Raw genomic sequence first — 72,089 nt, 5'->3', positions numbered from 1 at the left:
GTTTAAAAACAATAACTATCGTGAAACAATTATTATGTTGATATAATTTTATGTTGATTGGTTTGTTGTTACTTGTTTTTTTCCTTTTATTTTTTTCTGATTATGTTTGAGAAAAGTGATGGACCAATTGATTTTAATATTTTTATTATAGTTTAATTTATTTTTGTTTGTTTATTTGTTTGTTAAATTTGCTTTCCTTTCCTTAGGTGGTATTTCCTGCTAGCTTTATATGGAATAAAATGATTTATAATGAACATGTAAGATGAGAAAGCTGTTTTATTTGTCCAACTTGATCACCACAATACAAGGCAAAAAGAAACAGAATGCACAATGTACACTACACTAATCATGCACAGTACGAAGCTGTTCCCTTGCTTAACTTTTACTCCACCTCTGACCTGAGAATAGTCGCACAGGCACACACAGTGCTATTTCATGATCCCACACATCTTTACAACCACTACCTTCTCATTCAAACATTAGTGTTCTCCACACTCCTGTTTATCCACACTATATAAACGTTAATTCAATCATATGTGATTCACATGAATGAGCATTCCTCACTAATTTTCACACTGTTTCTGTTTAACACTCACAAAATAAATTTCTACCAAATGAGTATTCACCTTTTGATTTACAGCCATATGTGTACATTATAATCTATCCACCCATCTGTCTGTCTGTCTAACTCTGTACATATCTGGTTATCTATATACCTGTGTGACGACCCTCCACTGGAGCAGTAATCAAGGAGCCTCAGTCCTCACCACTGGCACATGTAGGGGGACGTTCACTGTGAGGATAACAGGTACACACACAGCATTTCCAGATGCAGCTCTCTGCAGCAAGTGCAATTTCCCTTAAGAGCACACAGACACCATGGTCAGTCTGTGGCTGGTTTCTCCCTCTTCCTCCAGATCCCCAGTAAGGCTCCCCACTGGCATAGCTATAGGGTTGAGATCTCAGCTGAGTGCCCAAACCAAGACCACCAGCACCCTCTCTGTCCAACCAGTGCTTTGTGTCCCTGCCCAAGTAGCTAACACACCCACTCTTTGAAGTTTTGTTTACACACACACACACACACACACACACACACACACACACACACACACACACACACACACACACACACACACACACACACACACACACACCTGAAAAACGTTAGCACAGGTTTACCAGCTTCTGCCCAGACTATAAGGTAGTTACCACTGTCAACAGTCACTCCTTATCAGCTATTTTAAGGCCCGCAACAAAGGGTGTCCAATCTTACTGTGTAATATTAATATTAATGCAAATGGTAGTCTGACAAAGAACAAGGTTGCTAGGAGTGGCCCACACAGTGTCACCAAGTAAATATGCAAGTACTGTCAAAACTTAAATAGCTCTACAAAGATCAGCTATGATTAAAGAATCACCAAAGAACGCCAAAAAAACAACTCGAAATGCAGAAGGCAAAATGAAGCCCGAACACACACACAAAAAAAAAAGTATAGCGTAAAAAAAAATTTAATTTTTTTCGCTTCGTCACAACTTCATCAAATAAAAAAATACACTAAAGGAAACAACTTAAATATATAGTCAATAAAAAAATAAATTAGTTAATCATAATCAAATAATGACTGTAATTTATAACCCATAAAATAAATAAAAAAAATCAATAGAAGCTTTTTAAATCTATATCTTATTAATAGATAATTTACCATTTTTAAAAACATTTCAAATTAATGCTCTCATTTAATCATAGGATATAAACGATTTTTTTTTTATCTGCCATAAGCATTCTCTTTGTTGATGTAATTCTTAAAGTCCCCCTATTGCCTATTGTCGGGATTTCATTCTAATATTCTAATAAGAAAATAAAAAGAAATGCTTATATAAAGGCGTTGTTATGGTCTCTAACCTTGATAATATATAAATGTTTCCTAAAGCTAAGTAAAGACCTAGTTGTCATGCCCACGCTATGATTAAAGGTTTAAATATATTTAATAATAAATAATAAAATAATAAAAAAATTAGGTATTTATTCAGAGTGACATCAGAGTTCAAAACCACAGGAAATATTTAAAACAACATTGCAGAAAAGTCTCAAATAAATAAATAAAAATATCTAAACTAAGCTTCACTATATTCCTGACAATATCTATGAGAATAACTTGTCCCTAGTTTACTTACTTAATTAGAGCAATGCAAATGATGTGGTGAATGGTTCTTCTTGTCAGATCGAAGACAAAATACAGAATGCTCTGGCTCACTAAGAGACTTCTCAAAATAATATTTCAAATATTACTGCTGGGCTATCTTGCAGAATGACATAATTTCTGGTAATCTGATGTCTAGGTCCCAGGCAAAACCCCATTGCTGGCACCTGGCAGCATTTAGCATCTACCTGTAAAAATATACAGACAAGCGCTTTTGCTCAGATCTTTGGCAGATGCTGGGAGTCATAAAACAATTGCATTCCTTCATGCTTCCAAAGTTGCAATTAGTTCACTCCAAAGACAATACAGAAAGCTTCCCAGTACAGACTTTGTGTCTCTAGCTGCATTGAAAGCTTGAGAGATAGCCTCTTTTTTGGCCTAGCCTATAATGTAATTTAATTTCAAATATTTTTCTAAAATTTACTGGACTGTGGTTAACCCTCCAGATGTTCTTCATGTTTCACTGTTCCAGTATTTACATTTGGGTAATCCTGCTGGCAGGTTGCCCTCAGCCAGCCTGAATTTCAAAGTCTTGGGTCCTGCGTGGGCCGCTGTCACCCCTTCCCTGACATCAGGTCATCAGGGGTATAAAAAAAGTAGCTGATGCCATTTTCTTCTGTCTTTCTTGCCGCGTGGTGCCTGAAGCAGAAGCAGTTCGCAAGTGCCGGTCGACCGACTCCTGAAATTTTCGTGTTTGAGTTTCAGAACCGAAGTCTTCAATAAAGCTAAGTACCCCATTGGGGAAACTTTTTTCTTGCTCCAAACGGATGTCAGAAAAAGTTAATAATTGTATTACTTGTGGAAAGCAAATACCTCATAAGGATTTTCATTCTTACTGTATTCCTTGCCTAGGCCCTGATCACAATGTTTCTGGTTGTCGGTTTTGTGCTAGATTTAACCAACACAGTATTAAGCGTCAGTATACTTTTGCTCTAAAGTATTTTGGTAGCAGGTTTAATTATCCTAAAATGTCGTCGGATAGCCATCTGACCACCAGAGTTTACAAAAACACAAAGAAAAGGATAGAGAAAAACAACCGAGGCCCAAAACTGATGACGAAGCTTCTCCTAAGCCAGTCGCTGGTTCACTGGTTCTCAGTGAAGCACTTTCGCAGCCCCTGACACCCCCTACTTTAGAGTCACAGGCCGCTACCGACTCCCACATGGAGTCTTCCATGCCGCTGGATACTCAAAGTATTGGAGCCTCGGACGCTAATTCCTCAGATGGGTCTGGAGCCGCTGAGCAGGTACCGGCTTCTGAGGGTGTTTTCAGACCACAACATCTTTACATTAAAATGACTTCAGCTTGAAAGACAAAGACTAAGGCAGCTTCTAAAGCAAAGAAACAAACTCATGAGCCACGTATACAGACCTCTATGCCCAAAAAACAGATGATCAAGATGGCTGAAGACCTGATTACCTTGATCAGGGGTTCCCATCCCCCCTCCTGATAAGAGGCCTAGGCAAGAGACTGACTATGAATCTTCAGATCATGTTTCTATTTCTTCTGATTCCTCTTCTGATCAGGGATATTCTTTACCCCCTATGAGGATTCTGATGCTCAAGAATCTATACCTTCAGCATCCCCTCCTGAGGATTCTTCCTTTGGGGAAACCTTGCATACCATGAGGGAGCATTTTCACTGGGAAAGCCAAGATTTTTCAGAATCTAAAAAGAGGCACAGGGATTTTCTTTTACTACCACAGCACAGGCCTCTAGCCATTCCCCCTGTGTTAGACATTGTAGATGATGTGTTTTCGGAGTCTAGTTCGACCCCTGACTCCTTACCTCCAGCTCTTGTTAAGCCTGGCAGATATTACAGGGTCCCTGACTCACAAATTTCTTTTTAAAAACCCTGCTGCTGACCCAGAAACTATTTCACAGGGTCCCAAGGAAATTAAGGCCTCTTCAGCAAAAAAACCAACCCCTCTGACAGAGATTCAAGGGCACTGGATAGATGGGGAAAAAAGGTTTACACATCTGCAACTTTGGCTATAAGGGCCTTAAACTGTCAGTTTCATATGCTCAAGTATCAGCAACATCTCATAGGAGTGCTTAAACAGAAAATTATGTTAAATTCTGAATGTGCTGAAAACAAGGAAATGCAGGATTTATTGCATGCAGCTGAACAAGCTGGAAAGCATACTTTGCAATGTGGTTTTGATTCTTTGGAGGCCTCTTGCAGGTCCGCAGTTACGGATTCTGTAATTAGGAGGCATGCTTGGTTAAAGGAACAAAATCTGCATGATCATGTTAAAGTTAAGTTACTAGATGCACCTTTACAGCATGATACTTTGTTTGGTGCTAAGGCAGAAGAGGTGTTAAACAAAATGGAAGACAAAGCTAAATCTATGCAAACTGTTAAAGAGTTTTTACAAGTACAGCCACCTAGGTTTAGTAGACACTGACCTACAAAAAATTGGTCCTTTCCTGTGTCAGACAGACCTCAAAGAGGCAGATCCAGATGCCCAAGGGGCATATCCCAGGTGCAAGGTTCTTACAGGTCAAAACAATGGGATGCTTCTACCTCCAAAGCTGAAGATGATAAAGCACAAATATACAGAAAGTAGTCCAAATGACTTTTCCCTGCCTGCACCAAACACTTATCTTCTGGCAGCACCCTTAGGGGGAAAATTAGCACTTTTTGCTCAAAATTGGCACATTATAACCCAGGACAAATGGGTACTAAACATAGTGTCACAAAGCTACAAATTCCATTTCCATACTTTGCTGAAGGCAAAAGGCTGGCTAGATCTTCCAAAAAATCAATGGACAGAGGTAGAAAAACAAGTTTCATCCCTCATGGCCATGGGGGCCATTCAACAAGTACCAGAGTAAGAGTGGGGACAAGGATTTTACTCAAGACTGTTCTTGGTACCCAGAAAGGACAAGGCCTGGAGGCCGATACTGGACCTATCTATTCTGAACACATTTCTGGATATTCCAAAATTCAAAATGTTGACTTTCCAGCAGCTTCTGCCCATGCTGGGCAAGAACACTTGGCTTGTGACTTTAGACCTAAAAGAGGCATACCTGCATGTTCCAATCAGACAATCGTGCAGAAGACACCTCAGATTCAAGGCTGATTCAATACATTACCAATTCTCTGCACTGCCCTTTGGCTTATCTACTGTGCCCAGGGTCTTTACAAAGTGCCTGGCACCAGTAATTGCATTCTACAGACAAAGAGGAATACAAATATACCCTTACTTGGATGACTGTCTAATTCAAGCAGAGAACAAGGACATTCTTCTTCAACATCTGGCGTTTGTGAAAAGACATCTAATAGGCCTAGGGTACACAGTCAACGAAAAGAAATCAAAACTAGTACCCTCTCAAGATATAACATTCCTGGGTGCAAGCTTGAATACAACTGCCCAGATGGTTTATCTCACGCCAAACAAACAAAGGCAACTGACTACCTATTTCAGAATGTTGGTAACAAAGGCACAGTTATCTGCAAGAAAAATTCTGCAGGCTTTGGGCTTCATAGCATCCTGCATCCTACTAATTCCATATGCAAGACTGCATATGAGGAAACTTCAATGGTACCTAAAAAGTGTTTGGACTCAACATTGCCACAGCCTGGAAACAATGATTACTCTCATTCCCTGCCTGCAACAGGAGTTTTAATGGTGGGCAAAGGCTTGTCACCAGAACAAGGGACAGCCATTCACATTATCCCCAGCCAGGCAGACACTAACAACGGATCCATCAGATTATGCCTGGGGGGCCCACATGGCAGGAAGATGCATTCAGGGCACATGGACCTCAAACCAAATGCATTTACATATCAATCAAAAAGAGATGCTAGCTGTTCAAAATGCCCTGACAGCCTTCACGGACCTACTTTATCTGGGACAACTACTGATAAAGAAAGACAACACCACAGTCATGTGCTATATAAACAAGCAGGGGGGCACACATTCTTACCCCCTTTGCAGACTAGCCATGACATTGTGGGACATGGCTTTGACTTACCAAGTACATTTGCAGGCACATTTCCTGCCAGGAAAGGAAAATACCCTGGCAGACAAACTAAGCAGAAATCTCATAGATCCCCATGAGTGGCAGCTGGATCCATAAGTCTTCAGCATGATAACAAGGAAATGGGGATGCCCGGACATAGATCTATTTGCCTCCCCTCACAACTACCAACTAAAAAGATTCTGCACAAGGACTTATCACAGACAAGCATGCAGAGTGGACACCCTATCTTTCAGCTGGAAAAACCTCTCAGTATATGCCTTCCCTCCACTGCCTCTCCTCCCCAAGGTACTCCTAAAGGTCAGACAGGAGAAACCAAAGATGATAATGATTGCCCCAGACTGTCCCCGCCAGTACTGGTATCCAATCCTAAGGAACTTGTCTCGTTACCCAGCTTGAACCTTACCTCACTTACCTCGTCGACTGTCCCAGCAAAACAATCATATCCTGCACAGCCAACTCAGGACATTAAACCTGGCAGCATGGCGGATAATGTAGTCATACAAAAAGCACCTCTCAGCAAAGCTATGATGGCTGTCATTCTGGAAGCCAGAAGGCCTAGTACAAGAAAATCTTATGTTGGAAAATGGAAGAGATTCTGTGCTTAGAACCAGGCACAAGGAACTAATACAACTGTACCAAATATTCCTCAGATTTTGCAATACTTAACTGAGATGCTGGACAAAGGCCTATCCTTTTCATCAATTAAAATTCATGCCTCTGCCATTTCGGCTCATTACAATACAGAGCCACCAATTTTTTCTCAGCCTTTATTAAAGCAGTTCTTCAGAGGAGCCAAAAATTTAAGGCCTCCAAGGAGATCACCAATACCTGCATGGGACCTCAACTATGTCTTGGAAAAGCTCACCCTGCCTTCTTTTGAGCCAGCTGCTGCTGTTGATATAAAGTTTTTATCCTGGAAAACAGCTCTGCTCCTAGCAATTACTTCTGCAAGATGAGTTTCAGAGCTACAGGTACTCATGGCTGTGGAACCTTTTATCATTTTTTATCCAGACAGGGTCTCTCTGAGAACAAACCCAACATTTATACCTAAAGTGGTGTCCAGTGTGGCTCTTAACCAAATGATTCAGCTGCCAACCTTTTATCCAAATCCACAGAACAAGGGGGAGAAAATTCTGCACTCTTTGAACGTACACAGACAGCTTAGATTCCACTTGGACAGAACCAAAGCTTTCAGGAAGACAGAGCAATTACTAGTGGCATATGCTGCAGAATTACAAGAAAGGGCTATCTCAAAGCAGACTATCTCAAAGTGGATAGGCCATTGCATTTGTTTATGCTATTCACACCATGGCAAGCCAGTGCCTAAGGACATTAGGCCACATTCCACCAGAGCTGCAGCCACTTCAGCAGCTTTTCTCAGGGGAGTACCAACCAGAGACATTTTAGAGGCAGCTTTTTGGAGTTCAGTGCACACCTTTACAAAGCATTATCATCTGCCATTCTACTCTAAATCCAGGACAGGCTTTGCCACTGCAGTTCTGCAGGGCCTCATAGCTGCTCCTAATGCTGTTTAGCTCCAGCCTCCCAACCATAGCTTTGGGACTCTACCCAAATGTAATGACTGCAACAGTGAAACACAAAGAACATAGTACAGTTGTGTACACTTACCATAAATGTAGATGTTCAAGTGTATTGACTGTTGCAGTTCAGATTACCCACCCACCATCCCCCCTTTTTTTCTATGGATCTTATCTTTCCTTCTCTGATTTATACAACCTATGTGGTGTATTTGCTTATAGATGAAGGTAAAATTTATGTTGCTGCATTTATTGATTTATATATATATAAAATTTGGCTACCCTTTTAAGGGGCACCTGACATCTGGGGCTAGAGAAACTGAAGAAAATGGCATCAGCTGCTTCTTTTATACCCCTGACGACCTGGCGTCAGGGAAGGGGCAACAGCGGCTGATGCAGGACCCAAGACTTTGAAATTCAGGCCAGCTGAGGGCAACCTGCCAGCAGGATTACCCAAATGTAATGACTGCAACAGTGAATACACTCGAACATCTACATTTATGGTAAGTGTACACAACTGTACTTTTCCTCTGTTAAACATGTACATTCAAACAGTTACAACAGTGCATGTACAATTATATTCTCTTCCAGTAGGGCACATCGTAGATACATTTTAACCACAAGCACTTCACAAGTACATTTTCAGCACAAACATCTGTACAGCATTGTTTGATATACACAACATACAGTTGCAACAAGAATCTTATATAAATTAGTTTGATATTGACAAATGACATATAATTATTTACAGAATTCCAGATAGCTGTGCTGGCAGTAACTTCTTTCATCACATCCTGTACAGTAGCATTCTGTGCTACTGAATGCTATACGTGATGTAAATTTTGTTAAAAATGCTTTATTTCTGAGCAGTTTGGCTGTAAAGCATTGAATGGAAATAGTACATAAATAATGCAGTTTATTTAAAAAGAGTCAGGTAAGGTGTACTGGATACAGAAGAAATTCCTTTATTTTTAGTAATTAGGTCATGAAACAAATTATGTGATTTATTTTTGCATAATAACAGGTCATTTCTGTGCAGTGGCATATTAGCCTCAAGGAGGAAATACACCATCCTGCCCTGGAGTTCCAGTGATAACTGTTATTCAGCGGTAGGAGGCTGTCATGGCAAGAGAGGGATTCCCATGAAGAAAGAATGCCTTCAAATGCATAAAATAGAAAGCCCTATAAAAACGTGTAATTGTGGGTCTAAACTGGGATGCTCTGCATCAGAAACTGGATCATTTGAGGCCTGCAACAAGTTCATTGCAGCTAGACTAGAAGATGTTATTATATTTGAACTCTTTTCCTGAACAATGGTGAAATCATTAAATGGCTATTTTTCTATAGGTGAACCTGGTTTATAGCCTGTAATAAATATATATATATATATATATATATATATATATATATATATATATATATATATATATATATATATATATATATACATATATATATCACAGAAACACCACCAAACGATTCTCCAGGAAGTATGCACAAAACCCAACAAGATAGTAACAGAGGAAAAGCAAGTCCATAAACAAATTCAATAATGAAGATAAATCCAAAGGAATTCCAGTAGCACAAAATAATAAAATTCCACAGTTTATTGAAATAGAAACGTGAGCGCTTTCGCGGACTACAATTCCACTTCTTCAGACGTAGTGTGATCATTGCAGCCAAAAGTCTTTTGTACTAAAACTACTCATTTGCATACTAAATTAAATAATTAATTAATTAGTCACATGACTGCTATCAGATATCAGAGAGATAGCAGTGGGCCTATAGCAAGAGCAAGTCAGAAGGATTGGTTTGATGGAGAAAAGTTTTGCTAACTGTTTTGGTATCTGACAGAAAGTAGAGACTGTGTTTTATTGTGTAAATATGCAACACCAGCAATATTATAACACTTTATATTATAATGACCACAAACAATGTATTTGCATGGTCAGCCTTGACAGTGACATCTACATTATTTTTTTACAATTGTATATCCACACACAGGCACACATGCATGTGTATATCTACCCCTCTCTCTCTCTCTGTATATACACACACACACACACACACACACACACACACATATATATATATATATATATACATATATATATATATATATATATATATAAATATATATATATATATATATATATATATATATATATATATATATATATGTATGTATACATATATACAGGTATCTCTATGTCGATATATATAATATATATATATATATATATATATATATATATATATATATATATATAAAAATACATTTGTGTGTAAATATCTATTTATATCTATATCTATAGCTATATCTATCTTTCTCTCTCTCTCTCAATATATATATATATATATATATATATATATATATATATATATATATATATATATATATATATATATAGGGTAAACTATTACTGGTGCCAGAAAGTCTGCTCTTCAATTTTTCCCTTAAACTTGCTGGATGTTCTTCGTGTTTCACTGTTGGAGTCATCACCTGTGGGTTATCCCTGCTGTGGTAGCCCTCGGTCGGCCTGAATACCAGAGTCAATGTTTTCGTGCACCGGCTGCCGTCACCTGTAGTCTGACATCAGGTCATTAGTGCCATAAAGCAAGGCAGCCAACATCATTACATCAGTCTTTCTTATCGTGGAGCCCGTAGCAGAAACAGTTTGCACGAGTGCCGTTCGATCGCTACCAGAAGTTGAATTTCAGCAGAAAACATCTAAAGCTAAGTACCCCATTGGGGACCCTTTTTTTGCTCTAACCGAAGTCTGAAAAAGTTAACAATTGTCTCTCCTGTGGAAAGCAGATCCCACATCGAGATTTTCATTGTTACTGCATCACTTGTTTAGGCCCAGACCACGACATCCCTTGTTGCCGGTTCTGTGCCCTCTTTAATGTGAAAACCATTCTCCGTAGAGCTACTTTTCTAGACAATTATTTTTGTGTTCCATCTTCGAATTCTAGTATGGCACCATCAGCCAATAATCTGTCGACATTCCGAAAGAACATAGAGACAAAGATAGAGACAGGCCACACAAGACTAAGCCTTCCGATGACGCTACCACTCAGCAAGTCGTCAGTTCTCCTGAATTCAGTGAGGTGCTTTCGCAGCCCATGATGCCTGACTCGCTTTCTATGCAGACCTCTGCCGAGACCCTTTTGGAGTCTGATTTGTTTGTTTGTTTGTGTCTTTCGGCTTTTCCCGGTTAGGGGTTGCCACAGCGGAACTCCGGTCCGCTAATGATTGGCAGTTGATTTTTATGTACCGGCTTGCCAGGCCTGACGCACAACCTTCAACGAAGGTATGCCCATTCACGCTTGTCTCCACGAAGAAGATGCTCTAGCTGAGAATCGAACTGGACAGCATCGTACTGTGAGGTGACAATGCTACCGCAGCACCACCACTGGTATGCAGCAGAAATCCACTTTGTCTTCTGAGTCTTTGGCTGTCTCTGCCTCGGTTGGGTCCAGAGCCGTGACGCAGGCACGAGCGTCCGACGAGGCCTTTCACACTACTGATTCTAGACAAAAAAACCTACATCTTCGCATCCAATTACCACTTCTCAGAGTCCAGTGGATTCTCTCAGGCCTATAAGCCAGGCCACTCCTAGGAAATCTGCTTCTAGCCACCATCTTGCTTATGCTCCCCCAGCCCAAGCTCAAATGCTTAAAATGGCGGAGGATCTCATCTCCCTTATCTGAGATACTCGGGCCCCCACTCCAAAAAGGAAAACGCATTTTTCCCCAGAAATTATGATAGACCAAGTGTCTGAGGAATCTGATCATTCTGCTTTTGAAGAGGAACAACAATCCTTAACTGTTTATGAGGATTCAGATGCAGAGGAATCCATCCCTTCTGCCTTCCCCACAGGGGACCTCTCCTTTGGGAAAACCCTTCATTCCCTCAGGGAACATTTTCAGTGGGAATCTCAAGACTTCCCACAGTCAAAGAAACATCTTAGAGAGTTTCTAGACCTGCCGCAGCACAGACCCTGGCCATTCCCACCTATATTGGAAGTGGTGGATGATGTCTTCCATGAATCCAGCTTATCCCCTGATGCCCTTCCTCCTGCTCCAACTAAACCTGACAGATACTAAAGAGTACTGGATTCTCACAAATACCTGCACAGAAATCCTGCTGCAGCCCCTGAGGTAATTACACAGGGACCCAAAGGAGCTAAGACTAGCTCTGCCAAGAAACCTCTTCCTTCTGACAAAGATTCCAGAGCTATGGAAAGATGGGGTAAGAAAGTATGCACCTCTACAACCTTAGCTATCAGAGCACTCAGTTGTCAGTTCCATATGTTAAAATATAAACAACACACTTTGGAACAATTAAAACAGAAGATTGCTACCTCTCCTGATGGTGCCAACTCAAACGAGCTGGCAGAATTACTACACTCTGCTTGTCAAGTGGCCAAAAACTCATTATAATGTGGATATGACACCCTAGAAGCCTCTAGCAGGGCAGCAGTGACAGGATCTGTTATTAGGAGAGATGCATGGCTGAAGGAACAGCCTCTCCCTGATCATGTCAAGTCTAAACTTATTGATGCACCCAGAAATAAGGAACACCTGTTTGGGCAAAAAGCAGAAGAGGTGCTTAAAAAGATGAAAGACAGAGCAAAATCTATGCAAACAGTAAAATATTTATTTCAAGTTCAACTTCCCAGATTCAGCAGAAACTTTCCCTCTAAACAGTGGGCCTTCTCTACACCTAGCAGACAGGGCCAATGTAAGCCCCTCAGGGACAGGCCATCCAGGCCCCAAAGAAACAAACTATGGACCACTTCCATCTGTAAGACAGGGAGTTCTAAGCCAAGCTTCTATGGCAAGCACTCACAATGAATCTCCCACCCCTCCACCCTCCTTTCACTCATCAAAAACTAGGAGGAAGGCTCACCCTCTTCAAGGACTCTCTATACATGGGCCTCTATAACCAAGGGCCAATGAGTCTTAAAAATTATTTTTCAGGGATACAGATTCTCCTTCAGCAAACTCCCTATGCCAAGAGGGTACCCAGACCTCCCCCCAAATCAGTGGCCAGAGGCATTGAAACAGGTCTATACTCTAATATCCCAGGGGGGCAGTAGAACCTGTCCCTCCAGATCAAACAGGGAAAGGTTTTTACTCCAGACTATTCCTTGTTCCCAGAAAAGAGGGCAATTGGTGCTCCATCCTGGATCTATCCAAACTGAACACCTCCTTGGTGGTCCCCAGATTCAAAATACTAACCTTGCAGCAGCTCCTGCATATGCTCACACAAAATGCCTGGTTTGTGACACTAGACCTAAATGATGCCTACCTCCACATCCCCATCATGGAATCATGCAGAAAATTCCTGCACTTCAGAGCAGGCTATCAACACTTTCAGTTCTCTGCACTGCCCTTTGGCTTATCTACTGCTCCCAGAGTATTCACCAAATGCTTGGCCCTGGCTATAGCATTCTGCAGACAGAGAAATATACAGCTTTACCCTTACCTGGATGACTGCCTCATTCAGGCAGACTGCAAATAGGAGTTGTTGCAGGACCTTCTCTTTGTCAAATCACTCCTAACTTCCCTAAGGTTCACCATTAACGAGAAAAAATCAAAGCAAAACCCCACCAGAAAAAATGTTTTCCTGTGAGCTGTGCTAGACACAGCAACCCAGGAAAACAATTTTTCTGGTGGGGTTTTGCTTCCTGCCTCTCTACTTCACTCAGCTGGCTTTCAGAAGTCACCTCACTATGAGGAAGTTCCTGCAAGCCCTGGGATACATGGCATCTTGCATTCTTCTTATCCCTCTCTCTAGGCTTTACATGAGAAAACCTCAGTGGTGCTTAAAGAACCTTCGGTGTCAGCAGGATTAGTCTCTAGAGACCACTCTCCCTCTGATCCCTTGTATAAGGGCCAGATTTCTCTGGTGGGAAGTGGCCTGTGCCATGAACAAGGGTCTTCCCTTCATCCTCCACCCTTCCAGACAGACCATCACCACCGACGCCTCAGACATTGCTTGGGGTGCTCACCTAGCAGGCAGGTGTACCCAAGGCCTTTGGAATGCCCAGCAGCTCCACTTGCACATCAACCAGAAAGAAATTATGTCTGTGCAAAAGCCTCTGACTTCCTTCCAACCCCATGTCAGGCCAGGGTTCCTCCTTATAAAAACAGACACCACAGTAATGTGGTACATCAACAAGCAGGGGGCACCCAATCTTACCCCCCCTGTGCAGGTTAGCCATGAGTCTCTGGCTTACAGCCACCTCCATGGGGCTACACCTAATTGCCCGATACTTACCAGGGATCAACAACACACTGGCGGACCACCTAAGCAGAAACTTACTGGACCCCCATGAATGGCAGCTCCACAGAGAAATCTTTCTGCAAATCACCCAGGAGTGGGGGACCCCAGAATTTGACCTCTTTGCCTCACACCTCAACCACCAGCTGCACAACTTCTGTACTAGGGAGTATCACCTCCTAGCATGGAATGTGGATGCCTTGACCTTCCCCTGAAGATCTCTCTTTGTGTACGCATACCCCCCTACTGCCCCTTATTCCCAAGGTTCTGATCAAAATAAGAGAGGAGAGCCCAAAGGCCATCCTCATTGCTCCAGATTGGCCCAGACAGCATTGGTAGCCCTTATTATGCAGTCTGACCTTACAGCCCCCAAAGCTGCTTCCCCTGATGTCAGACCTCTTGACCCAGGAGAGGAGGAAGGTACTGCACCCAGAGCTACAGAGTCTCAAACTTTTAACATGGCTTATACACTAAAAACTAACAAGGAGTCCCTGTTAAGAAAACAGGTCCTGGACATCATCACAGAGGCCAGAAGGTCTAGCCCAAGAAAATCTTATGCAGGAAAATGGAAAAGATTCTGCTCCCGGAAACAATGTAAAGGGTGACATTCCTCCCAACCTTCCATCCCTCTTATCCTGGATTACTTAGCAGAGTTGCTCAATAGTGGCCTCTCCTTCTCCTCTGTTAAACTCCATGCCTCGGCCATCTCTGCCCATTATGATTCAGACCCACCGCTCTTCTCTCATCCTTTGATTAAGCAATTCTTGAGAGGGGCTTCTAATATCAGGCCTCCCAGAAGACCTCCTACTCCACCCTGGGACCAGAATTATGTGTTAGAGAAGATAACCTCACCTCCTTTTGTACCTAAATAACCTCACCTCCTTTTGTACCTAAATAACCTCACCTCCTTTTGTACCTAAATAACCTCACCTCCTTTTGTACCTAAATAACCTCACCTCCTTTTGTACCTAAATAACCTCACCTCCTTTTGTACCTAAATAACCTCACCTCCTTTTGTACCTAAATAACCTCACCTCCTTTTGTACCTAAATAACCTCACCTCCTTTTGTACCTAAATAACCTCACCTCCTTTTGTACCTAAATAACCTCACCTCCTTTTGTACCTAAATAACCTCACCTCCTTTTGTACCTGCCGCTTCAACAGAATTGAAATACCTCTCCTGGAAGACTGCATTCCTACTAGCTATCACCTCAGCCAGAAGGGTCTCAGAACTTCAAGCTCTCATGGATGTCAAGCCCTTCATACTTTTCCATGCAAACAGAATCTCCCTGAGGACTAATCCCTCCTTTATGCCCAAGGTGGTATCTGACGTGACCCTTAACCAGGTCATGCACCTTCCCACCTTCTTTCCCAACCCTTAAACAAGTGGGAAATAATTCTACACTCACTAGATGTGCACAGACAACTCAGATGCTATCTGGACCATACTAAGCCATTCAGAAAAACAGACCAGCTTCTTGTAAGCTTTGTCCCAGGGGTAGAGGGGAAGACCATCCCCAAACAAACCATTTACAAATGGATTTCATACTGTATCCATTTTTGCTACAGGCTACATGGGGAAACCCATCCCTAAGTCTATCTGTACCCACTACAGTAGGGCAACTTCCACTTCCACTGCCTTCCTTGGAGGAGTACCTACCAGGGACATCTTGGAAGTGGCCACCTGGACCTCTGTCCATACCTTTAGAAAACATTACCACCTACCTCTCTTTTCTAAGTCTAGGGCAGGGTTTACCTCTGCAATTCTGCAGGGCCTTCTGAGCCATACCTAGGACTCAGCCTATCCTTCCACCCTTTTCCTCAGCTTTGAGAATCCTCCCACAGGTGATGACTGTAACAATGAAACATGAAGAACATAGTACAGTTGTATACACTTACAATAAATGTAGATGTTTGAGTGTATTTGCTGTTGCAGTCTTGGTTTCCCTCCCTCTGTCCCCCATTTAACATCTTCTTCTAAGGGAATACAAGCTTCCCAGGACCACTTCTCTCTTTTCTCTTGTGCTTCTGACAGGTTAGGGCAAGAAAAACCTGATGTAATGACATCGGCTGCCTTGCTTTATAGCACTGATGACCTGATGTCAGACTACAGGCAACGGCAGCTGGTGCACAAAAACATTGACTCTGGTATTCAGGCCGAACGAAGACTACCACAGCAGGGATAACCCACAGGTGATGACTGCAACAGTGAATACACTTGAACATCTATATTTATGGTAAGTGTACACAACTGTACTTTCTCTTCTCTCTTGCATTTAACTAGCTTATTCACCTAGCACTTCATCTGGTCTCTTGTAGAAATTATTGTAGCACACATAAATGCTAACAGCAATAAATATCCCATAAGTAAACAGCTCCAGTACTTATTAATAATGACCATCCCTTCTGGCATGTCTAAAGGTCAGTTCCCTGTGCTTTCTCCTATTAACCTGGTAAACATGGGCATTCTGAGGCAGTGTAGCAACTGCCTCATATACACAGATAACCCTCTCCTCTTACCTTCCAAAACTCAGACTTGTGAGAGATGCACTTATATATCCAAACTGGAAGACATGCACCCTCCAGCCATGACTGTAATAGCTGGTCAAGAAGAGAAGGTCAACACCTGCACCAAACCACATGGAACAAATAGCCCTCCAGAACACCCACCATCACAGCTCTCACATAAAAACACAAACCACACACCCACCTTCGTGGAGGCTCTCAATAGAAATCTACCCAAACAGCAGAGACCTCCAAATCAGAAATGCACTTGACCACTACAACACAGCATAAATCACAAGACAAATAGCTCACCTACACAGTGTGCCCCAAAACCTAAGCCCCTAAGGCAAAACAGTTTGCCCAATACACTAATCACAGGTGACTTGATAGTGAGGCACACTGATGTTCCACTCATTAGGATGAATAAGGAGAAGGTAACAGTCAGCTGTCAGGTGCCAGGATCTGACACATAACACATGCACTCAGGTCACTCCACAACTAGTACAAGTATGATTCTGTCATTGTCCATGTGGGAGTGAATGGCCTGAGACGTACCTCCCTGGACTACATGAAAAGAGACATAGAGGAGCTCTTGGATTATGTGGCCCAGCCAGGTATGACCCTAGCCCTGAGAAGCATCTTACCGTTGCCCAGAATTATACCACAGTACAAGCAGAAAATGATTGACTTCAAGAAAGTTTCTGGTGTCATCCTAAGGGGATCCAGTATCTGTCTGCTTGGGATGACATGATTGACAGACCTCGATGCTTTGCCAGAGATGGCCTGCATCTGTCACCCCTAGGTTTCCAGATACTGGCTTAGGCTCTTACCACCCCTATAGTGCCTTTTTTAGGTGCTGTTCCAAAGACCAAATTACCACCTTAACAGCTAAAAATAAATGCAATCTGAGGGTCATGCTACTCAACACCAGAAGTCTAACTCTCAAGATGTACTCACTCGAAGCACTCCCCAAAATGGAGAACATCGACATTTGTGCTGTAATGGAGACCTGGTTTAAAGCAGCAGAAAGTACCCCTGCACTACCAGGCTGTAACTCATTCCACACCTTTCAGCCCCAGAACATGGAGCGAAGCTCCAAAGGCAGTGGTGTCTCCGTATTCATAAAGGATATGCACACCTCCAGACTAGTAGCCCAGCATAATGCATCGGAGATACTTCAGGTACAACTAACAGTGGGTAAGACAGCAACTCAGGTTGTAGCCTGCTATAGGTCCCCAACAATGTCCCAAGACTCTCATTCCATGTTCCTAAGCTCCCTGGAAACTATTAGGGTCCAACCCAACACTCTCATACTGGGTGACTTCAACTACCCCTCCATCAACTAGGAAAACTGCTCATGCACCAATACCCTTCCCCAATGCTTCCTGGAATTCATTAATTCCAATGTGCTGGACCAGCTCATTCTTACCCCCACTAGAGGAAGCAAGATCCTTGACCTGGTTATTACTAACATGGGTAACCATTGCTCAACACCATAGTCAATTCCTCCCTGGTTAGATCTGACCACAAACTAATTACCATGGTACTCTACATCTCACCCACACACCCCCAGAAAGGTATCCACCATGAAAAACTTCTCCAAAGCTGACTTTGGGCTCCTAAAAACAGAGGTGACTAACTTTATGGCACTCATGCAAATGGAAAATAGGTGCATGACCACCGAATCATACAACAATGCACTTTACGAACACTTACTAAATGCATGGAACTAGCTATACCCAACAGAACCAAGATGGTCTCCTCCAGGAAGCCAATCTGGTGGTCCCCTGCCATTAACAAACTCTATAATAGAAGGAAGAAACTGTTGCAGGAAAAGGTGAAGTCCTAAGACTGGAAAAAATCCCTTATTAGCCTCAACAAAAAGTTGAGATCCCTCATCAAAACCTCTAAAGCCAGCTATGAAGGCTGAATTGTGGCAGACACTAAATCAACCACAAAGCCTTCTACAGTTATATCAAGAATCTCCACAGCAATACCCAGATTTGCTCCGAGTTACTGCACAATGGTACCTCTTATACTGAGCCAACAGATATTGCCAACATACTGGCTGACAGATTCAGTGCCAACTTTACCCCTCACCCCCCCAAAGGACCAATCCCAACAGCAGAAGAATGCCAGGCACCCAGCATTACTGCAGCACAGGTTAAAGCTGCATTGTCCAAGGCCATGAATACAGCTTCCATGGGACCTGACAATATCCCTGGCTGTGTTCTACATGAACTACAAAGTGAACTGGCACTACACCTGTGTGTCCTGTTCAATCACAGTCTCACCTCAGGTTTTGTCCCTATAGAATAGCTACCTATTATATAGATATATATATATATATATATATATATATATATAAAACACCGAAAACCATTACACCAACACACTACACGTAAACAACACAGTACACTACATAACATATCCAGTATCCCTAACCCAAACCCTAACCCTAAGGTCCGACACTACCGCACACTTACCCTACCTGCACCCTAACCCTAATTCACTTACCACCCCCCCCCCCCCCCAACACTCACCCTACCTGCACCCTAACCCTAACTCACTTACCCACCCCTAACCCCAAGGTCCGACACTACCGCACACTCACCCCTACTGCCCCTACCCTAACCCCTTACCCACCCCTAACCCCAAGGTCCGACACACTCACCCTACCTGCACCCTAACCCTAACTCACTTAACCCACCCCTAAACCCACAGTCCTCACTTATCGCACTGCTACCCTGCCCTAACACTAAATCCCTCACTCTATTGCACACTTTCTTATATATATATATATATATATATATATATATATATATATATATATATATATATATATATATATGGGTCCCCTTCAAAACATCTAAAACCTATAACATCTAATTTCATAACACTGAGACCAGAACATCTAAAACCCAAAACATCCAAAACCCATAACACTGAATTTCTTAACATCTAACAGTACAAATCACATGAAAATAACATGCCCTCCACATATAACAACATACAATGACACCAAACTACCAAACACACTTTTTACTATGTTTCTGCAGGAGGGCTTGATACAGTGGGGTTAGGAAATTAGCTTTTTCCCACTGTAGTGCGATCTTGGAGTTGGTATATTTAAATTTATGGGGGGTGTGGGGGCAGAGCCCCCCACATGGGGGGTACAGAAACGTAGTAGAAATTGTGTTTGGTAGTTTGGTGTTGTTATATCTGGAGGGGATGTTATTGTCTTGTGATTTGTACTGTTAGATGTTATGAAATTAGATGTTAGTGGTTTTAGATGTTCTGGTCTCAATGTCATGAAATTAGATGTTATGGGTTTTACATGTTTCAAAGTAGGCCCATATATTTTATATTTATATATATATATATATATATATATATATATATATATATATATATATATATATATATATATATATATATATATATATATATTTTTTTTTTATATATATATATATATATATATATATATATATATATATATATATATATATGTAATATGGGTTACCCTTAGTACGTCGAAAGCCCACTACATTGAATTCCACTTCTCCGACATGGCAGAACATTGACAAATGAAGAGCCAACGTTTCCTGCACGGTAAGCTAATGTTTGGCCATCCACCTGAACTTTGCCCCATACCCCCGCGGTAGTGCATTCTTGGAGATGGAATATTAAGTTAGGGAGGTGTAGTCGGTTTAATGGCAGTTTTTCAATTATGGATGGCCAAATGGTAACTTACCATGTGGGAAACTTTGGCTCTTCATTTGTCAATGTTCTACCGTGTCAGAGAAATGGAATTTGATGCATGGGCTGTCGATGTACTAAAGGTAACCCATATACCTACATATGATAATACTCAGTATGGTCAACTTTCCTGTTAGTGGATTGGAAATATACTCATGTATTTTAGTGGACTAACAAGGAATTCGAAATGTTGAACTATATCTGTGTAAAACTGGGGAACATATACATTTCTCCTTTTCCCCACAGATGTGTGATCTCAGACTTATTATATATAAAGCATATACAGCGGTGCAGGGGAGCTTGGTCCCTCTCAAAAAAAAAACACCGTATTCTTCAGTTTGCAGCCTGGTAAAATCAATTTTCTGGTGTAATTGCAGCTTTGCTTTGCCACCTGATGAAATATATATCTCTTAATATCTGCAGTTATTTATTTTGCTTTTGTTTACATGGTAACATCTGAATAGGTTACATTGCCAGTTTTCAGTGGTGGCCAGAGGAGGAAAGCTTCAAGAACTAGAAGATATACAATATAAAGTTTAAATAAGCTCTAAAGAAAGCACAGTGTAAAAAATAACAACATTCATTGAAATTAGACTAAACAGGAGCTATCAGACAAAGATATTAAGTCTATCTTGCTCTTTTAAAAATAGTGGCTCTCCACTAAAACTTAACTTTTTAGACAATTTGCCCACTTTCATATCTAACTGCTTAGTGCATGCTGCAGTGTTTAGGATAAACGTTTTTTTCCATCTTACCTTTAAGCATCTATTGCAAGATCACCAGTTATTGCAGAGCCCACATTCTGCCTGTCAGTAGTCGTCTTGGGATTAGTGCTTCTGTTTTCTCCTGATGACAGAAAGAGTACAGGGACATTATTTCCTGGAGACTGTTATCACCAGGAAGCCTAATAACTGCTTTATAAGTGACAGCTTGGAATATGTGCTTATATTCTGATCCTGGTGAGAGTAGGAGCAGAGTGCATTGATTCCTGACCCTTTCTAGTTGGAGAGTCAGTGTCTGTGCTTAATGTACCTGATTGGACTGGTTGCTGTTCGAGGCATCTACCAGAAAAAGGCTACAAGTCTACAGACCCTTGCATCATCTGGGACAAGACTGTGGATCACCAAACAGGCTTTCGCCTGCTTTTTTTCTTTGGATTGGTGCACATTTTTCTTCTGGTGAGAGAAGAAGCAAAGGAGTATTGTGATGATACATAAGTTTAAGGAAAGGATTTTGGAACATGTTGGGAATATCAGAAACAAGATCCTTACAAATGCATTGGCAGTACATATGGCTAAAACAGGGCATAATGTTTTTCATTTTAGAGTTTTAAAACTGCTTAAACCTGGTATGAGAAGAGGTAATGTGAATAATTACCTGGAGAATTTGGAAGTGAAATGGATTATAGCCCTGCAAGCACATAAAGTTCCAGGGCTTAATGCTAGTATTCATTTAAGGCCAGCTTTAATTAGTGGAAGGTGAACTTGATTTTTTAATTATATGTGATTTTAACTTGTTTAAGCGTTTTACTTTGAGTTGCTTTTTATATGGATCTGATGAAGCGGTAACCCCACGAAAGTGCTCATCCTTTTGTAATAAAGAAGTGTTTTAGGACGTTTTTGGCTTTTTCTCAGCTACGTTGGTGTGCTCACATCTTGTTTTTAAACCTTGACATTATGCATGCACTCAGGTCACTGGATCACAATTACCAATATGACTCAGTCATAGTCCATGTGGGAGTAAATGACCGAGATGTACCTCCCTAGACTATATGAAGAGAGACACCACAGAGCTTTCAGAATGTGTGTCTCAGGCTGGTATGAGCCTAGCACTGAGCAGCATTTTACCTTCTCCAAGGATGATGCCACAGTACAAACAAAAGATGATTGACTTTAATTATTGGCTTAGTTTCTGATGCCATTCTAAGGGGGTGCAATATTTGTTAGCATGAGAGGAGATGGTCAACAGGCCATGCTGCTTTGCCAGGGAAGGTCTGCACCTCTCCCCTCTAGGCTTTCAAATATTAGCTAAAACATTGTCTTCCCCCATAGTACCTTTTTAGGCAATTCTAAACTCTAAGTACTTCTGACATAGTAAATCAAAACCAAGAAAATCTAAAGGTATTACTGCTCAGTGCTAGGAGCCTAAACAAAACACTCCACTTCCTGGAAGCTCTCTTTACCCTAGAGAATGCTAATGTCTGTACGGTCTCAGAGACGTGGTTTAAAGCCACAGACAGCACACCAACAGTGCAGGGTTATAATGCCTTCCACACATTTAGACCAGCTACTTCAAAGGCAGGGACTAAAGGTGGAGGCATCTCTGTTTACATCAAAAATAAATATACCTCAAGGCTGGTCAAACAGAACAATGCACTTGAGCTGCTCCTTGTTCAAATCACCATAGGTAAAATCCAATACCACTTCCTTTCAAGCTATAGGTCCCCCTCTATGACCCAGGAAACCCATAACATGTGTTTAAACTTATTAGAAACACTAACCATCCAACCCAGTACCATATTCATGGGTGACTTTAATTACCCCACTATTAACTGGGAAGCCTATACAGCATTAAACATATATGCACAGAGATTCCTGGATTTTGTAAACACAAACTCCCTGGACCAGATAGTCAATACACCGACCAGGGGTGCAACCATACTGGATCTGGTCCTCATTAATATGGGAGAGTGCTGTACACCCCCTAATGTAATGCCTTCCCTGGTAAGGTCAGACCACAAAATGGCCTCCTTTGAAGTAAAAATAAAACCGGGGCCCCCAGCTAAATCATGGATATTCAGGAATTGTTCTAAGGCTAACCTTCAGCTATTCATTGAGAACCTGGCAAAATTTCAAGCCCCTATAAACTCTGAGGACACTTCTGCCAATGCAGAACTATCCACAGAAACCCTGTGCAAGCATGTTAATAGCTGTACCCGGAACCAAAAAACCAAAGTAATTCCAAAGGCAAAGGAACATCAAACAGCGGTAGTACTTCTGATATGCGAACTTTAATAAAAGCAAAATGCAATAAAAACACGTAATAAAATCAAGCGCTTTTGCCTGGTTCCTACCAGGCTTTGTCAAGATAAAAAAAGTTAAAAACAGTGTCTTAATATATTCTTACAATAGATCACATGATTTCTAATCAATCAATTAATTAAAGCACTTCAATTTAGTGGCGTTTTTCTTAAAGAACTATACATCATATTGAATCTACAAAAACTAATACTAGTGTTGAAAACATTTTGAAAAGTTTTTTATATAAATCAGGAAACCACATTTCATTGAGTTAATATAATTTTCTGTAGCTACCAAATAAATAAGTGTAACCAATACATAGCCCTACTAAATGCATATAAACATTGAACATTAGCCTCAAGACCATAACATGCCCGATTCCTTTAAAATATATAAATAATCAGTGTGTGCTTGGCTTATGGCTCTTCTTAGTTTAAGAACACTGGTAATGCTAACGTTATCATTGAGTCCAGGAGATTTTGAGGCATTAAGTTTTAATTGCCACAAAAGTTCTTTGTACTCAAGGAGTGTTTCCCAGTCACCCCCTCTCTGATCCTGCACAACTTGTTCCAAAACTAAAAACTTAAGCTGCATACTAAGACATAAAGTCAAATGCTTGTAGAAGGCATTGGTATCCTTCTTTTTAGAGACCTCGTATAAATGCTCGTATATTCTACGTCTTAGAGGTCTTTCAGTTTTTCCCACATAGAAACTACAGCATTGAGTACATATCCCCAAGTAAACAACTCCTCTAGTCCCACAGTTATAATAACCAGTTGCGTTAACCATAAAATTCCTTGTGGGAATATATAAACTACTGTCATTAAAGATGAAAGGGCACTGATTACAGGCTCCACATTTGTACGTGCCTAACTTGGAAACAGAATGAGCACGCCTCTTATGGCAATTTTTACTTTCAAACAAACCCTTCAAATTAGTATCCCTCCTCCATACAAAACTAGGTTTTGTGGATACTATGCTTTGTGTGTCTTCTTGCAAGGTTAAAATCGGCCAATATTTCAAAACAGTTTGTTCTACCTGCTCAGATTCCCTAGTAAATGTGTATATAAAAGTGTTGTGTGAATCATACTTTTCTTCTTGTTCTTTTTGCTCTTTTTGCTCAACCATCTGCTGGCCAGTACCCAATAATGGAAAATACTTGAGCTCCCTATTAGACGTTACTTCTTTGGCCATTTTGTTTACCAAACATGATGGGTAACCCCTTTCCAGAAAAAGTTTTTTTAAAAAGCTTATTTCCTTAAGAAATAACTCATCACTACTGGACATTCTAGAGGCCCGGATGAATTGTCCTTTTATTATTTCCTTCTTCTGGTAAAAAGGGTGGCCACTATCAAAATGCAGGTAAGAGTTTGAAAAAGTGGCCTTTCTGTAAATCTTGGATTGAAAACAACCCTTAACATAATCTTTAAATAGTGTTAAATCCAAGTAACTAAGATTGTCATTACTTACATTGTATGTAAAAGAAAGGAATTGCGTGGATGTGTTAATAAATGCCATAAATTCCTTGAAATCATCTAAATCACCATTCCAAAGTATACATATGTCAACCAAAAAACGTTTGTAGTGAATAATATGCTTGGCCCAGTCAGTTTGAAATATGAATTTGTTTTCCCAATAATGCAAAACAATGTTTGCATATACCGTGGCACAGGGGGTACCCATTGCCACCCCATTTTCTTGTCTAAACATCTCTCCATTAAAGTAAATACAGTTGTTTTGAAGAACAATCTCCATAAATTCAACTAGCAACATAACTGTGTTAGACCCTAAACCAGATTGCATGGCTAAAATCTCGTTAAACCACTCCAGGCCCACAGAATGCGGAATGCTGGGAAATAACTCCACAATATCTATAGTTGCCATCAGACAGGCCGGGTTATACAAATCTCTTTCTATACCTTTGAGAAATTCTCAGGAATCTTTACAAATATGCTTCAAGGATGACACAAATTTCTTAACAGTCTGGTCTATAAATTTTCCCAGTGGTTCCGTAATGCCACCCAAACCAGATACTATAGGCCTAAATTTCAGGGGGTCTGACCCCTTGTGAACCTTTGGTATTCCAAAAATCACTGGAATCTTAGGCTTGTCTATGTACAAATAATTATACAACTTCTCATTAATGGCCCCCTGCATTAAATGATCAAATAATGCAAATTTAATCTTGGAGTAGGCAATGTTAACCTCATTTCTGGAAACCACCTCATACTGGTCTACATCCTGCAACATACTGTGCATTTGGGATTCATAAGCCCAATCATACATCAAAACCACCCCCCCCCACCTTTGTCTGATTTCATCACTCTAACCCCCTCAAGTTTAAGGAAGTTAACTAGTTGGTACAAATCAAAATCAATGTTGTCAGGTGGGACTTGTACATTACTTGAATATTGTTTTCTTAAGTCCATCTCCACCAATTCTTCGAAAACCTTCAAAGAGGGGTGAATGGGGGGGTTAAAAGTACCCATTCTTGTAAATTGTTCTTTCGTCATCTCCTGCCCTTGAAATTGTAACACGAGATTTAAACGTCTCACAAACAACTTCAAATCTATTAATGTTTTGGACAAATTTAATGAACGCAGAGGAACAAATTGAAAACCTCTAATAAATAACTCAAAAAAATTTTTGGTTACTTGAATATCGGTAAAATTGTAAATGGAGAAATTACTCATAGTTAACACCCTGCTATTATAGTTTGCTACTTCGTTGACCAAACTAAAAGAGCCAAAAACATCCAAAAGGGGTGGTTCATCTATCTGCGCAACTTGCTCCAACCCTGTTGAAAGTATGTCATGCTCTTCCCCCTCAGTCTGCCCTGGGGGTACTGAAAACCCTGATGCACAATCCTATGCTCCTTTTGAGCCAAACGTTCACTTCTTCTGGGTAATTCCATTGTTGGGACTGCCTCATTACTGGCAAATACTGAGTTATCACCAATATCAATATTGTGACCAGCATTCATTTTCCCTTTACCTGGTAAAGGATAGGCCAACCCATCCCTATATTCAACCAAGTCGCGCTCTAATTTTCTAATTTTATGATTGACAATTTTTATGCAATGCTGGTCCACCTCATTAAACACCCCATCATATTCCCTTTTAATACCAGGAAAACCTTTTCCTTTAACAATAGAATCATTAAAGTTGTTTACTTCCTTTAATAAAGAACCCGCCTTAACTTCATAGTCTTTAACCATGAAGTCAAGCATTTCTAATCCAGTTCTATCAAATAAATTAACCAAATTGTTATATAGAACAGTTCCTGGTAAAGCACTGTTCGGAAATTTGAAGCATCGTAACCTTTTTGGCACGCGTTGCACACGTATGCACTCTTTTAAGTAGTCAATCTCTAACTGCATAGTTTTGAATGCATACAACTTGTCACTAAGCTCTTTAAAATCTTGTTCAACACAGTTAGTTTGATTTATCGAAGCTGCAAATGTACCTTGTTTGAATAAAAACTGCTGTTCTGTCCACGCGTTAAAATTAAAATCCTTCATTTGCGTGGTGGCCCCATTCTTCCTGTTAGCATGTGTTTTACCCGGTTGTTCCTGCAGATCAGTGTCCACCAATACAATCTCATCAGGAAGTTCCACCCGGGTCGTACCATCATATGCTTGGGTTAACGGTGATAAAGGTTTCCTCTTTAAACCTTGTTGTTGGTTACCAGGCAGTTTTGAAATAGTGTCTCTAGATCCCAACACCAACAGGTTATTACTCAATTGAGTTAATAAAACCAGAACTTGCTTAAATTCCCCTCTTGTCACAGGAGCATCATCCGGTTCATCACGAAGCAACATTGGTGTATTCTGGAACTCCACTGCATCATCTCCTTCCACCATGGCTAACAACCAAAATAAAATAATAGAAAGTCACAGACCAGGAACCAAAAAACCGAAGTAATTCCAAAGGCAAAGGAACATCAAACAGCGGTAGTACTTCTGATATGCGAACTTTAATAAAGGCAAAATGCAATAAAAACACGTAATAAAATCAAGCGCTTTCGCCTGGTTCCTACCAGGCTTTGTCAAGATAAAAAAAGTTAAAAGCAGTGTCTTAATATATTCTTACAATAGATCACATGATTTCTAATCAATCAATTAATTAAAGCACTTCAATTTAGTGGCGTTTTTCTTAAAGAACTATACATGACATTGAATCTACAAAAACTAATACTAGTGTTGAAAACATTTTGAAAAGTTTTTTATATAAATCAGGAAACCACATTTCATTGAGTTAATATAATTTTCTGTAGCTACCAAATAAATAAGTGTAACCAATACATAGCCCTACTAAATGCATATAAACATTGAACATTAGCCTCAAGACCATAACATGCCCGATTCCTTTAAAATATATAAATAAATAAATAATAGCTGTACCCACAAGGAAGAAATACAGAACTAAATCAAAAATCAATCCACCCTGGTGGAATCACAAAATCAATTGGATTTATAACAGAAGGAAGAAAATCAGGGCACAAATTAGGAGGTGCAGCACCTAGAAGGATAAAAGCACTCTCGTCAAACTAAACAAACAACTCAGGGGACAGATAAAATCTAGCAAGGCCAAATTTGAGGTACGTTTGACCTCCCAAGCCAAAGACAACCACAAAGCATTCTCTAGCTATGTCCGCAACCTCAAAGGCAATACACAATTGTGTGCAGAGCTCATTGTAACTGGAGCCACCTATACTGAGCCAGAAGATATAGCAAACCTCCTGGCTGATAAATTCTGCTCCAACTTTACTCCCCTCTCCCCCTCAACCTTCCCTCAGGAAATATCATCAAATATAACTCCTCCTACTATCACTAGGGAACAGGTCCTTAATGCTCTCTCTAAGACCAAGAACACTGCATCAGTGGGCCCAGACAGTATCCCAGGATGCCTTCTAAATAGCATAAAACATGACCTATCAGGCCTCCGTAATTTCTATTTAACTGTAGCTTCCAAACAGGCTTTGTGCCTCATGAATGGAGAAAGGCAACAGTCATCCCTCTGTACAAAGGTGGGCCATTTACAGACCCTGGAAACTACAAACTCATAAGTCTCACTAGTCTTATATGTAAAGCCATTTAAAGAATTATCATGGAGATGATCAGTAGAGATATAGTAAACCTCCAGACACTGGACCCAACCCAGTTTGGTTTCATAATGGGCAGGTCATGCCTACTCAACCTGGTGGACTTCTTTGAGAATGCCACCAAAGCAATGGATGAAGGCAAAATTGTTCACACTGCCGACCTTGACCTGGCCAAGGCATTGGACACAATACCCTACTTGGGCATTGTTGACAAACTCAAGAGGTTAGGTACAAACCCGTATGTCACCCAGTGGATAGCCAGCTAGCTTACAGACAGGACCCAGGAAGTTAGAATTGGGGTGTCCACCTCTGTAAAGATGCCAGTCACTAGTGGAGTTGCTCAGGGATCAATCATTGGACTGCTCCTTTTTGGCATTTACTACTCAGAAGTCAAGGCCAATGTTACTGGAATCGGGCTGACTAAATTTGCAGGTGATTGCAAATTAGGAGCTGTCTTTGAATCTCATGCTGACTCAAATGTTCACCAGTAGGGGCTGAAACAAGCAAACAACTCTTGTCAGAGTCATGGATTAAAACTAAATGCCAAGAAATGCATAATAGTAGTCAAGGACTTAGGGACACACATAGATAGTAATCTAGCCTTTGATTGTCACGTGTCTACAGTGGTGAGGAAATCCTTCTATTTTGCACAACTTATAAACAAAGGTATAGCATCCAAGTCCAAGGAAGTCATTATTTCACTGTATTCAACATTCATCAGACCTATCATTGAGTAAGATGCCCCCTTTAGTATGTACCTATCCAGGAATATCCATCAACTGGAACATCCACAGAGGCTCCTCACCAAAGGAATACAAGGCATAAGTAATATGTCCTATGGAGACCGCCTCAAGGCCCTATGCCTGTATTCTGTCGCCTACAGGTTTTTGAGGGGAGATCTATGCCTGGCATACAGGGCATTGTCAGACCCAACTCTGATGGGCTTCCTGCATATCCTCAAAACAAACAGTACCAGAACTACCCATTCTAAATACTTAAACCTTGCCTGTGATATAAATAGGATCTGCTGGATAGATAGGGATGTATTCCAGAGACTACCCCATCTATGGAATAGGCTACCAATGCATGTGAAGCCAAGTTCCTCCCTAACCCAATTCAAATGCAACTTGGACAATTTGATGGGAAACCAGAAGTTCATCCCTGGTTTGGGACCTATGTCTCTAATGGACACAGGTAACCTCATCTCCCAGGACCCTGCTTACACTTATCAAGGGGATCAGAATTTTTCAGAGATTTGGGATGCAAGGCTAGGCTTAAAAAGGCCCTTGTGGTTTTAACCTAGTAAACACCTATGAACCTATAAACGTAAAGAAGTTCGAAGAAGTGAAATTGGTACATATTACAGAGCATTACAGGAGCAAGTTAAAACACAAAAGGACTGATATAAGAATAACAGGCAGTGTCTGGTGAATATCACACAACATTACTGATGCCATATTTACCTTGCAAACATCATAGGTTATCACTGCATAAACTCTATACCATCCTGAACCAGTTATATTGAGTGCTAGTAAGCTTGTTAAGTTGTATTTCAATTCCCACAACCAAACACCAGTAACCTCCAAGGACAGTAAGCGTGTTCTCAGTGCATAATATGCTGCATCCTGAACAAATTCTAATATTTTTATACTCGCCATGTCATGTGGCCAAAGTCAGCATCCTGACTCTCACATTTCCAGCATGAATTGCCTAATGAGCCCCTTCCCCTGAACAGTCTATGCAGGGAATTCTGTCACTGATGATCTAATTTGTAATCCGTGAAAGCTGGAATGGGAACACTCAAAAGTGAGGCAATGTAATTATAGTATTCAAAAAGCATTTAAGTCACAGAGCTTCATTTCCATAACATGTACATGCTGTTAGATAACTATAGATACCCCTTAACAGACCTTTCTGACAAGTTCTAGTGTACAGAAACTGTTGAACTGATGATGATGATGACGTTGACGTAAGAACACATGACAGTACTTGAGAAGGTGGATTAACTGCTAAGACGTGAAAAAAAAAAACATTAAGTATAGAATATGCCAGAATTTACAGTCTGCTGCAGTAATTCTGTGTCTACATGCTTGAAACATTAGGAGATGAGGTTGGTCTGAAGCATACAAATCACGCCAAAAAAAAATCCTCGGTTAACCTTTTGGTTTGTAGTCAAGTACAATGGGTTGATCCATATACTGTCCCAAGAACAAGAAGAGTGTCCCTTATGTTTCCCAAAAACCTCCCTACCATCCCTATTTCCTGGGTCCCAGACTTTGTTCCTTTTATTTTGGGCAAGAATTAAATTCTGTAATTACATCATTTACAATTCCATAAGCAACCTTCTAGGTGGCAGTAATGCTGTAGGCAATAATGATTCTGAAACATATGCTGTCCTGATATATCTTCTTAGATATAGAGCCTTAAGACCCCCCCCCCCTCCCATTACTAGGGCCCATAAGCCTTTTGTGAGACACTGTGGGTATCTTGTTATCACATAAAAAGAATAAACACAACCACTGAAACTACAGTTGGATACAGGGTTTTTTTTCAATAAAGGGGATATTCTTAGCAACAAACAGGCATTTGGGAAGGACACACATCTTGGTATCTTGTATCTTGGGTAGTGAATGAAGATAGACTTTCCTCCATTCTAATCTGCTTGCCCTTCTGGATTGCAGTAGTTTTTTGAGATTCTACTCTTTAAGTTCTCAAATATTCCTGGAGAGCTGAATTTCCACTTAACTGTGTGAACACACCACTGCAACATTTTTCTCTGTTAAAAAAGGATAATGTGCTTTAGAATTTGCATTAGGGGATAAAAGAACATTTGTACGGATTAATTGTAAAAGGGCACAGATGTGATCAAAGCCATACATGGTGTTAAGATTGAGGAGAAATGCCCTTAAGCCACATCACTCCTTCGTCCTCAAACTGTTAGAAAGAAATGGAAGTGGTACCATTAATACTGATACCATTGGAGGTGGTACCATTAATACTTATACCACTGGAGGTGGTACCATTAATACTTATACCATTGGAGGTGGTACCATTAATACTGATACCATTGGAGGTGGTACCATTAATACTGATATCATTGGAGGTGGTACCATTAATATTAATACCATTGGAGGTAGTACCATTAATACTTATATCATTGGAGGTGGTACCATTAATATTGATACCATTGGAGGTGGTACCGTTAATACTGATACCATTGGAGGTGGTACTATTAATACTGATAACATTGGAGGTGGTATCAATAATATTGATACCATTAGAGGTGGTACCATTAATACTTATACCATTGGAGGTGGTACCATTAATACTGATACTATTGGAGGTGGTACCATTAATACTGATACCACTGGAGGTGGTACTATTAATACTGATAACATTGGAGGTGATATCAATAATATTGATACCACTGGAGGTGCTACGATTAATATTGATAACACTGGAGGTGGCACAATTAATACTGATACCATTGGAGGTGATGCCATTAATATTAATACCATTGGAGGTGATACCATTAATACTGATAGCATTGGAGGTGATACCCTTAATATTAATACCATTTGAGTTGGTACCATTAATATTGATACCATTGGAGGTGGTGCCATTAATATTGATACCATTGGAAGTGGTACCATTAATACTGATACCATTGGAGGTGGCACCATTAATACTGATAATATTTGAGGTGGTACCACTAATATTGGTACTTTTGGAGGTGCTACAATTAATATTGATTATACTTGAAGTGGTACCATTAATACTGATACCATTGGAGGTGGTACCATAAATATTAATACCATTGTAGATGGTACCATTAATACTGATACCATTGAAGGTGGTACCATTAATATTAATACCATTGGAGGTGGTACCATTAATATTGTTATTAGTGGAGGTGGTGCCCTTAATATTGATACCATCGGAGATGACACCATCAATACTGATACCATTGGAGGTGGAACCATTAATACTGATAACATTGGAGGTGATACCATTAATATTGATACCATTTGAGGTGGTAACATTAATATTGATACCATTTGAGGTGGTACCATTAAAACTGATACCATTGGAGTTGGTACCATAAATATTGATGCCATTGTAGGTGTTACCATTAATATTGATAGCATTGGAGGTGTTACCATTAATATTAATACCACTGGAGGTGGTACCATTAATATTGATACCATTGCAGGTGGTACAATTAAAATTGATGACATTGGAGTTGGTAACCATAATACTAATACCATTTGAGGTGGTACCATTAATATTGATACCATTGGAGGTGGTACCATTAATACTGATACCATTACAGGTGGTACCATTAATACTCATACCATTGCATGTGGTACCATTAATATTAATACCAGTGGAGGAGGTACCATTAATATTGATAACATTGGAGGTGGTACCATTAAAACTGACACCATTGGAGGTGGTACCATTTATATTGATACCATTGGAGGTGGTACCATTTATATTGATACCATTGGAGGTGGTACCATTAATACTGATACCAGTGGAGATGGCACCATTAATACTGATACCACTGAAGGTGGTTCCATTAACATTAATAATATTAGAGGTGGTACCATTAAGACTGATACCATTTGAGGTGGTACAATTAATATTAATACCATTGGAGGTGGTACCATTACTACTCATACCAATGGAGGTGGTACCATCAATATTGATACCATTGGAGGTGGTACCATTAATATTAATACCATTGGAAGTGGTACCTTTAATGCTAATACCGTTGGAAGAGCTACCATTAATAATGATACCATTGGAGGTGGTACCATAAATATTCATACCATTGCAGGTGATACCATTAATATTTATAACATTGGAGGTAGTACAATTAATATTAATACCATTTGAGGTGGAACTATTAATACTGATACCTTTGGAGGTGGTACCATTAATTCTGATAACATTGGATGTGGTAGCATTAATACTGATATCACTGGAGGTGGTACCATTAATATTGATAACACTGGAGTTGGTACCATTAATATTAATACCACTGGAGGTGGTACCATTAAATATTGATTCCAATGGAGGTGGTACCATTAATATTAATACCATTGGAGGTGGTAACATTAATATTAATACCATTGGAGGTGGTACTGTTAACAACGATGCCATTGGAGGTGCTACCATTAATATTGATACCATTGGTGGTGGTACCATTAATACAGATACCATGGGAGGAAGTACTATAAATATTGATATCATTGCAGGTGGTACCATTAATATTGATAACATTGGAGGTGGTACCATTAATATTAATACCATTGGACATGGTACCATTAATATTGATACCATTGGAGGTTGTACCATTAATACAGATACCATTGGAGGTAGTACCATTAATATTGAAAACATTAGAGGTGGTACCATTAATACTGATACTATTGGAGGTGGTACCATTAATAGTGATACCATTGGAGGTGGTACCATTAATACCAATACAATTGGAGGTGGTACCATTAAAACTGATAACATTGGAGGTGATACCATTAATATTGATACCATTTGAAGTGGTAACATTAATATTGATACCATTCGAGGTGGTACCATCAAAACTGATACCATTGGAGGTGGTACCATAAATTTTAATGCCATTGCAGGTAGTACCATTAATATTGATACCAGTGGAGATTGTACCATTAATATTAATACCATTGGAGGTGGAACCATTAATATTGATACCATGGACGTGGCACCATTAATATTGATACCATTGCAGGTGGTACCATTAATATTGATGACACTGGAGGTGGTACCATTAATACTGATACAACTGGAGGTGGTACCATTAATATTGATACCTTTGGATGTGGTACCATTAATACTGATACTATTGCAGCTGGTACCATTAATATTCATACCATTGCAGGTGGTACCATTACTATTATAACTGTGGAGGTGGTACCAGTAATATTGATGACATTGTAGGTGGTACCATTATTACTGATACCATTGGAGATGACACCATTAATATTGATACCACTGGAGGTGGTACCAGTAATACTAAAAACACTGTAGGTGGTATCATTAATAAAATTACCATTGGAGTTGGTACAATTAATATTGATAACACTGGAGGTGGTAACGTTAATACTGATATCATTGGAGATGGTACAATTAATACTAATTCCATTGGAGGTGGTACCATTTATATTCATACCAATGGAGATGGTACCATAAATATTCATACAATTGGAGGTGGTACCGTTATTATTAATACCGTTTGAAGTGGTACCATTAATACTGATGCCATTGGAGGAACTACCATTAATAATGATACCACTGGAGGTGGTACCATAAATATTAATACTATTGCAGGTGCTACTATTAATATTTATAACATTGGAGGTGGTATAATTAATACCAATACCATTGGAGGCAGTACCATTAAAACTGATAGCATTGGAGGTGATACCATTAATACTGATACCATTTGAAGTGGTAACATTAATATTGATACCATTCGAGGTGGTACCATTAAAACTGATACCAATGGAGGTGGTACCATAAATTTTAATGCCATTGCAGGTAGTACCATTAATATTGATACCATTGGAGATTGTACCATTAATATTAATCCCATTGGAGGTGGAACCATTAATATTGATACCATGGTCGTGGCACCATTAATATTGATACCATTGTAGGTGGTACCATTAATATTGATGACACTGGAGGTGGTACCATTAATACTGATACATTTGGAGGTGGTACCATTAATATTGATACCTTTGGATGTGGTATCATTAATACTGATACCATTGCAGCTGGTACCATTAATATTCATACCATTGCAGGTGGTACCATTACTATTATAACTGTGGAGGTGGTACCAGTAATATTGATAACATTGTAGGTGGTACCATTATTACTGATACCATTGGAGATGGCACCATTAATATTGATACCACTGGAGGTGGTACCAGTAATACTAAAAACACTGTAGGTGGTATCATTAATAAAGATACCATTGGAGGTGGTACAATTAATATTGATAACACTGGAGGTGGTACCGTTAATACTGATACCATTGGAGGTGGTACAATTAATACTAATTCCATTGGAGGTGGTACCATTTATATTCGTACCAATGGAGATGGTACCATTAATATTCATACAATTGAAGGTGGTACCATTATTATTAATACCGTTTGAAGTGGTACCATTAATACTGATACCATTGGAGGAACTACCATTAATAATGATACCACTGGAGGTGGTACCATAAATATTAATACTATTGCAGGTGACACTATTAATATTTATAACATTGGAGGGGGTACAATTAATATTAATACCATTGGAGGTGGTACCATTATTATTGATACTTTTGGAGGTGGTACCATTAATATTGATAACACAGGAGGTGGTACCATTAATACTAATACAATTGGAGGTAATACAAATAATTTTGATAACATTGGAGGTGCTACCATTAATATTGATACCATTGGAGGTGGTACCATTAATATTGATACCAATGGAGGTGGTACCATTAATATTGATACCATTGGAGGTGGTACCATTAATATTAATACCATTGGAGGTGGTACCATTAACACTGATGCCAGTGGACGTGGTACTATAAATATTGATATCATTGCAGGTGGTACCATTAATATTGATAACATTGAAGGTGGTACCATTAATATTAATACCACTGGAGGTGGTACCATTAATATTGATACCATTGGACGTGGTACCATTTATATTGATACCATTGGAGGTGGAACCATTAATACAGATACCATTGGAGGTCGTACCATTAATATTGGTAACATTAGAGGTGGTAGCAATACCGATACCATTGGAGATGGTACCATTATTATTGATACCATAGGAGGTAGTACCATTAATACTAATACCATTGGAGGTCGTACCATTACTACTGACAACATTGGAGGTGATACCATTGATATTGATACCATTTGAGGTGGTAAATTAATATTGATGCCATTCAAGGTGGTACCAATAAAACTGATATCATTGGAGGTGGCACCATAAATATTGATGCCATTACATGTGGTACTATTAATATTGATACCATTGGAGGTGGTACCATTAATATTAAAACCATTGGAGGTGGTTCCATTAATATAGATACCACAGACATGGTACCATTAATATTGACACCATTGCAGGTGGTACCATTAATATTGATGACACTGGAGGTGATACCATAAATACTGATCCCATCGGAGGTGGTACCATTAATTCTGATACCATTGCAGGTGGCACCATTAATACTCATACCTTTGCAGGTGGTACCATTAATATTAATACCAGTGGAGGTGGTGCCAATAATATTGATAATATTGGAGGTGTCACCATTAAGACTGATACCATTGGACGTGGTACCATTAATATTGATACCATTGGAGGTGGTGCCATTAATACAGATACCATTGGAGGTAGTACCATTAATATTGAAAACATTAGATGTGGTACTGTTAATACTGATACCATTGGAGGTGGTACCATTAATAGTGGAACTGTTGGAGGTGATACCATTAATACCAATACCATTGGAGGTGGTACCATTAAAACTGATAACATTGGAGGTGATACCATTAATATTGATACCATTTGAAGTGGTAACATTAATATTGATACCATTCGAGATGGTACCATTAAAACTGATACCATTGGAGGTGGTACCATAAATTTTAATGCCATTGCAGGTAGTACCATTAATATTGATTCCATTGGAGGTGGTACCATTAATATTAATACCATTGGAGGTGGAACCATTAATATTGATACCATGGACGTGGCACCATTAATATTGATACCATTGCAGGTGGTACCATTAATATTGATGATATTGGAGGTGGTACCATTAATACTGATAAAATTTGAGGTGGTACCATTAATATTGATACCATTGGAGATGGTACCATTAATACTGATACCATTGGAGGTGGAACCATTAATATTGATACCATTACAGGTGATACCATTACTATTAATACCAGTGGAGGTGGTACCAGTAATATTGATAATATTGTAGGTGGTACCATTATCATTGCTACCACTGGAGGTGGTACCATTAATACTGATACCATCGGAGGAGATACCATTAATATTAGTACCACTGAAAGTGGTATCATTAATAATGATACCAATGGAGGTGGTACCATTATTATTGATAACACTGGAGGTAGTACCATCAATATTAATACCATTGGAGGTGGTACAATTAATATTAATACCACTGGAGGTGGTACCATTAATTTTGATACCACTGGAGGTGGTACCATTAATACTGATACCATTGGAGGTGGTACCATAAATATTAATACCATTGAAGGTGGTATCATTAATATTGATACCACTGGAGATGGTACTATTAATATTTATATCATTGCAGGTGGTACCATTAATATTGATAACATTGAAGGTGGTACCATTAATATTAATACCATTGGAGGAACTACCATTAATAATGATACCACTGGAGGTGGTACCATAAATATTAATACTATTGCAGGTGACACTATTAATATTTATAACATTGGAGGTGGTACAATTAATATTAATACCATTGGAGGTGGTACCATTATTATTGATACCTTTGGAGGTGGTACCATTAATATTGATAACACAGGAGGTGGTACCATTAATACTAATACAATTGGAGGTAATGCAAATAATTTTGATAACATTGCAGGTGCTACTATTAATATTGATACCATTGGAGGTGGTACCATTAATATTGATACCAATGGAGGTGGTACCATTAATATTGATACCATTGGAGGTGGTACCATTAATATTAATACCATTGGAGGTGGTACCATTAACACTGATGCCAGTGGACGTGGTACTATAAATATTTATATCATTGCAGGTGGTACCATTAATATTGATAACATTGAAGGTGGTACCATTAATATTAATACCACTGGAGGTGGTACCATTAATATTGATACCACTGGACGTGGTACCATTTATATTGATACCATTGGAGGTGGAACCATTAATACAGATACCATTGGTGGTCGTACCATTAATATTGGTAACATTAGAGGTGGTAGCAATACCGATACCATTGGAGGTGGTACCATTATTATTGATACCATAGGAGGTAGTACCATTAATACTAATACCATTGGAGGTCGTACCATTAATACTGACAACATTGGAGGTGATACCATTGATATTGATACCATTTGAGGTGGTAAATTAATATTGATGCCATTCAAGGTGGTACCATTAAAACTGATATCATTGGAGGTGGCACCATAAATATTGATGCCATTACATGTGGTACTATTAATATTGATACCATTGGAGGTGGTACCATTAATATTAAAACCATTGGAGGTGGTTCCATTAATATAGATACCACAGACATGGTACCATTTATATTGACACCATTGCAGGTGGTACCATTAATATTGATGACACTGGAGGTGATACCATAAATACTGATCCCATCGGAGGTGGTACCATTAATTCTGATACCATTGCAGGTGGCACCATTAATACTCATACCTTTGCAGGTGGTACCATTAATATTAATACCAGTGGAGGTGGTGCCAATAATATTGATAATATTGGAGGTGTGACCATTAAGACTGATACCATTGGACGTGGTACCATTAATATTGATACCATTGGAGGTGGTGCCATTAATACAGATACCATTGGAGGTAGTACCATTAATATTGAAAACATTAGATGTGGTACTGTTAATACTGATACCATTGGAGGTGGTACCATTAATAGTGAAACTGTTGGAGGTGATACCATTAATACCAATACCATTGGAGGTGGTACCATTAAAACTGATAACATTGGAGGTGATACCATTAATATTGATACCATTTGAAGTGGTAACATTAATATTGATACCATTCGAGATGGTACCATTAAAACTGATACCATTGGAGGTGGTACCATAAATTTTAATGCCATTGCAGGTAGTACCATTAATATTGATTCCATTGGAGGTGGTACCATTAATATTAATACCATTGGAGGTGGAACCATTAATATTGATACCATGGACGTGGCACCATTAATATTGATACCATTGCAGGTGGTACCATTAATATTGATGATATTGGAGGTGGTACCATTAATACTGATAAAATTTGAGGTGGTACCATTAATATTGATACCATTGGAGATGGTACCATTAATACTGATACCATTGCAGCTGGTACCATTAATATTCATACCATTGCAGGTGATACCATTACTATTATACCTGTGGAGGTGGTACCAGTAATATTGATAACATTGTAGGTGGTACCATTATTACTGGTACCACTGGAGATGGCACCATTAATATTGATACCACTGGAGGTGGTACCAGTAATACTAAAAACATTGTAGGTGGTATCATTAATAAAGATACCATTGGAGGTGGTACAATTAATATTGATAACATTGGAGGTGGTACCATTAATACTGATACCATTGGAAGTGGTACAGTTAATACTAATTCCATTGGAGGTGGTACCATTTATATTCATACCAATGGAGGTGGTACCATTAATATTCATACCATTGGAAGTGGTACCATTATTATTAATACCATTTGAAGTGGTACCATTAATACTGATACCATTGGAGGAGCTACCATTAATAATGATACCACTGGAGGTGGTACCATAAATATTAATACCATTGCAGGTGATACTATTAATATTTATAACATTGGAGGTGGTACAATTAATATTAATACCATTGGAGGCGGTACCATTATTATTGATACATTTGGAGGTGGTACCATTAATACTGATACAAATGGAGGTAATACAAATAATTTTGATAACATTGGAGGTGCTACCATTAATATTGATACCATTGGAGGTGGTGCCATTAATATTAATACCATTGGAGGTGTTAACATTAACAGTGATGCCAGTGGAGGTGGTACCATAAATATTGATATCATTGCAGGTGGTACCATTAATATTGATAACATTGAAGGTGGTACCATTAGTATTAATACCACTGGAGGTGGTACCATTAATATTGATACCATTGGACGTGGTACCATTTATCCTGATACCATTGGAGGTGGAACCATTAATACAGATACCATTGGAGGTTATACCATTAATATTGATAACATTAGAGGTGGTAGCAATACCGATACCATTGGAGGTGGTACCATTATTATTGATACCATAGGAGGTAGTACCATTAATACTAATACCATTGGAGGTTGTACCATTAATACTGATAACATTGGTGGTGATACCATTGATATTGATACCATTTGAGGTGGTAACATTAATATTGATACCATTCGAGGTGGTACCATTAAAACTGATATAATTGGAGGTGGCACCATAAATATTGATGCCATTGCATGTGGTACTATTAATATTGATACCATTGGAGGTGGTACCATTAATATTAAAACCATTGGAGGTGGTACCATTAATATTGATACCATGGACATGGTACCATCAATATTAATACCATTGGAGAAGGTACCATTAATATTGATACCATTGGACGTGGTACCATTAATATTGATACCATAGCAGGTGGTACCATTAAAAGTGATAATATTAGAGTTGGTACCATTAATACTGATACCATTGGAGGTGCTACCATTAATATTCATAACATTACAGGTGGTACCATTAATACTGATACCATTGGAGGTGGTACCATAAATTTTGATACCATTGCAGGTGTTACCATTAGTACTGATACCATTGGAGGTGGTACCATTAATATTAATACCACTGGAGGTGGTACCATTAATATTGATACCATTGGAGGTGGTACCATTAATATTGATACCATTGGAGGTGGTACCATAAATATTGATACCATTGCAGGTGATACCATTAATAATGATACCATTGGAGGTGGTACCATTAATATTGATAACATTGGAGTGGTACCATTAATATTTATACCATTGGAGGTGGTAACATTAATATTTATACCATTGGAGGTGGTACCATTAATATTGATACCATTGGAGGTGGTACCATTAATATTGATACCATTGCAGGTGGTACCATTAATATTGATAACATTGGAGGTGGTACCATTAATACTGATACCACTGGAGGTGGTACCATTAATATTGATACCATTGGAGGTGGTACCATAAATATTGATAACATTGAAGGTGGTACCATTATTATTGATAACACTGGAGGTAGTACCATCAATATTAATACCATTGGAGAAGGTACCATTAATATTGATAACTTTGGAGGTGGTACCACTAATACTGATACCATTGGAGGTGGTACCATAAATATTGATACCATTGCAGGTGGTACCATTAATATTAGTAACACTGGAGGTGGTACCATTAATATTGATATAATTGGAGGTGGTACCATTAATACTGATGCCACTGCAGTGATACCATTAGTGCTGAAACCATTGCAGGCTGTACCATTAATATTAATACCACCGGAGGTGGTACCATTAATATTGATAATAATGGAGGTGTTACCATTAATACTGATACCATTGGAGGTGGTACCATAAATATTGATAACATTGGAGGTGGTACCATTAATATTAATACCATTAGAGGTGGTACCATTAATATTGATAGCATTGAAGGTTGTGCCACTATTACTGATACTATTGCAGGTGGTACCATTAATATTAATACCACTGGATAAGGTACCATTAATACTGATACCATTGCAGGTGGTACCATTAATACTGATACTATTGCAGGTGGTACTATTAATACTGATACCATTGGAGTTGGTGCCATTATTATTGATACAGTTGATGGTGGTCCCATTAATAATGATACCACTGGAGGTGGTACAATAAATACTGATACCAATGGAGGTGGTACCATTAATATTGATACCGTTGGAGGTGGTACCATTAATACTGATACCATTGAATGTGGTACCAATAATAATGATACCACTGTAGGTGGTACCATTAATATTGATACAATTGGAGGTGGTACCATTAATATTGAAAACATTGGAGGTAGTACCATTAATATAAATACCACTGGAGTTGGTAACATTAATATTGATAACATTGGAAGTGATACCATTAATATTGATACCAATGGAGGTGGTACCAATAATATTGATATAATTGAAGGTGGTACCATTAATATTAATACCATTGGAGGTGGTACCATTAATACAATTGGAGGTGGTGCCATTAATACTGATACCATTGAAGGTTACCATTAATAATGATACCACTGGAGGTGGTACCATTAATATTGATAACATTGGAGGTGGTACCATGAATATTAAAACTATTGGAGTTGGTACCATTAATATTGATAACATTGGAGGTGGTACAATTAATATTAATACCATTGGAGGTGGTACCATTAATATTGATACCATTGGAGGTGGTACCATTAATATTAGTATGACTGGAGGTGGTACCATCAATATTGACACCATTGGAGGTGGTACCATTAATATTAGTATGACTGGAGGTGGTACCATCAATATTGACACCATTGGAGGTGGTACCATGAATATTAATACCACTGGAGGTGGTACCATTAATACTGATACCATTGCAGGTGTTACCATTAATATTGATACCATTGGGTGTGAGACTATTAATATCAATACCAGTGGAGGTGGTACCATTTATATTGATACCACTGGAGGTGGTACCATTATTACTGATACCATTGGAGGTGATACCATTAATATTGATAACATTGGAGGTGGTACCTTTAATACTGATACCATTAGAGGCTGTACCATTAATATTGATACTATTGGAGGTGGTACCTTTAATACTGATACCATTGGAGGTGGTACCATTAATACTGATACCATTGCATGTGGTAGCATTAATAGTGATACCATTGGTGGCTGTACCATTAATATTAATACCATTGGAGGTGGTGCCATTAATATTGCTACCACTGGAGGTGGTACCATTAATACTGATACCATTGGAGGTGGTACCATTAATATTAATACCAATGGAGGTGGGACCATTAATATTGATACCATTGATGGTGGTACCATTAATACTGATACCACTGTAGGTGGTACCATTAATATTAATACCATAGGAGCTAATTCCATTAATATTGATACCATTGGAGGTGGAATCATTAATATTTGTAAGATTGGATGTGGTACCATTAATATGATAACATTGGAGTTGGTACTATTAATACTGATAGCATTGAAGGTGGTACCATTAATATTAATACCATTGGAGGAGGAACCATTAATATTGATACAGTTGGAGGTGGTACCATTAATATTGATACCATTGCAGGTGGTACCATTAATACTGATAATATTGGAGGTGGTAAAATTAATACTGATACTATTGGAGGTGGTACCATTAATATTGATACCACTGGACATGGTACCATTAATATTGATACCACTGCAGGTGGTACCATTTATATTGATAACATTAGAGGTGGTACCATTAATACTGATACCATTGCAGCTTTTACCATAAATATTGATACCATTGGACATGGTACCATTAATATTGATACCACTGCAGGTGGTACCATTTATATTGATAACATTAGAGGTGGTACCATTAATACTGATACCATAGCAGCTGTTACCGTACATATTGAGACCACTGGATGCGGTACCATTAATATTGAAAAAATTGGAGGTGCTACCATCAATACTGATACCATTGGAGGTGGTACCATTAATATTGAAACCATTGGAGGTGGTACCATTAATACTCATACCATTGCAGGTGGTAGCTTTAATATTAATACCAGTGGATGTGGTACTATTAATATTGATAACATTGGAGGTTGTACCACTGATATTGATAACATTGGAGGTGGTACCATTAATACTGATACCATTGGAGGTGGTACCATTAATATTAATACCATTGGAGGTGGTACCATTAGTATTGATACCAATGGAGGTGGTATCATTAATATTGATACCATTGGAGGTGGTACCATTAATATTAATACCATTGGACATGGTACCATTAAAACTGATACCATTGGAGCTGGTACCATTAACACTGATACCATTAGAGATGGTTCCATAAATATTGATACCATTGCAGGTGGTGCCATTAATATTTATAACATTGGAGGTGGTACCATTAATACTGATACCATTGGAGGTGGTACCATTAATACTGATAACATTTGAGCAGGTACCATTAATATTGATACCATTAGAGGTGATACCATTAATATTGATAAAAATGGAGGTTGTACCATTAATACTGATACCATTGGAGGAGATACCATTAATATTAGTACCACTGAAAGTGGTATCATTAATAATGATACCAATGGAGGTGGTACCGATAATATTGATACCATTGGAGGTGGTACAATTAATATTAATACCACTGGAGGTGGTACCATTAATACTGATACTATTGGAGGTGGTACCATTAATATTGATACCATTGGAGGTGGTACCATTAATACTGAAACTATTGCAGGTGGTACCATTAATATTGATTACATTGGAGGTGGCACCTTTTTTATTAATACCATTGCTTGTGGCACCATTTATATTGATACCATTGGACATGGTACCATTAATATTGATACCACTGCAGGTGGTACCATTTATATTGATAACATTAGAGGTGGTGCCATTAATACTGATACCATTGCAGCTGTTACCATAAATATTGATACCATTGGATGTGGTACCATTAATACTGATACCATTGGAGGTGGCACCATAAATAATACCATTGGAGGTGGTACTATTAATACTGATACCATTGGAGGTGGTACCATTAATATTGAAACAATTGCAGGTGGTACCATCAATACTGATACCATTGGAGATGGTACCATTAATACTAATATCATTGCAGGTGGTACCATTAATATTAATACCAGTGGAGGTGGTACTATTAATATTGATAACATTGGAGGTGGTACCATTAATACTGATACCATTGGAGGTGGTAGCATTATTATTGATACCATTGGAGGTGGTACCATTAATATTAATACCATTGGAGGTGGTATCATTAATATTGATACCATTGGAGGTGGTACCATTATTATTGATACCATTGGAGGTGGTACCATTAACACTGATACCATTGGAGGTGGTACTATTAATATTGATACCATCGGAGGGGGTACCATTAATACTGAAAACATTGGAGGTGGTATCATTAATATTGATAACATTGGAGGTTGTACCACTGATATTGATAACATTGGAGGTGGTACCATTAATACTGATACCATTGGAGGTGGTACCATTAATATTAATACCATTGGAGGTGGTACCATTAGTATTGATACCAATGGAGGTGGTATCATTAATATTGATACCATTGGAGGTGGTACCATTAATATTAATACCATTGGACATGGTACCATTAAAACTGATACCATTGGAGCTGGTACCATTAACACTGATACCATTAGAGATGGTTCCATAAATATTGATACCATTGGAGGTGGTACAATTAATATTAATACCACTGGAGGTGGTACCATTAATTTTGATACCACTGGAGGTGGTACCATTAATACTGATACCATTGGAGGTGGTACCATAAATATTGATACCATTGGAGGTGGTACCATTAATTTTGATACCACTGGAGGTGGTACCATTAATACTGATACCATTGGAGGTGGTACCAAAAATATTGATACCATTGAAGGTGGTATCATTATTATTGATAACACTAGAGGTAGTACCATCAATATTAATACCATTGGAGGTGGTACCATTAATATTGATACCATTGGATGTGGTACCATTAATAATGATACCATAGCAGGTGGTACCATTAAAAATGATAATATTAGAGTTTGTACCATTAATACTGATACCATTGGAGGTGGTACCATTAATATTGATAACATTACAGGTGGTACCATTAATACTGATACCATTGGAGGTGGTACTATTAATATTAATACCACTGGAGGTGGTACCATTAATATTGATAACATTGGAGGTGGTACCATTAATATTGATACCATTGGAGTTGGTACCATTAATATTGATACCATTGGAGGTGGTACCATTAATATTAGTACAACTGGAGGTGGTACCATTAATATTGATACCATTGGATGTGGTACCATTAATATTAATACCAGGTGGTACCATTAATATTGATACCATTGGAGGTGGTACCATTAATACTGATACCATTGGAGGTGATACTATTAATATTGATACCGTTGGAGGTGGTACCATTAATACTGATACCATTGGAGGTGGTACCATTAATATTGATACCATTAGAGGTGGTACCATAAATTCTGATTCCATTTCAAGTGGCACCATTAATACTGATACTATTGCAGATGGTACCATTAATATTGATAACATTGCAGGTGGTACCATTAATACTGATACCATAGGAGGTGTTACCCTTAATACTGATACCACTGGAGGTGGTACCATTAATACTGATACCATTGGAGGTGGTACCATTAATATTGATAACATTGGATGTGCTACCATTAGCATTGATATCATTGGAGGTGGTGCCATTAATATTGATACCATTGGAGTTGGTACCTTAAATATTGATACCATTGCAGGTGGTACCATTAATATTAGTAAAATTGGAGGTGGTACCAATAATATTGATATAATTGGAGGTGTTACCATTAATACTGATACCATTGGAGGTGGTACCATTAATACTGATGCCAGTGCAGGTGGTACCATTAATATTGATACCATTGGAGGTGGTACCATTAATATTAATACCCTTGGAGGTGGTACCATTAATATTGATACCTTTGGAGGTGGTACCATTAATATTGATGCCATTGGAGGTGGTATCATTAATAGTGATACCATTGGAGGTGGTACCATTAATATTAGTGCGACTGGAGGTGGTACCATTATTATTGACACTATTGGAGGTGGTACCATTAATATTGATACCATTGGAGGTGGTACCATTAATATTGATACCATTGGAGGTGGTACCATTAATATTGATACCATTGGAGGTGGTACCATTAATATTGATACCATTGAGGTGGTACCATTAATATTGATACCATTGGAGGTGGTACCATTAATATTGATACCATTGGAGGTGGTACCATTAATATTGATACCATTGGAGGTGGTACCATTAATATTGATACCATTGGAGGTGGTACCATTAATATTGATACCATTGGAGGTGGTACCATTAATATTGATACCATTGGAGGTGGTACCATTAATATTGATACCATTGGAGGTGGTACCATTAATATTGATACCATTGGAGGTGGTACCATTAATATTGATACCATTGAGGTCGTACCATTAATATTGATACCATTGAAGGTGGTACCATTAATACTGATACCATTGGATGTGGTACCATTAATATTGATACCATTGGCGGTGGTCTCATTAATACTGATACAAGTGGAGGTGGTACCATTAATATTGATACCATTGGAGGTGGTACCATTAATATTGATACCATTGGAGGTGGTACCATTAATATTGATACCATTGGAGGTGGTACCATTAATATTGATACCATTGGAGGTGGTACCATTAATATTGATACCATTGGAGGTGGTACCATTAATATTGATACCATTGAGGTGGTACCATTAATATTGATACCATTGGATGTGGTACCATTAATATTGATACCATTGGAGGTGGTACCATTAATATTGATACCATTGGAGGTGGTACAATTAATACTGATACCATTGGATGTGGTACCATTAATATTGATACCATTGGAGGTGGTACCATTAATATTGATACCATTGTAAGTGGTACAATTAATATTGATACCATTGGAGGTGGTACCATTAATATTGATACCATTGGAGGTGGTACCATTAATATTGATACCATTGGAGGTGGTACCATTAATATTGATACCATTGGAGGTGGTACCATTAATATTGATACCATTGGAGGTGGTACCATTAATATTGATACCATTGGAGGTGGTACCATTAATATTGATACCATTGGTGGTACCATTAATATTGATACCATTGGAGGTGGTACCATTAATATTGATACCATTGAGGTGGTACCATTAATATTGATACCATTGGAGGTGGTACCATTAATATTGATACCATTGAGGTGGTACCATTAATATTGATACCATTGGAGTGGTACCATTAATACTGATACCATGGAGGTGGTACCATTAATATTGATACCATTGGAGGTGGTACCATTAATATTGATACCATTGAGGTGGTACCATTAATATTGATACCATTGAGGTGGTACCATTAATATTGATACCATTGGTGGTACCATTAATATTGATACCATTAATATTGAAAACATTGGAGGTGGTACCATTAATATCGATATCATTGTAGGTGGTACCATTAATATTGATACCATTGCAGGTGGTACCATTAATATTGATAACATTGGAGGTGGTACCATTAATACTGATACCATTGGAGGTGGTACCATTAATATTAATACCACTGGAGGTGGTACCATTAATATTGATACCATTGTATGTGGTAGTATTATTATTGATACCATTGGAGGTGGTACCATTAATACTCATGCCATTATAGGTGGTACCATTAAGAATGATAACACTGGAGGTGGTACCATTAATACTGATATTATTGGAGGTGGTACCATTAATATTGATATCATTGTAGGTGGTACCATTAATATTGATACCATTGGAGGTGGTACCATTAATATTGATACCATTGGAGGTGGCACCATTAATATTGATACCATTGGAGGTGGCACCATTAATACTGATACAATTGGTGGTGGTACCTTACATATTGATACCATTGTATGTGGTACCATTAATATTGATAACATTGGAGGTGGCACCATTAATATTGATACCAGTGCAGGTGGTACCATTAATATTGATACCACTAGATGTGGTACCGTTAGTACTGATACCATTGGAGGTGGTACCATTAATATTAATACCACTGGAGGTGGTACCATTAATATTGATACCATTGGAGGTGGTACCATTAATACTGATACCATTGGAGGTGGTACCATTAATATTGATACCATTGGAGGTGGTACCATTAATATTGATACCATTGGAGGTGGTACCATTAATATTGATAACATTGGAGGTGGTACCATTAATACTGATACCATTGGAGGTGGTACCATTAATACTGATACCACTGGAGGTGGTACCATTAATATTGATGCCATTGGAGGTGGTGCCATTAATATTGATACCATTGATGGTGGTACCATTAATAATGATACCACTGGAGGTGGTACCATTAATAATGATACCACTGGAGATGGTAGCATTAATATTAGTAACACTGGAGGTGGTACCATTAATATTGATATAATTGGAGGTGTTACCATTAATACGGATACCACTGGAGGTGGTACCATTAATACTGATACCATTGGAGGTGGTACCATAAATATTGTTACCATTGTAGGTGTTACCTTTAGTATTGATACCATTGGAGGTGGTGCCATTAATATTGCTTCCACTGGAGGTTGTACCATTAATACTGATACCATCGGAGGAGATACCATTAATATTGATACCATTGCATGTGGTAGTATTAATATTGATACCATTGGAGGTGGTACCATAAATATTGATAACATTGAAGGTGGTACCATTATTATTGATAACACTGGAGGTAGTACTATCAATATTCATACCATTGGAGGTGGTACCATTAATATTGATACCATTGAGGTGGTACCGATAATATTGATACCATTGGAGGTACCATTAACATTGATACCATTTGGGGTGATACCATTAATATTGATAAAAATGGAGGTTGTACCATTAATATTAATACCATTGAAGGTGGTATCATTAATATTGATACCAATGGAGGTAGTACCATCAATATTAATACCATTGGAGGTGGTACCATTAATATTGATATCATTGTAGGTGGTACCATTACTATTGATACCATTGCAGGTGATACCATTAAAAATTATAATATTAGAGTTTGTACCATTACTACTGATACAATTGAAGGGGTACCATTAATACTGATAACATTACAGGTGGTACCATTAATACTGATACCATTGGAGGTGGTACTATTAATATTAATACCACTGGAGGTGGTACCATTAATATTGATACCATTGGAGGTGGTACCATTCATACTGATACCACTGTAGGTGATACAATTAATATTGATACCATTGGAGGTGGTACCATTAATATTGATACCATTGAGGTGGTACCATTAATATTGATAACATTGGAGGTGGTACCATTAATATTAATACCATTGGAGATGTTACCATTACTATTGATACCATTGGAGGTGGTACCATTAATATTGATACCATTGGAGGTGGTACCATTAATATTGATACCATTGGAGGTGGTACCATTAATATTGATACCATTGGAGGTGGTACCATTAATACTGATACCATTGGAGGTGGTACCATTAATATTGATACCATTGGAGGTGGTACCATTAATATTGATACCATTGGAGGTGGTACCATTAATATTGATACCATTGGAGGTGGTACCATTAATATTGATACCATTGGAGGTGGTACCATTAATATTGATACCATTGGAGGTGGTACCATTAATATTGATACCATTGGAGGTGGTACCATTAATATTGATACCATTGGAGGTGGTACCATTAATATTGATACCATTGGAGGTGGTACCATTAATATTGATACCATTGGAGGTGGTACCATTAATATTGATACCATTTGAGTTGGTACCATTAATACTCATACCATTGGAGGTGATACCATTAATATTGATACCATTGGAGGTGGTACCATTAATACTGATACCATTGGAGGTGGTACCATTAATATTGATACCATTGGATGTGGTACCATTAATATTAATGCCATTGGAGGTGGTACCATTAATATTGATAACATTGAGGTGGTACCATTAATATTGATACCATTGGAGGTGGTACCATTAATATTGATACCATTGGAGGTGGTACCATTAATATTGATACCATTGAGGTGGTACCATTAATATTGATACCATTGAGGTGGTACCATTAATATTGATACCATTGGAGGTGGTACCATTAATATTGATACCATTGGAGGTGGTACCATTAATATTGATACCATTGGAGGTGGTACCATTAATATTGATACCATTGAGGTGGTACCATTAATACTGATACCATTGAGGTGGTACCATTAATATTGATACCATTGGAGGTGGTACCATTAATACTGATACCATTGGAGGTGGTACCATTAATATTGATACCATTGAGGTGGTACCATTAATACTGATACCTTTGGAGGTGGTACCATTAATACTGATAACATTGGAGGTGGTACCATTAATATTGATATGATTGGAGGTGGTACCATTAATACTGATAACAATGGAGGTAATACCATTAATACTGATACCATCGGAGGTGGTGCCATTAATATTAACACCATTGAAGGTGGTATCATTAATATTAATACCATTGGAGGTGGTACCATTAATATTGATACCATTGGAGGTGGTACCATTAATTCTGATACCATTGGAGGTGGTACCATTAATATTGATACCATTGGAGGTGGTACTATTATAATTGATACCATTGGAGGTGGTACCATTAATATTGATACCATTGGAGGTGGTACCATTAATATTAGTACAACTGGAGGTGGTACCATTAATATTGATACCATTGGAGGTGGTACCATTAATATTAATACCACTGGAGGTGGTACCATTAATTTTGATACCACTGGAGGTGGTACCATTAATACTGATACCATTGGAGGTGGTACCATTAATATTGATACCATTGGGGTGGTACCATTAATATTGATACCATTGGAGGTGGTACAATTAATACTGATACCATCAGAGGTGGTTCCATTAATATTGAAACTATTGGAGGTGGTACCATTAATATTGATAACATTACAGGTGGTACCATTAATACTGATACCATTGGAGGTGGTACTATTAATATTAATACCACTGGAGGTGGTACCATTAATATTGATAACATTGGAGATGGTACCATTAATATTGATACTAATGGAGGTGGTGCCATAATTATTGATACCATTGGAGGTGGTACCATTAATACTGATACCATTGGAGGTGGTACCATTAATATTGATACCACTGGAGGTGGTACCATTAATATTGATACCATTGGAGGTGGTACCATTAATACTGATACCATTGGAGGTGGTACCATTAATATTGATACCATTGGAGGTGGTACCATTAATACTGATACCATTGGAGATGGTACCATAAATATTGATACCATTGCAGGTGGTACCATTAATACTGATACCTCTGGATGTGGTACCATTACTATTGATACCATTGGAGTTGGTACCATAAATATTGATACCATTGCAGGTGGTACCATTAATATTAATACCATTGGAGGTGGTACCATTAATATTGATACCATTGTCGGTGGTACAATTAATACTGATACCACTGGAGGTGGTACCATTAATATTGATACTATTGGAGGTGATACCATTAATATTGATACCATTGAGGTGATGCCATTAATATTGATACCACTGGAGGTGGTACCATTAATACTGATACCATTGGAGGTGGTACCATTAATATTGATACCATTGGAGGTGGTACCATTAATATTGATACCATTGGAGGTGGTACCATTAATATTGGTAACAGTGGAGGTGGTGCTATTAATATTGATACCATTGGAGGTGGTACCATTAATATTGATAACATTGGAGGTGGTACCATTAATATTGATACCATTGGAGGTGGTACCATTAATATGGCTACCACTGGAGGTGGTACCATTAATACTGATACCATTGGCGGTGGTACCATTAATATTAAAACCAATTGAGGTGGTACCATTAATATTGAAACCACTGGAGATGGTACCATTAATATTGATACTATTGCAGGTGGTACCATGAATATTGATACCATTGGAGGTGGTACCATTAATATTGATAGCATTGAAGGTGGTACCATTAATATTGATACCATTGGAGGTGGTACCATTAATATTAGTACAACTGGAGGTGGTACCATTAATATTGATACCATTGGGGTGGTACCATTAATATTAAAACCAATGGATGTGGTACCATTTATATTGATACCATTGGAGGTGGTACAATTAATACTGATACCATTGGAGGTGGTACCATTAATATTGAAACTATTGGAGGTGGTACCATTAATACTGATACCATTGGAGGTGGTGCCATTAATATTGATATCATTGGAGATGGTACCATTAATACCGATAACATTGGAGGTGGTTCCATTAATACTGATACCATTGGAGGTGGTACCATTATTATTAATACCATTGCAGGTGTTACCATTAATATTAATATCATTGGAGGTGGTACCATTAATATTGATACCATTTGAGTTGGTACCATTAATACTAATACCATTGGAGGTGATACCATTAATATTGATACCATTGGAGGTTGTACCATTAATACTGATACCATTGGAGGTGGTACCATTAATATTGATAGCATTGGAGGTGGTACCATTAATACTGATACCATTGGAGGTGGTACCATTAATATTGATACCATTGGATGTGGTACCATTAATATTAATGCCATTGGAGGTGGTACCATTAATATTGATACCATTGGAGGTGGTACCATTAATAATGATACTAGTGCAGGTGGTATCATTAATATTAATACCATTAGAGGTGGAACCATTAATATTAATACCATTTGACAAGGTACCATTAATATTAATACCAATGGAGGTGGTACCATTAATATTTAGACCATTGGACGTGGTACCATTAATATTGATACCATTGCAGGTGGTACCATTAATATTGATACAATTGGAGGTGGTACCATTAATACTGATACCATTGCAGGTGGTACCATTAATATTAATATCATTGGAGGTGGTACCATTAATATTGATACCATTTGAGTTGGTACCATTAATACTCATACCATTGGAGGTGATACCATTAATATTGATACCATTGGAGGTGGTACCATTAATACCAATACCATTGCAGGTGGTACCATTAATAATGATACCATTGGAGGTGGTACCATTAATACTGATACCATTGGAGGTGGTACCATTAATATTGATACCATTGGATGTGGTACCATTAATATTGATACCATTGGAGTTGATACCATTAATATTGATACCATTGGAGGTGGTACCAATAACATTGATACCATTGGAGGTGGTACAATTAATATTAATACCATTGGATGTGGTACCATTAATACTGATACCATTGGAGGTGCTACCATTAATATTCATAACATTACAGGTGGTACCATTAATATTGATACCACTGGAGGTGGTACTATTAATATTAATACCACTTGAGGTGGTATCATTAATATTGATAACATTGGAGGTGGTACCATTAATCCTTATACCATTGGATGTGGAACCATTAATATTGATAACATTGGAGATGGCACCATTACTACTGATAACATTTGAGGAGGTACCATTAATATTGATACCATTGGAGGAGGTACCATTAATATTGATAACAATGGAGGTAGTACCTTTAATACTGATACCATTGGAGGAGATAAAATTAATATTAATACCATTGGAGGAGGTACCATTAATATTGATAACAATGGAGGTGGTATCATTAATAATGATACCAATGGAGGTGGTACCGATAATATTGATAGCATTGGAGGTAGTACAGTTAATATTAATACCACTGGAGTTGTTACCATTAATTTTGTTACCACTGGAAGTGGTACCATTAATATTGATACCATTGGAGGTGGTACCATAAATATTGATAACATTGAAGGTGGTACCATCAATATTAATACCATTGGAGGTGGTACCATTAATATTGATACCATTGGACGTGGTACCATTAATATTGATACCATTGCAGGTGGTACCATTAATATTGAAAACATTGGAAGTTGTGCCATTAATACTGATACCATTGAAGGGGTACCATTAATACTGATAACATTACAGGTGGAACCATTAATATTAATACCATTGGAGGTGGTACCATTAATATTAATACCATTGGAGGTGGTACCATTACTATTGATACCATTGGACATGGTACCATTAATATTGATACCATTGGAGGTTGTACCATTAATATTGATACCATTGAAGGTGGTACCATTAATACTGATAACATTGGAGGTGGTACCATTAATATTGATACCATTGGAGGTGGTACCATTAATATTGATACCATTGGAGGTGGTACCATTAATATTGATACCATTGGAGGTGGTACCATTAATACTGATACCATTGGAGGTGGTACCATTAATATTGATACCATTGGAGGTGGTACCATTAATACTGATACCATTGGAGATGGTACCATAAATATTGATATAATTGCAGGTGGTACCATTAATATTGATAACATTGGAGTTGGTACCATTAATATTATTACCATTGGAGATGGTACCATTACTATTGATACCACTGGACATGGTATCATTAATATTGATACCACTGCAGGTGGCACCATTAATATTGATAACATTGGAGTTGGTACCTTTAATATTAATACCAGTGGAGGTGGTACCATTAATATTGATAACTTTGGAGGTGGTACCACTAATACTGATACCATTGGAGGTGGTACCATTAATATTGATACCATTATAGGTGGTGCAATTAATACTGATACCACTGGAGGTGGTACCATTAATATTAATACTATTGGAGGTGGTTCCATTAATACTGATACCATTGGAGGTGGTACCATTAATATTGGTAACATTGGAGGTGGTGCCATTAATATTGATACCATTGGATGTGCTACCATTAATATTGATAACATTGGAGGTGGTTCCATTAATACTGATACCATTGGAGGTGGTACCATAAATATTGATACCATTGCTGGTGGTACCATTAATATTGATAACATTGGAGGTGGTACCATTAATATTGATATAATTGTAGGTAGTACCATTAATAATGATACCATTGGAGGTGGTACCATTAATATTGATACCATTGGAGGTGGTACCATTAATATTGATAACATTGGATGTGGTGTCATTAATACTGATACCATTGGAGGTGGTACCATAAATATTAATACCATTAGAGGTGGTAACATTAAGACTGATACCAATGGAGATGGTGCCATTAATAATGGTACCATTGCAGGTGGTACCATTAATACTGATACCATAGGAGGTGGTACCCTTAATACTGATACCACTGGAGGTGGTACCATTAATATTTATACCATTAGAGGTGGTACCATAAATACTGATTCCATTGGAGGTAGTACCCTTAATACTGATACCACTGGAGGTGGTACCATTAATATTTATACCATTAGAGGTGGTACCATAAATTCTGATTCCATTGCAAGTGGCACCATTTATACTGATACCACTGGAGGTGGTACCATTAATATTGATACCATTGGAGGTGGTACCATTAATATTGATACCATTGGAGGTGGTACCATTAATATTGATACCATTGGAGGTGGTACCATTAATATTGATACCATTGATGGTGGTACCATTAATAATGATACCACTGGAGGTGGTACCATTAATAATGATACCATTGGACGTGGTGCCATTAATATTTATAACATTGGAGGTGGTACCTTTAATATTAACACCATTGGAGGTGATACCATTAATATTGATACCATTGGAGGTTGTGCCATTAATACTGATACCATTGGAGGTGGTACCATTAATATTGATACCATTGGAGGTTGTGCCATTAATACTGATACCATTGGAGGTGGTACCATTAATACTGATAACATTTGAGCAGGTACCATTAATATTGATACCATTGCAGGTGATACCATTAATATTGATGCCATTGGTGGTGGTGCCATTACTGTTAATACCAGTGGACGTGGTACCATTAATATTGATACCATTGGAGGTGGTACCATTAATACTGATAACATTTGAGCAGGTACCATTAATATTGATACCATTAGAGGTGATACCATTAATATTGATAAAAATGGAGGTTGTACCATTAATATTAATACCATTGAAGGTGGTATCATTAATATTGATACCAATGGAGGTGGTACCGATAATATTGATACCATTGGAGGTGGTACAATTAATATTAATACCACTGGAGGTGGTACCATTAATTTTGATACCACTGGAGGTGGTACCATTAATACTGATACCATTGGAGGTGGTACCATTAATATTGATACCATTGGAGGTGGTACCATTAATACTGATACCATTGGAGGTGGTACCATTAATATTGATAACATTACAGGTGGTACCATTAATACTGATACCATTGGAGGTGGTACCATTAATATTGATACCATTGGAGATGGTACCATTAATATTGATACCATTGCAGGTGGTACCATTAATATTGAGAACATTGGAAGTTGTGCCATTAATACTGATACCACTGCATTTGGTACCATTAATACTGACACCATTGCAGGTGGTACTATTAATATTGATACCATTGGAGGTGGTACCATTAATATTAATACCACTGGAGGTGGTGCCATTAATATTGATACCATTGGAGGTGGTACCATTAATACTGATACCATTGGAGGTGGTACCATTAATATTGATACCATTGGGGGTGGAACCATTAATATTGATACCTTTGGACGTGGTACCATTAATATTGATACCATTGCAGGTGGTACCATTAATATTGATAATATTGGAGGTGGTAAAATTAATACTGATACTATTGGAGGTGGTACCATTAATATTGATACCATTGGAGGTGGTACCATTAATACTGATACCATTGGCGGTGGTACCATTAATATTGATACCATTGGAGGTGGTACCATTAATACTGATAACATTGGAGGTGGTACCATTAATACTGATAACATTTGAGGTGGTACCATTAATATTGATACCATTGGAGGTGGTACCATTAATATTGATAACATTGGAGGTGGTACCATTAATACTGATACCATTGGAGGTGGTGCCATTAATATTGATAACATTTAAGGTGGTACCATTAATATTGATACCATTGGAGGTGGTACCATTAATATTGATACCATTGGAGGTGGTACCATTAATATTGATAACATTGGAGGTGGTACCATTAATACTGATACCATTGGAGGTGGTAACATTAATATTGATACCATTGGAGGTGGTACCATTAATACTGATACAATTGGAGGTGGTACCATTAATATTGATACCATTGGAGGTGGTACCATTAATATTGATAACATTGGAGGTGGTACCATTAATATTAATACCATTGGAGGTGGTACCATTAATATTGATACCATTGGAGGTGGTACCATTAATATTGATACCATTGATGGTGGTACCATTAATACTGATACCATTGGAGGTGGTACCATTAATACTGATACCATTGGAGGTGGTACCATTAATATTGATACCATTGGATGTGGTACCATTAATACTGATACCATTGGAGGTGGTACCATTAATGCTGATACCATTGGAGGTGGTACCATTGATATTGATACCATTGGTGGTACCATTAATATTGATACCATTGGAGGTGTTGCCATTAATATTAATACCACTGGAGCTAGTGCCATTAATATTGATACCATTGGGGGTGGAACCATTAATATTGATACCTTTTGACGTGGTACCATTAATATTGATACCATTGCAGGTGGTACCATTAATATTGATAATATTGGAGGTGGTAAAATTAATACTGATACTATTGGAGGTGGTACCATTAATATTGATACCATTGGAGGTGGTACCATTAATACTGAAACTATTGCAGGTGGTACCATTAATATTGATTACTTTGGAGGTGGCACCTTTTTTATTAATACCATTGGAGGTGGTACCATTAATATTGATACCATTGGAGGTGGTACCATTAATATTAACACCATTGGAGGTGGTACCATTAATATTGATACCATTGGAGGTGGTACCATTAATACTGATACCATTGGAGGTGGTACCATTAATTTTGATACCACTGGAAGTGGTACCATTAATATTGATACCATTGGAGGTGGTACCATAAATATTGATAACATTGAAGGTGGTACCATTATTATTGATAACACTGGACATGGTACTATTAAAACTGATACCATTGGACATGGTACCATTAACAGTGATACCATTAGAGATGGTTCTATAAATATTGATACCATTGAAGGTGGTATCATTAATATTGATACCAATGGAGGTGGTACCGATAATATTGATACCATTGGAGGTGGTACAATTAATATTAATACCACTGGAGGTGGTACCATTAATTTTAATACCACTGGAGGTGGTAACATTAATATTGATAGTACCATCAATATTAATACCATTGGAGGTGGTACCATTAATATTGATACCATTGGATGTGGTACCATTAATAATGATACCATAGCAGGTGGTACCATTAATATTGATACCATTGGAGGTGGTACCATTAATACTGATACCATTGGAGGTGGTACCATTAATATTGATACCATTGGAGGTGGTACCATTAATACTGATACCATTGGAGGTGGTACCATTAATATTGATACCATTGGAGGTGGTACCATTAATATTGATACCATTGGAGGTGGTACCATTAATATTAATACCATTGGAGGTGGTACCATTAATACTGATACCATTGGAGGTGGTACCATTAATATTGATACCATTGGAGGTGGTACCATTAATACTGATACCATTGGAGGTGGTACCATTAATATTGATACCATTGGAGGTGGTACCATTAATATTGATAACATTGGAGGTGGTACCATTAATATTGATACCATTGGAGGTGGTACCATTAATATTGATACCATTGGAGATGGTACCATAAATATTGATACCATTGCAGGTGGTACCATTAATATTGATAACATTGGAGGTGGTACCATTAATATTAATACCATTGGAGATGGTACCATTAATATTGATAACATTGGAGGTGGTACCATTAATACTGATACCATTGGAGGTGGTACCATTAATATTGATACCATTGGAGGTGGTACCATTAATACTGATACCACTGGAGGTGGTAACATTAATATTTATACCATTGGAGGTGGTACCATTAATACTGATATAATTGGAGGTGATACCATTAATATTGATAACATTGGATGTGCTACCATTAATATTGATACCATTGGAGGTGGTGCCATTAATATTGATACCATTGGAGGTGGTACCATTACTATTGATACCATTGAGGTGGTACCATTAATATTGATACCACTGGAGGTGGTACCATTAATACTGATACCATTGGAGGTGGTACCATTAATATTGATACCATTGCAGGTGGTACCATTAATATTAATACCAGTGGACGTGGTACCATTAATATTGATACCATTGGAGGTGGTACCATTAATATTGATAACATTGGAGGTGGTACCATTAATACTGATACCATTGGAGGTGGTACCATTAATATTGATACCATTGGAGGTGGTACCATTAATACTGATACCAATGGAGGTGATGCCATTAATATTGATACCATTGCAGGTGGTACCATTAATATTGATAATATTGGAGGTGGTAAAATTAATACTGATACTATTGGAGGTGGTACCATTAATATTGATACCATTGGAGGTGGTACCATAAATATTAATACCATTAGAGGTGGTAACATTAAGACTGATACCAATGGAGATGGTGCCATTAATAATGGTACCATTAATACTGATACTATTAATACTGATACCATTGGATGTGGTACAATTAATATTGATACCATTGAGGTGGTACCCATAATACTGATACCACTGGAGGTGGTACCATTAATATTTATACCATTAGAGGTGGTACCATTAATACTGATACCATTGGAGGTGGTACCATTAAAATTGGTAACAGTGGAGGTGGTGCCATTAATATTGATACCATTGGAGGTGGCACCATTAATATTGATAGCATTGGAGGTGGTGTCATTAATATGGCTACCACTGGAGGTGGTACCATTAATACTGATAACATTGGAGGTGGTATCATTAATACTGATACCATAGGAGGTGTTTCCATTAATACTGATACCACTGGAGGTGGTACCATTAATATTGATAACATTGGATGTGCTACCATTAGCATTGATATCATTGGAAGTGTTACCATTAATATTGATACCATTGGAGTTGGTACCATAAATATTGATACCATTGCAGGATGTACCATTAATATTAGTAACACTGGAGGTGGTACCATTAATATTGATACCATTGGAGGTGGTACCATTAATATTGATACCATTGGAGGTGGTACCATTAATACTGATACAGTTGGAGGTGGTCCCATTAATAGTGATACCATTGAAGGGGGTACCATTAATGATACCATTGGAGGTGATACCATTAATACTGATACCATTGAAGGTTACCATTAATAATGATACCATTGGAGGTGGTACAATTAATATTGATAAAATTGGATGTGCTGCCATTAATATTAATACCATTGGAGGTGGTGCCATTAATATTGATACGAATGGAGGTGGTACCATTAATACTGATATCATTGTAGGTGGTACCATTAATACTGATACCATTGGAGGTGGTAGCATTATTCTTGATACCATTGGAGGTGGTGCCATTAACACTGATACCATTGGAGGTGGTACTATTAATATTGATACCATTGGAGGTGGTACCATTAATATTAATACCACTGGAGGTGGTACCATTAATATTGATACCATTGCATGTGGTAGTATTAATATTGATACCATTGGAGGTGGTACCATTAATATTGATACCATTGGAGGTGGTACCATTAATATTAATACCCTTGGACATGGTACCATTAAAACTGATACCATTGGAGTGGTACCATTAACACTGATACCATTAGAGATGGTTCCATAAATATTGATACCATTGGAGGTAGTACCATCAATATTAATACCATTGGAGGTGGTACCTTTAATATTAACACCATTGGAGGTGATACCATTAATAATGATACCACTGGAGGTTGTGCCATTAATACTGATACCATTGGAGGTGGTACAATTAATACTGATAACATTACAGGTGGTACCATTAATACTGATAGCATTGAAGGTGGTACCATTAATATTAATGCCATTGGACATGGTACTATTAAAACTGATACCATTGGACATGGTACCATTAACAGTGATACCATTGGAGGTGGTACCATTAATATTGATACCATTGGAGGTGGTACCATTAATACTGATACCATTGGAGGTGGTACCATAAATATTGATACCAATTGAGGTGGTACCCATAATATTGATACAATTGGAGGTGGTACAATTAATATTAATACAACTGGAGGTGGCACCATTAATTTTGATACCACTGGAGGTGGTACCATTAGTACTGATACCATTGGAGGTGGTACCATTAATACTGATACCATTGCAGGTGGTACCATTAATATTGATACCATTGGAGGTGGTACCGTTAATATTAATACCCATGGAGGTGGTACCATTAATATTGATACCATTGAGGTGGTACCATTAATAATGATACCATTGGAGGTGGTACCATTAATACTGATACCATTGGAGGTGGTACCATTAATATTGATACCATTGGATGTGGTACCATTAATATTAATGCCATTGGAGGTGGTACCATTAATATTGATACCATTGGAGGTGGTACCATTAATATTGATAACACTGGAGGTGGTACCATTAATATTGATACCATTGGAGGTGGTACCATTAATATTGATACCATTGGAGGTGGTACCATTAATATTGATACCTTTGGAGGTGGTACCACTAATATTGATGCAATTGGAGGTGGTACCATTAATACTGATACCATTGGAGGTGGTACCATTAATACTGATAACATTGGAGGTGGTACCATTAATATTGATACCATTGGAGGTGGTACCATTAATACTGATACCATTGGAGGTGGTGCCATTAATACTGATACCATTGGAGGTGGTACCATTAATACTGATAACATTGGAGGTGATACAATTAATATTTATACCATTGGAGGTGGTACCATTAATATTGATACCAATGGAGGTGGTACAGATAACATTGATACCATTGGAGGTGGTACAATTAATATTAATACCATTGGATGTGGTACCATTAATATTGATACCATGGACCTGGTACCATTAATAATACCATTGCAGGTGGTACCATTAATATTGATGACAATGGAGGTGGTACCATTAAGACTGATCCCACTGGAAGTGGTACCATTAATTCTGATACCATTGCAGGTGGTACCATTAATAATGATTCCATTGGAGGTGGTACCATTATTACTGATACCACTGGAGGTGGTACCATTAATATTGATACCATTGGAGGTGGTACCATTAATACTGATACCACTGGAGATGGTTCCATTTATATTTATACCATTGAGGTGGTACCATTAATATTGATACCATTGGAGGTGGTACCATTAATATTGATACCATTGAGGTGGTACCATTAAAACTGATACCATTGGAGTGGTACCATTACCACTGATACCATTATAGATGGTTCCATAAATATTGATACCATTGCATGTGGTGCCATTAATATTTATAACATTGGAGGTGATACTATTAATATTGATACCATTGGAGGTTGTGCCATTAATATTGATACATACCATTGCAGGTGGTACAATTAATACTGATAACATTTGAGCAGGTACCTTTAATATTGATATCATTGCAGGTGATACCATTAATATTGATACCATTGGAGGTGGTACCATTAATATTGATACCATTGGAGGTGGTACCATTAATATTGATACCATTGGAGGTGGTACCATTAATATTGATACCATTGTATGTGGTACCATTAATATTGATAACATTGGAGGTGGTACCATTAATCTTGATATCATTGGAGGTGGTAACATTAATATTGAAACCATTGGAGGTGGTACCATTAATATTGATACCATGAGAGGTGGTACCATTAATATCAATACCACTGGAGGTGGTACCATTAATACTGATTCCATTGGAGGTGGTACAATTAATACTGATACAACTGGAGGTGGTACCATTAATATTGATTCTATTGGAGGTGTTTCCATTAATACTGATACCATAGCAGGTGGTACCATTAATACTGATACCATTGAGGTGTTACCATTAATTTTGATACCATTGGAGGTGGTACCATTAATATTGATACCATTGGAGGTGGTACCATTAATATTGATAACATTGGAGGTGGTACCATTAATACTGATACCATTGGAGGTGGTACTATTAATATTAATACCACTTGAGGTGGTGCCATTTATATTGATAACATTAGAGATGGTACCATTAATATTGATACCAATGGAGGTGGTAACATTAATATTGATACCATTGGAGGTGGTACCATTAATACTGATACCATTGAAGGTGGTACCATTAATATTGATACCATTGGAGGTGGTACCATTAATACTGATACCATTGGAGGTGGTACTATTAATATTAATACCACTGGAGGTGGTACCATTAATATTGATAACATTGGAGGTGGTACCATTAATCCTTATACCATTGGAGGTGGAACCATTAATATTGATAACATTGGAGATGGTACCATTAATACTGATACTAATGGAGGTGGTAACATTAATATTGATACCATTGGAGGTGGTACCATTAATACTGATACCATGGGAGGTGGTACCATTAATATTGATACCATTGGAGGTGGTACCATTAGTACTGATGCCATTGTAGGTGTTACCATTAATACTGATACCATTGGAGGTGGTACCATTAATATTGATCCCATTGGAGGTGGTACCATTAATACTGACACCATTAGAGATGGTACCATAAATATTGATATCATTGCAGGTGGTACCAATAATATTGATAACATTGGAGTTGGTACCATTAATATTATTACCATTGGAGATGGTACCATTACTATTGATACCACTGGACATGGTATCATTAATATTGATACCACTGCAGGTGGCACCATTAATATTGATAACATTGGAGTTGGTACCTTTAATATTAATACCAGTGGAGGTGGTACCATTAATATTGATAACTTTGGAGGTGGCACCACTAATACTGATACCATTGGAGGTGGTACCATTAATATTGATACCATTATAGGTGGTGCAATTAATACTGATACCACTGGATGTGGTACCATTAATATTAGTACTATTGGAGGTGGTTCCATTAATACTGATACCATTGGAGGTGGTACCATTAATATGGGTAACATTGGAGGTGGTTCCATTAATACTGATACCATTGGAGGTGGTACCATAAATATTGATACCATTGCTGGTGGTACCATTAATATTGATAACATTGGAGGTGGTACCATTAATATTGATATAATTGTAGGTGGTACCATTAATAGTGATACCATTGGAGGTGGTACCATTAATACTGATACCATTGGAGGTGGTACCATTAATACTGATGCCACTGCAGGTGATACCATTAGTGTTGAAACCATTGCAGGTTGTACCATTAATATTAATACCACTGGAGGTGGTACCATTAATATTGATAACAATGGAGGTTTTACCATTAATACTGATACCATTGGAGGTGATACCATTAATATTGATACCGTTGGAGGTGGTACCATTAATACTGATACCATTGGAGGTGGTACCATAAATATAGATACCATTGCAGGTGTTACCATTAGTACTGATACCATTGCAGGTGGTACCATTAATATTGATAACATTGGAGGTGGTACCATTAATATTGATACCATTGTAGGTGGTACCATTAATATTGATAACATTGGAGGTGGTACCATTAATACTGATGCCACTGCATGTGATACCTTTAGTGTTGAAACCATTGCAGGTGGTACCATTAATATTAATACCACTGGAGGTGGTACCATTAATATTGATAACACTGGAGGTGTTACCATTAATACTGATACCATTGAAGGTGGTACCATAAATATTGATACCATTGCAGGTGATACCATTAATAATGATACCATTAGACGTGGTACCATTAATATCGATACCATTGCAGGTGGTACCATTAATATTGATAACATTGGAGGTGATACCATTAATACTGATATGATTGGAGGTGGTACCATTAATACTGATGCCACTGCAGGTGATACCATTAATGCTGAAACCATTGCAGGTGGTACCATTAATATTAATACCACTGGAGGTGGTACTATTAATACTGATAACATTGGAGGAGTTACTATTAATACTGATACCTTTTGAGGTAGTACCATTAATACTGATACCATTGGAGGTGTTAATATTAATACTGATAATATTGGAGGTGGTACCATTAATCCTGATGCCATTGAAGGTGGCAACATTAGTGTTAATACCATTGGAGGTGGAACCATTAATATTGATACCATTTGACATGGTACCATTAATATTTATACCATTGCAGGTGGTACCATTAATGCTCATAACATTGGAGGTGGTACCATTAATACTGATAACATTGGAGGTTGTACCATTAATATTGATACCATTGAAGGTGGTACCATTAATACTGATACTATTGTAGGTGGTACAATTAATATTGATAACAGTGGAGGTGGTTCCATTAATATTAATACCATTGGAGGTGTTACCATTAGCATTAATGCCATTGGAGGTGGTTCCATTAATAGTGATACCATTGCAGGTTGTGCCATTAATACTGATTCTATTGCAGTTGGTACAACTAATATTAATACTACTGTAAAATGTACCATTAATATTGATAACATTGAATGTGGTACCATTAATACTGATACCACTGCAGGAGGTACCATTAATACTAACACCATTTGGGGTGGCACCATTAATATTGATACAGTTTAGGTGGTCCCATTAATACTGATACCATTGAAGGTGGTACCATTAATAATGATACCATTGGAGGTGGTACAATTAATACTGATACCATTGGATGTGGTACCATTAATATTGATACCATTGGAGGTGGTCTCATTAATACTGTTACCATTGAAGGTGGTACCATTAATAATGATACCATTGGAGGTGGTACCATTAATATTGATACAACTGGAGGTGGTACCATTAATATTGATAACATTGGAGGTGGTACCATGAATATAAATACAATTGGAGTTGATACCATTAATATTTATAACATTGGAGGTGGTACCATGAATATAAATGCAATTGGAGTTGATACCATTAATATTGATAACATTGGAGGTGTTACCATTAATATTAATAGTATTAGAGGTGGAAACATTAATATTGATAGCATTGAATGTGGTACCATTAATATTAATACCATTGGAGGTGGTACCATTAATACCAATACCATCAAAGGTGTTACCAATAATATTGATACAATTGGAAGTGGTCCCATTAATACTGATACCATTGGAGGTGGTACCATTAATTATGATTCCATTGGAGGTGGTACCATTTTTACTCATACCATTGGAGGTGGTACCATTAATATTGATACCATTGGAGGTGGTACCATTAATACCAATAATACCATTGGAGGTGGTACCATTTTTACTGATACCATTGGAGGTGGTACCATTAATATTGATACCATTGGAGGTGGTCCCATTAATACTGATACCATTGAAGGTTACCATTAATAATGATACCATTGGAGGTGGTAACATTATTATTGATACAATTGGAGGTGGTACCATTAGTATTGATAACTTTGGAGGTGGTACCATGAATCTTAATACCATTAGAGGTGGTACCATTAATATTGATAGCATTGAAGGTTGTACCATTAATATTAATACCATTGGAGGTGGTACCATTAATACTGATACTATTGGAGGTGCTACCATTACTATTAGTATGACTGGAGGTGGTACCATAAATATTGATACCATTGGAGGTGGTACCATTATTATTAATACCATTGGAGGTGGTACCAATAATACTGATATCATTTCAGGTTTTACCATTAATATTGATGCCATTGGGGATGGTACCATTAATATTAATACCATTGGAGCTGGTACCATTAATATTGGTACCATTGGAGGTGGTACCATTATTACTGATACCATTGGAGGTGATACCATTAATATTGATAACATTGGAGGTGGTACCTTTAATACTGATACCATTAGAGGCAGTACCATTAATATTGATACTATTGGAGGTGGTACCTTTAATACTGATAGCATTGAAGGTGGTACCATTAATACTGATACCATTGCATGTGGTAGTATTAATATTGATACCATTGGAGGTTGTACCATTAATATTAATACCATTGGAGGTGATGCCATTAATATTGCTACCACTGGAGGTGGTACCATTAATACTGATACCATTGGAGGAGATACCATTAATATTGATACCATTAGAGGTGGGACCATTAATATTGATACCATTGACAGTGGTACCATTAATACTGATACCACTGTATGTGGTACCATTAATATTGATACCATTGGAGGTGGTACCATTAATATTGATACCACTGCAGGTGGTTCCATTAATATTGCTAACATTGGAGGTGGTACCATTAATATTAATACCACTTGAGCTAGTGCCATTAATATTGATACCATTGGAGGTGGAACCATTAATATTTGTAAGATTGGATGTGGTACCATTATAATTGATAACATTGGAAGTGGTACCATTAATACTGATAGCATTGAAGGTGGTACCATTAATATAAATACCAATGGAGGTGGTACCATTAATATTCATACCACCGGACGTGGTACCATTAATATTGATACCATGGCAGGTGGTACCATTAATTCTCATAACATTGGAGGTGGTACCAATAATACTGATACCACTGGAGGTCTTACCATTAATATTGATAGCATTGAAGGTGGTACCATTAATATTAATGCCATTGGAGGTGTTACCATTAGTATTAATGCCATTGGAGGTGGTTCCATTAATGGTGATACCATTGCAAGTTGTGCCATTAATACTGATACTATTGCAGGTGGTACCATTAATATTAATACTACTGTAAAAGGTACCATTAATATTGATAACATTGAATGTGGTACCATTAATACTGATACCATTGCAGGTGGTACCATTAATACTGATACCATTCGGGGTGGCACCATTAATATTGATACAATTTAGGTGGTTCCATTAATTCTGATACCATTGAAGGTGGTACCATTAATAATGATACCATTGGAGGTGGTACAATTAATACTGATACCATTGGATGTGGTACCATTAATATTGATACCATTGGAGGTGGTCCCATTAATACTGTTACCATTGAAGGTGGTACGATTAATAATGAACCCATTGGAGGTGGTTCCATTAATATTGATACAACTGGAGGTGGTACCATTAATATTGATAACATTGGAGGTGGTACCATGAATATAAATACAACTGGAGTTGATACCATTAATATTGATAACATTGGAGGTGGTACCATTAATATTAATAGCATTAGAGGTGGAACCATTAATATTGATAGCATTGAAGGTGGTACCATTAATATTAATACCATTGGTGGTGGTACCATTAATACCAATACCATTGGAGGTGTTACCAATCATATTGATACAATTGGAGGTGGTCCCATTAATACTGATACCATTGAAGGTGGTACCATTAATAATAATTCCATTGGAGGTGGGACCATTAATATTAATACCAGTGGAGGTGGTACTATTAATATTGATAACATTGGAGGTGGTACCGTTAATACTGATACCATTGGAGGTGGTAGCATTATTATTGATACCATTGAAGGTGGTACCATTATCACTGATACCATTGAAGGTGGTACTATTAATATTGATACCATCGGAGGGGGTATCATTAATCCTTATACCACTGGAGGTGGAACGATTTATATTGATAACATTGGAGATGGTACCATTAATATTGATACCAATGGAGATGGTACCATTAATACTGATACTAATGGAGGTGGTAACATTAATATTGATACCATTGGAGGTGGTACCATTAATACTGATACCATGGGAGGTGGTACCATTAATATTGATACCATTGGAGGTGGTACCATTAGTACTGATGCCATTGTAGGTGTTACCATTAATACTGATACCATTGGAGGTGGTACCATTAATATTGATACCATTGGAGGTGGTACCATTAATACTGATACCATTGGAGGTGGTACCATTAATAATGATTCCATTGGAGGTGGTACCATTAATATTGATACCATTGGAGGTGGTCTCGTTAATACTATTACCATTGCAGGTGGTACCATTAATACTGATACCATTCGGGGTGGCACCATTAATATTGATACAATTTAGGTGGTCCCATTAACAGTGATACCATAGAAGGTGGTACCATTAATAATGATACCATTGGAGGTGGTACAATTAATACTGATACCATTGGATGTGGTACCATTAATATTGATACCATTGGAGGTGGTCCCATTAATACTGTTACCATTGAAGGCAGTGCAATTAATAATGAACCCATTGGAGGTGGTTCCATTAATATTAATACAACTAGAGGTGGTACCATTAATATTGATACCATTGGAGGTGGTACCATTAATACTGATACCATTGAAGGTGGTACCATTAATAATGATACCATTGGAGGTGGTACCATTAATATTAATACAACTAGAGGTGGTACCATTAATATTGATAATATTGGAGGTGGTACCATTAATATTAATACCATTAGAGGTGGTACCATTAATATTGATACCATTGGAGGTGGTACCATTAATATTGATACCATTGGAGGTGGTACCATTAATACTGATACCATTGGAGGTGGTACCATTAATATTGATACCATTGGAGGTGGTACCATTAATATTGATACCATTGAATGTGGTACCAATAATAATGATGCCACTGTAGGTGGTACCATTAATATTGATACAATTGGAGGTGTTTCCATTAATACTGATACCATTGGAGGTGGTACCATTAATACTGATACCATTGGAGGTGGTACCATTAATACTGATACCATTGGAGGTGGTACCATTAATATTAATACCATTGGAGGTGGTACCATTAATACTGATACCATTGGAGGTGGTACCATTAATATTGATACCATTGGAGGTGGTCCCATTAATATTGATACCATTGAGGTGGTACCGTTAATATTGATACCATTGGAGGTGGTACCGATAATATTGATACCATTGGAGGTGGTACAATTAATATTAATACCACTGGAGGTGGTACCATTAATTTTGATACCACTGGAGGTGGTACCATTAATACTGATACCATTGGAGGTGGTACCATAAATACTGATACCATTGGAGGTGGTACCATTAATATTGATACCATTGGAGGTGGTACCATTAATACTGATACCATTGGAGGTGGTACCATTACTATTGATACCATTGCAGGTGGTATCATTAATAATGATAACATTGAAGTTGGTACCATTATTATTGATACCATTGGAGGTTATGCCATTAATATTGATACCATTGGAGGTGATACCATTAATATTGATTAAAAATAGAGGTAGTACCATCAATATTAATACCATTGGAGGTGGTACCATTAATATTGATACCATTGGATGTGGTACCATTAATAATGATACCATAGCAGGTGGTACCATTAATATTAATACCATTGGATGTGGTACCATTAATATTGATACTATTGGATGTGGTACCATTAATATTGATACCAGGTGGTACCATTAATATTGATAACATTACAGGTGGTACCATTAATACTGATACCATTGGAGGTGGTACTATTAATATTAATACCACTGGAGGTGGTACCATTAATATTAATACCATTAGCGGTGGTACTATTAATATTGATACCATTGGATGTGGTACCATTAATATTG

At 37.9% G+C, this 72,089-nt stretch overlaps 2 protein-coding genes and 7 pseudogenes across 2 annotated transcripts; all 9 read left to right on the top strand.

The window, feature by feature from the left end:
* The first annotated feature begins 46,511 nt into the window (after nt 1-46,511).
* On the top strand, nt 46,512-47,683 carry LOC122810826 (annotated as a pseudogene).
* A 146-nt stretch (nt 47,684-47,829) lies between these two features.
* Nucleotides 47,830-51,464, top strand: LOC122810825 (annotated as a pseudogene).
* A 236-nt stretch (nt 51,465-51,700) lies between these two features.
* LOC122810824 lies at nt 51,701-53,804 on the top strand (annotated as a pseudogene).
* A 1,751-nt stretch (nt 53,805-55,555) lies between these two features.
* LOC122810823 lies at nt 55,556-57,320 on the top strand (annotated as a pseudogene).
* Nucleotides 57,321-57,460: 140 nt separating this feature from the next.
* LOC122810996 lies at nt 57,461-58,114 on the top strand (the record flags this gene model as incomplete). Its single annotated transcript, XM_044082509.1, has 1 exon — nt 57,461-58,114. A coding segment is annotated over one exon (654 nt), but the record flags the coding sequence as incomplete, so codon positions are not given.
* A 621-nt stretch (nt 58,115-58,735) lies between these two features.
* On the top strand, nt 58,736-60,319 carry LOC122810995 (annotated as a pseudogene).
* A 2,562-nt stretch (nt 60,320-62,881) lies between these two features.
* Nucleotides 62,882-63,720, top strand: LOC122810822 (the record flags this gene model as incomplete). Its single annotated transcript, XM_044082380.1, has 2 exons — nt 62,882-63,352; nt 63,499-63,720. Coding segments are annotated over 2 exons (693 nt in total), but the record flags the coding sequence as incomplete, so codon positions are not given.
* An 807-nt stretch (nt 63,721-64,527) lies between these two features.
* On the top strand, nt 64,528-65,940 carry LOC122810821 (annotated as a pseudogene).
* Nucleotides 65,941-66,368: 428 nt separating this feature from the next.
* On the top strand, nt 66,369-69,390 carry LOC122810820 (annotated as a pseudogene).
* The last annotated feature ends 2,699 nt before the right edge of the window (nt 69,391-72,089 follow it).

Source organism: Protopterus annectens, chromosome 9.part0 (genome assembly GCF_019279795.1).
Source record: "Protopterus annectens isolate FY-2018-M chromosome 9.part0, PAN1.0, whole genome shotgun sequence".
In the NCBI taxonomy this organism is placed as follows: Eukaryota; Metazoa; Chordata; order Ceratodontiformes; family Protopteridae; genus Protopterus; species Protopterus annectens.
The sequence above is the reverse complement of the archived record's forward strand: the minus strand, read 5'-3'. Positions and strand labels throughout refer to the sequence as shown.